The 67481-nt window shown below is 36.6% G+C and overlaps 15 protein-coding genes across 25 annotated transcripts in view; 9 read left to right on the top strand and 6 right to left on the bottom strand.

Annotated features, from left to right (window-relative positions):
• Positions 1–7044: 7044 nt before the first annotated feature.
• LOC110229279 (F-box/LRR-repeat protein At2g43260) lies at positions 7045–8496 on the top strand (the record flags this gene model as incomplete). Its single annotated transcript, XM_021029048.1, has 2 exons — positions 7045–7248; positions 8337–8496. Coding segments are annotated over 2 exons (339 nt in total), but the record flags the coding sequence as incomplete, so codon positions are not given.
• Positions 8497–8602: 106 nt separating this feature from the next.
• On the bottom strand, positions 8603–13526 carry LOC9315338 (BTB/POZ domain-containing protein At2g30600). 4 transcript variants are annotated; one of them, XM_021027902.1, is made up of 13 exons: positions 13429–13526; positions 12098–12935; positions 11623–11952; positions 11308–11538; positions 10771–10932; positions 10303–10515; positions 10160–10207; positions 9997–10055; positions 9772–9898; positions 9573–9647; positions 9347–9427; positions 9109–9177; positions 8603–9014 (listed from the first exon to the last, which is right to left on the bottom strand). In XM_021027902.1, the coding sequence occupies exons 2-13, from the start codon at positions 12905–12907 to the stop codon at positions 8796–8798; spliced, it is 2424 nt and encodes an 807-aa protein (XP_020883561.1). In that variant the 5' UTR covers positions 12908–12935; positions 13429–13526; the 3' UTR covers positions 8603–8795. The 4 variants fall into 4 exon arrangements, with proteins under 4 accessions (XP_020883561.1, XP_020883559.1, XP_020883560.1 ...); XM_021027900.1 differs by lacking the exon at positions 13429–13526 and adding an exon at positions 13209–13378; XM_021027901.1 differs by lacking the exon at positions 13429–13526 and adding an exon at positions 13062–13198.
• Positions 13527–21267: 7741 nt separating this feature from the next.
• LOC9315337 (probable WRKY transcription factor 21) lies at positions 21268–23476 on the bottom strand. Its single transcript, XM_002879224.2, has 3 exons — positions 22243–23476; positions 22037–22162; positions 21268–21816 (listed from the first exon to the last, which is right to left on the bottom strand). Exons 1-3 carry the CDS (start codon positions 23082–23084, stop codon positions 21672–21674), a joined length of 1113 nt encoding a protein of 370 aa, XP_002879270.1. The 5' UTR covers positions 23085–23476; the 3' UTR covers positions 21268–21671.
• A 2628-nt stretch (positions 23477–26104) lies between these two features.
• LOC9317188 (E3 ubiquitin protein ligase DRIP2) lies at positions 26105–30944 on the bottom strand. 2 transcript variants are annotated; one of them, XM_002879223.2, is made up of 7 exons: positions 30280–30944; positions 28682–28781; positions 27943–28270; positions 27386–27798; positions 27238–27288; positions 26958–27030; positions 26105–26561 (listed from the first exon to the last, which is right to left on the bottom strand). In XM_002879223.2, the coding sequence occupies exons 1-7, from the start codon at positions 30395–30397 to the stop codon at positions 26382–26384; spliced, it is 1263 nt and encodes a 420-aa protein (XP_002879269.1). In that variant the 5' UTR covers positions 30398–30944; the 3' UTR covers positions 26105–26381. The 2 variants fall into 2 exon arrangements, with proteins under 2 accessions (XP_002879269.1, XP_020885041.1); XM_021029382.1 differs by having other exon boundaries at positions 27934–28270; positions 30280–30918.
• Positions 30945–32632: 1688 nt separating this feature from the next.
• Positions 32633–36487, top strand: LOC9317187 (probable galacturonosyltransferase 5). Its single transcript, XM_002881074.2, has 9 exons — positions 32633–33071; positions 33286–33320; positions 33494–33535; positions 33615–33762; positions 33847–33917; positions 34152–34423; positions 34561–34915; positions 35364–35885; positions 36044–36487. The coding sequence occupies exons 1-9, from the start codon at positions 32960–32962 to the stop codon at positions 36317–36319; spliced, it is 1833 nt and encodes a 610-aa protein (XP_002881120.1). The 5' UTR covers positions 32633–32959; the 3' UTR covers positions 36320–36487.
• Positions 36488–36572: 85 nt separating this feature from the next.
• On the top strand, positions 36573–37733 carry LOC9315336 (photosystem II reaction center W protein, chloroplastic). Its single transcript, XM_002881073.2, has 2 exons — positions 36573–36927; positions 37268–37733. Exons 1-2 carry the CDS (start codon positions 36834–36836, stop codon positions 37573–37575), a joined length of 402 nt encoding a protein of 133 aa, XP_002881119.1. The 5' UTR covers positions 36573–36833; the 3' UTR covers positions 37576–37733.
• Positions 37734–37906: 173 nt separating this feature from the next.
• Positions 37907–38308, bottom strand: LOC9315335 (glycine-rich RNA-binding protein 10). Its single transcript, XM_002879222.2, has one exon. The coding sequence runs from the start codon at positions 38257–38259 to the stop codon at positions 37990–37992; it is 270 nt and encodes an 89-aa protein (XP_002879268.1). The 5' UTR covers positions 38260–38308; the 3' UTR covers positions 37907–37989.
• Positions 38309–38401: 93 nt separating this feature from the next.
• On the bottom strand, positions 38402–40784 carry LOC9317186 (phospholipase A1-Igamma2, chloroplastic). Its single transcript, XM_002879221.2, has 2 exons — positions 39266–40784; positions 38402–38849 (listed from the first exon to the last, which is right to left on the bottom strand). Exons 1-2 carry the CDS (start codon positions 40609–40611, stop codon positions 38603–38605), a joined length of 1593 nt encoding a protein of 530 aa, XP_002879267.1. The 5' UTR covers positions 40612–40784; the 3' UTR covers positions 38402–38602.
• A 4261-nt stretch (positions 40785–45045) lies between these two features.
• LOC9315334 (monothiol glutaredoxin-S9) lies at positions 45046–45965 on the top strand. Its single transcript, XM_002881072.2, has one exon. It carries the CDS (start codon positions 45506–45508, stop codon positions 45812–45814), a length of 309 nt encoding a protein of 102 aa, XP_002881118.1. The 5' UTR covers positions 45046–45505; the 3' UTR covers positions 45815–45965.
• A 35-nt stretch (positions 45966–46000) lies between these two features.
• Positions 46001–48141, bottom strand: LOC9317185. The gene is made up of 6 exons (XM_002879220.2): positions 47675–48141; positions 47377–47559; positions 47173–47283; positions 46842–46988; positions 46528–46692; positions 46001–46437 (listed from the first exon to the last, which is right to left on the bottom strand). The coding sequence occupies exons 1-6, from the start codon at positions 47942–47944 to the stop codon at positions 46189–46191; spliced, it is 1125 nt and encodes a 374-aa protein (XP_002879266.1). The 5' UTR covers positions 47945–48141; the 3' UTR covers positions 46001–46188.
• A 3210-nt stretch (positions 48142–51351) lies between these two features.
• LOC9317184 (root phototropism protein 2) lies at positions 51352–54383 on the top strand. Its single transcript, XM_021027404.1, has 4 exons — positions 51352–51462; positions 51571–51640; positions 51826–52203; positions 52917–54383. Exons 1-4 carry the CDS (start codon positions 51392–51394, stop codon positions 54177–54179), a joined length of 1782 nt encoding a protein of 593 aa, XP_020883063.1. The 5' UTR covers positions 51352–51391; the 3' UTR covers positions 54180–54383.
• A 419-nt stretch (positions 54384–54802) lies between these two features.
• Positions 54803–56399, top strand: LOC9317183. Its single transcript, XM_021027406.1, has 2 exons — positions 54803–54953; positions 55111–56399. Exon 2 carries the CDS (start codon positions 55315–55317, stop codon positions 56263–56265), a length of 951 nt encoding a protein of 316 aa, XP_020883065.1. The 5' UTR covers positions 54803–54953; positions 55111–55314; the 3' UTR covers positions 56266–56399.
• A 154-nt stretch (positions 56400–56553) lies between these two features.
• Positions 56554–59257, top strand: LOC9317182 (protein NETWORKED 4B). 2 transcript variants are annotated; one of them, XM_021027405.1, is made up of 4 exons: positions 56554–56991; positions 57328–57364; positions 57473–57584; positions 57679–59257. In XM_021027405.1, the coding sequence occupies exons 2-4, from the start codon at positions 57350–57352 to the stop codon at positions 59103–59105; spliced, it is 1554 nt and encodes a 517-aa protein (XP_020883064.1). In that variant the 5' UTR covers positions 56554–56991; positions 57328–57349; the 3' UTR covers positions 59106–59257. The 2 variants fall into 2 exon arrangements, with proteins under 2 accessions (XP_020883064.1, XP_002881115.1); XM_002881069.2 differs by having other exon boundaries at positions 56554–57364.
• A 5005-nt stretch (positions 59258–64262) lies between these two features.
• Positions 64263–66350, top strand: LOC9317181 (trans-cinnamate 4-monooxygenase). Its single transcript, XM_021027395.1, has 3 exons — positions 64263–65133; positions 65212–65345; positions 65569–66350. The coding sequence occupies exons 1-3, from the start codon at positions 64349–64351 to the stop codon at positions 66165–66167; spliced, it is 1518 nt and encodes a 505-aa protein (XP_020883054.1). The 5' UTR covers positions 64263–64348; the 3' UTR covers positions 66168–66350.
• Positions 66351–67133: 783 nt separating this feature from the next.
• Positions 67134–67481, top strand: part of LOC9317180 — a 6176-nt gene continuing 5828 nt past the window's right edge. For 4 of the 6 annotated variants that reach the window (XM_021027392.1, XM_021027391.1, XM_021027389.1 and 1 more), the window contains exon 1: positions 67135–67374. The gene's annotated coding sequence lies outside the window, so the exon portion shown is untranslated. Of the gene's footprint in view, positions 67375–67481 lie in introns of all 6 variants that reach the window. The other 2 variants (XM_021027390.1, XM_021027394.1) reach the window with 1 other exon arrangement.

The raw sequence follows: 67481 nt of genomic DNA, 5'->3' as shown, positions 1-67481 counted from the left end.
GAATTGCAAGTTCAATCAAAAGAGCAGCAGTCGCTACCAATTGTTACAATGACTCACATTTCAGCTCTTTCAGATTCAACCTCTTCCGTCAATGAATCAGAAACAGATGAATCTCTTCCAAATCAATTTGCAATAGGAGATGAGTCACATATTCCAAAAGAAGAGCCGATCTATGAAGAAGTTTCAAGTGACGAAGAAATGGGTTATGAAGCTCAAGGCGTACCAAAGAAACAATTTGCATCAAAGATAATGGTGTTCACATTCGATGACATTCCTTTTGAAAAATGGAATAGTCGTCTCGACGAGTTTCATGCGTGGATGACCTCCGAAGCAATCACTTCCCCAACAGAAATAGTGATACAACAATTCACATCGAGACTTTCAGGCGCATTAAAAGAATGGTGGAATTCGCTTGGAGAATATCGGCAGCAGCAGGTGTATCAGACAACGATACCTCTACTTCTTGGAGAAATACATAGAGAATTCGTTGGCACCCCAAATCATTTAAAAGAACAACTACAAGAAGAGTTCTACACAGCGAAGTGTTGTTCATTAAAGAAGAGAGATTTAGCAAAGCATTTCGAGCGACAAACTCGAAGGTATTATGCTCTCAATGGTCTAAACAATCCAAGCCTGAAGCAAGTGTATCTCTCATCCATAGACGATTACCTGAGTCAACAAACAAAGCTGTATATCAGAGATCAAGGGCAGACAATCGAAGAAATCTCGATTGGACAAATCCAGCAGCACGTGTTCAGAACCCTTGACAAGCTTTGTAAGCAAAAAGAGTTTTGGTCAGAATTCATGGACAAGTCAAAGCATCTCTCGAAGATATGTGCTCGCCCGGATCTGAACATCAAATGTTCGAAAAAGAAAAATTGTTCATGTGAAGATCGACGGAAAGACAGAGGAAGATCTAAGAAATCATTCCTGGAATCGAAATATTTCAACAAGATTAAACGCAAGCGATTCTTTAGGAAGAAGAAAAGCTTCAAGAAAACTTCAAGATGTTTTCTATGCAGAAAGACGGGGCATTTTGCAAAAGACTGTCCAAACAAGTCTAAAAAGAAGAAGCAGTATCTCATTCATTCGATAGCCAAGATAGCTCCAGATCTTGATATCGATAACCACGATCTTGAGTCAATACTATCTTATGATAGTGACGAGAATGATGCTATATGCAGTTATTCAGATTATGACGAATCTTCAGAATCCTCATCTGAAGATGAAAAAGACGATTGTTGTTTCAAGATTACCCAGATGCCTCAAGAGGATGAACTCCAGACACCACATCTACCAGTAACCATCTTTGATCCCTCCAAAAGAGAAAAGCCAGTGCACGCAATCGCATTCTTCGACACAGGAGCTCATACAACAATCATAAATCCAAAGATTCTCTCACGAACCATGTGGATGCCTCATCAACAAGATTTCAGAGTCGCAAACGCTGGATCCCTAACGGTTAAGCTGAAATCAAAACCAATCACGATCGAGCTTTTCCCAGGATGTCAAGTTACTAAGGAGGTACTAGGTTCATCTGCACCTGGTAAAGACTTAATCCTTGGGTGGGATACTTATTCGGTACTGAAGAAGAAGTTCGGTATTTCTCTAGAACCAAGAGGTGTGAGATGGAAAAATCTCTACAAGGCTTTTACCACGATGCATCGCCTATTCTCAATCGAAGACTCAGTATCTACAGAATTCAACAAAATTGAAGAAGAATTAAAGATGACATCATGTGCTGATTCACACACAGAGTTCCTTCAAAAGTGTAATCATCCGCTATGGTTAAACTCAAGCTTCTTCGTATCCCTACCATTCAAGGAAGATGTACACACAACGCCAACAAAAGCAAGCCATGCAGGAATGCCTCCAACATTGTTGCAGAAGGCAAATGAGGAATGCAATCAATTGATGGATCAAGGTATCATCTCAAGAACAAATTCTCCATGGGCATGCAAAGCGTTCTACGTCAATAATCGTGCAGAACAAGCAAGAGGAAAACTCAGATTAGTTATTGACTACAAGCCGTTGAACCAATATCTGCAAGACGTCAAGTTTCCACTACCAAATAAAAGAGCGCTTCTCCAACATCTCCAAGGTGCAAAAATATTTTCGAAGTTTGATCTGAAGTCAGGATTTTGGCAACTCGGCGTCCATCCTGAAGAAAGATACAAAACTGCGTTTTGCCTCCCAAATAGACACCTTCAATGGAATGTCTTACCCTTTGGTCTCAAGACGGCGCCATCGCTATTTCAACAAGCAATGTTACGTATATTCGAGCCGTTGTTACACACAGCTCTTATATATATTGATGACATACTCATCTTCTCGAAGAATGAAGAAGAGCATATTCAGGCGCTACAACAGTTTCAAGACACCGTCAAGAAAAACGGAATCATGCTATCAGCCAGAAAGATGATAATAGCCCAGCCCAACATTGATTTTCTTGGCATGCATATCAAAGAAGGAAGTTTCATACCACAGGCCCATTTAGCTACAGAACTTCTAGATTTTCCCGATGAAAATCTTACAAGGCGACAAATTCAACAATTTCTTGGAGTAATCAATTATGTGGGAGACTTCATTCCACACCTTTCCAGAATGACAAGACCTCTACAGAAGATGTTGTCGAAAAACCCTCCTTTATGGGCATCACGACAAACTGAAGCTATCAAAAGTCTAAAAGCAGAAGTCCAAAAGCTACCCCCTTTAAAGATTCCCTCCTCAGGCATGCGTATTCTACAGACAGACGCTAGCGATAAGTATTGGGGAGCAATACTGTTTGAAGAGATGGATGGGAAAAGACAAATCTGTGGATACAAGAGTGGTCGTTTCAAAGATTCAGAGCAACATTATCACTCAACGTTCAAGGAGATTTTAGCGGTCAAAAAAGCTATCGAGAGGTTTGAATTTCATCTAATAGGACACAAATTTCGCATTGAAATGGATATGTCTTCGTTTCCCAAGATGTTACAGTTCAAGCAGAAGATGGTCCCACATCAGCAGCTGCTAAGATGGAGTGAATGGTTCTCAAAGTACGATTTCGAGTCAGTCTATTTAAAGGGCACCAAGAACACTTTGGCGGATATGTTAAGTCGAAAACCAGTAAAACAGGAAACGCCCGACGAGATACACATGATGGCCAGTTCCTCCGAATCCAAGAAAAGCTACTATGACTTTGAAGCAGACGTACCCGAAGATGTTCATCAACTCATCAGCAGAAACAAGCTTCATGAGCTACTACGCACAAAGATCTTTTCACATCAATCTACCATCCTGTCGAACTATGGAGTAAACTGTCATCATATTGCTCCAATGGGAATTCATCCTGACTATCCGTTTGCACATCTCTACAGGATCGAAAATTCAAAAATGCCAGAAGAAGTTCTCTGTTTCCTCTGGTATCTATGTGCCGTCTACACTGTAGGAATTGCTTTCGACATCCAATGGCTGTACCATTACGTCAACACTGTTCAAGACAAAAGAGACAGCTTCTCAACATTCCTAAGGTGGTTTTCACCATTGACTGTCTGGAGTGGAAAACTACGAAAATCTGCAAATGCGACGAATCTAACATTCAAGAAGCTGAAGAGAGGTGGACTCAACCCATTCTTCAATCCACATTCAATCTACTTCTTTCATCGTCCCGTTAAGATCAACCGCAAAACAAGCAAAATCCTCGCTCTTCCAACTCTTATTCATCACGGTGATTTTTCAAGAGGAGTTCGTCCAGATTTCAACCTTCAAGATAACAAAGCATACGAGAACTTTCAAACTCATGCGTTTCACCTCAACAATGCAAGACAAACGTTCCCAATTCCGTTCATACCCAACTGGGTTTATTATCCGGTCGACTATCAAATGCAACTTGATGAAGACTTACAGTATTACATGATGAAGTTCAACAAAGGAAGACCAAGCAGTCCAAAAGAAGATAAACAAGAAGAGACAACTCCCCAGGTGACTTCTCAAGATTACTGTGCCGATTACTTCAAAGACGCTCAATCCCCAGATGATGAAGTAAATGTTGAAGATATCGAAGAGAAGTTCAAACTCTACATAAATGTTCAACCAGGAGAAGATGCACGAATGATTGAAGACTCGTATGAATGTCCAGATGATCATTATGGATGCTGCGAAGAACATATGCTGGAGTTCCACATGGATCATTAAAACGGTATGAAAATTATAAAATATAAAATATAGTATGATATGTTTAAAATCATGTAAAATAAATAATGATGTAAGCGATGATGTAATCGCTGATGTAATGATTATGTAAGAAATGATGTAAGCGATGATGTATCGCTGAGGTAAGCGCTTATGTCAGCGCCTTAAAACCTCCTATAAATAAGTGTGTAACCCTTGTAAGAAAACACAACTTCAAATATCATAAAATTTCATAATAAGCTTTCTCTCTCTACAATGTTTCTCTAACTTCTCTCTAAGTTTTCCAGACTTCCTAACTTCTTCATAAACCTTGTTTCTTTCTATTCTAACCACAGTCGCGATTCTGTATTGTTCTCTTAAGGTTAGCATAAGTGGTCCGTCAATACGACGGTCGAACACGGCAGTCAATAGTACTCGCCGGGGTTCACAGTTCCTAATAGTAGGTTGAGCAATACAGATGGCAATGAGGCCCGAACCGCTCCCTTTACCTGGAATATGAACCCTTGCTTGTAAACACGACTCGTCGTGCTAGACTTAGTCAACACGACCCTCCGCTCGTGCTTATCCACAGATTTGTCTTTTCCCATCCATCTCTTCAAACAGTATTGCTCCCCAATACTTATCGCTATCCAATAGTTTTTTTTTTTTTATCACCAAGTGGTTTTGCCGTGAGTTCGAGTCGTGACACTGCTAACATTTTCTCATTGTTTGGACCAATTTTTTTTGACAATGTAGAAAATTTCTACATATATAATATCATCTTATTTAATCATTACAAAATCCCTAGATTATATTTTTATTATTAGTTTTTCTAAGAATAAATTATAGGCCACATTTAAAATTTTTGCCATAAGCCTCTCGAGTTGTAGGCAAGACACTATGTACAGGTTTATGCCCAGAATTTTTTAATAATTCAAAAAAAAAGTATTTACAAAATTTACGTAATCAAACTAATACATTGTCATTAAGACATTGTGAAGCTTATCACCAAACTAATTTTCTTATTAGGGATAAATTTTCATTTCTTATGACATAAAAACAGAAACGTGAAACACAGAGACTCTCTTCGTTAATCTCCTCACATTAATAATTTTTCGTACTTCCTCACATTAGCACTTCATGAATATGTTTAGTGCTAAGATGAAGAAAAACTTTAAATATATTTAGCATACTATTTAGTTAACTTTGTTCCAAGAAATTTAAATAATTGTTTTTGTCTTCGTCATAAGCTATTTAACCTACCTTAAATTAATTTTGAATTACTTGATTTTTTTGTCACATACGTAATTAATATTACATTTATAAATAGGTTATAAATAATACATGTTTTGATACTATTGGTTAAATTTTTTTGAGGATTTTCAATTATAGATTTTTAGAAATATAAATAAAATGGAAATACATTTGGTCGTAGATTGTACGAACATTGATTTTAAAAAATCAATACATATTTTGTCAACCATGTCTAGGCGAAAGTTCAATCACTAGTTGAATAGAACTAACTTTATTCGTAGTGATTACTTCAATATCTCACTTATAGGGAACTTGTGGCCATTGTAATAGAGCCGACTTATGCGCGCTTACTGATTGCAACCATTGGGTTAGCTCCTAAATAACCATGTTACTCTCAGCTGCTACTTCGTCATTTGATGGTAGAAACACCCAATTAGTTTCCAAAAAGTGTGTAATTAAAATCTCATTTGTACTTTTTTATTATCTTTTTATAATATTTTTCATTTATTAGCCCCTAGATAATTATGGAGGCATAAGAGCACTATTGCTATGATTAGTCTCATCACCATTTATGGAGGAAACAAAGCATTTAACTGGTAGAAGACCAATTCCAGGACAGTGAAGTTACTAACGGATATACGCGATGAATGTTTTTTATCAACTCATGTTTTACTTTTCGATCATTTCAAATAAATTTTCTATATGGCTAATCACTTTTTTTGCAGGCAAAAGTGAAGGATCCTTGTTGGTGTTCGAATTTGAACCCACGACAATACCGGCTTAAACCAAACACAAGCTAAATTAACCGAGCAATTCGATTAAATGGGGGAAGCCCAGGTTAGATCAGTAATTGGACCAAGGACAAAACCCCATGGAAGTCATCAGCCGACCTCCTTAAAAAAGAAAAAAAAAAGAGAAAATATATTAACTAAAAAATATCATAGTTTCAATTCTAAAAAAAAAATTGAAACTATGATATTCGTAGGATACTCATCATAATCCCGCCTACGTGCTTCTCAACTCCTCCTTTCCTGAGAGTGCTTAATCGGTTTCGAATATTCTTGTCAATAAACTTGACAAGTTGTTCCGTGTCGATGGTTGCTCTCCATGCCTCCTGCCATTCCTTTCTCGCTAAATGGAGTGGATTGTATTCTGAAACACAAACCGAAGTATAAACCTTTTGGTGTTGCATAGCTCTCTGCTCTCCAGCTCCTTTATAACCTCCAGCTATTAGATAAGTATAGATAAGTATAGTTTAGTATTCTTTTTTTGTTTAGATGTTTTAGGCGGGATTCAAATGTGGTTTGCATCGAGACAACATCATGGATGAAAGCTCTTTGTAACTTGTTTTAGAAAAGTTTGCATAATTATGTATAAACGTTTATTTTTCTTTGAATATAATTTAACATTAAATTCAAAAAAAAAAATTGGAAGTGATTTATGGGTTCGTTTGATATCACAATGGTCACATTCGACATAATTTATAGTTATGAATACTTACTATTTTAACTAGTAATAATAGCTAAAGATCGAAAGAATTGTGGATTAGAGGGTCTCATCATGGTTTTGTCGACCTGATTAGCTTTTGCTTTGGTCAACCGATGTTGGATATTCTCATTGAGAAGTATGACTTAATAAATATGTTCACTAGCGGTTTCTAAGAAAGAGAATCTTTTCTTTCATGACAATGAAATGAGATTGTTCAAATATTTTCCAGAGACAAACGGAGTCCATCGTATAGTTGCAAACATTCATGTTTTATCTCCTTTCGTTGAAAATATGGTCCATCATCGACATTCGGATTCCGCTCCAAAAATTACGATATACCCATCTAGACACCACGAATGGTTCTTATAAAACGATTTCCAACAATATGAATAAAGAAAGTAAGATAAAAATGAGGTTAACCTTTGCAAGAACGGGGTTGACCCATTGATGACTACCATAAAATGTACCCACAAAGTGTAGCACCCCATTGCTATCCCCATCACGTTTATACTGAAGCTCCTTGAAACTCGCGATCTCCGATGTTGGAACCTTGAACTAAAGGTGAAAAGATTTAATAACCGAGTAATTTGGAAATATAAACCTGAAGATGTTTACAATCCTAAGATACATGATTCTTACCTTAAGAGTGGGGAACCATCAAAACCAACCCATACTTCCGTTTAAATCAGTTGCTTAACCAGAATTAATACTAAACCGGAAATAATATTAAACCAAACCCCAATAAACTCTTAAATGGATTCTATAAACTCTTGAAGAAGAAAAGAGAGACACAAGAGAGAAAAAAAAGAAAAAAAAAAACTAATAAGATGATGTAAGTAGTTCCGGAACTACTAGAAGAGATCGAAGAGGTGGAGATGGTCTATCTACAATGTGATGCCGCCGCCACACAACCATCGATGACGTGTGATGGTCTAGTTTGCATCCCCGTACCAGGCTATCTCAACGTTTTGAACCCTTGCACAGGCCCGTCTCTGGGGGGTGGCAGACTAGGCTAATGCCTAGGATTCATTGTTAATTTCATAAAATTTCTTAAGACTAAAAGGTCCAATGTTTTCAAAAAAAAAATTTAGTAAGAAATTTTATTTTATTTTGAGTTTTGCCATGGGCCCGATGAATCGAGACGGGACTGCCCTTGCACCGGAGAACTCTTAAGATTCCCTTCCGGCCCAAATCCAGTAAATACCAATCGCTATTCAAGGAGCATATTGGTAGGATTTTTTTCCCTGGATATTGGGCCATGGGATTTGGTAAAGATAAAGTTAACGGAAGCTATAAAATAGTGAGGATGTTTTATGATACTGACCAATTTAAAATACGCCTCCTTACTTTGTCGAAGCACAAAATCGTTCAGCCTTTGTGAATGGGTCCATTTACACATATGTGTTCTATCTCCTTTCGTTGAAAATTTGATCCCACTTCGACATCCACCCGGATTTCAGTATGCAGACTCTTGGATATCTAAATTTTGTAGACGAATTGAATTACCGACTACTATTTTGATTAGCACGACTGTTGTGGCTCTTGTAATTTTTCGTTTTTCGTCTAGGTTAAGATAGAGCGAATCATTGTTTATAGCCAAAGACTTGTGTTAGATTGATGTAACTTTCAAAGAAGATAATCTGTTTCATCAGTTTTATGCATGAGATTCTTAAACCGGTCATAACAAACAAAGTAGAACTCATTACTCTACAGCCACAGCCCGGAATCTCTTGCATAAAAATCAAAACAATCTAACTGGAATCAACTTTAACATTTCTTGTAGAAAAACTTTCAGGTTCAAAGATCACTGTAGAACAAGAACAAGAACAAAAGGTAAACAGGATAAGAGTGAAAATCGTGTAGTAGAAGACAGTCAAAAGGCCATTTTCATTGCAGACGCTTCAACGGTAGTAACCGTAGAGTTCCAGGTAGCAAATGCAAAAGTTCCAAGGAGTTGATGTGTCTGCGGTTGGACCGGTCAGAACCAGCCTGAAAAACCTAAAGGGAAGTAACGCATTTGCTGCTGTGATTGGCCATGATGCAAACTGACCGGCCTTGCACATTGTTTGGTCATCCTCATGAACTCTCAAGTCTGTCCATGTTTTACCGTCCATCGATCCCTTCAAACCCATCAAGACAATAACAACAACACAAAATTTTCCTAAGCACCTTGTCTTAAGAGGACATGAAATAACTGCAGCAATAATAAGATACCTGAAACTTCCAGGATCTTGTGAATGCTCTTGATCCGTCTTGTCTGAAGGTGTAGTAGTTACACATAAGCTGCATCCAACAATCCTCACCGTGTTATATTCTCATAACATAAACTAATTTTTGTTTTACTCAAATACATTTTCTCTTATTTCTGCGAGCTTGCGTTATGGAGCTTTTAGACCGTTTGTGTCTTTATGAAAACAGAGTATGTGATAGAAAGATAAGTTATGGAGGAGACCTGATGATCTTCGCCTAAGTCCACCATCCACCAGGATGATATATGGCCGTCTTCCATCCTAGGCCCTGCAAAGGAAGTACCCTAGTGCCAATAAAACAAAATCATATGGTTAATTATGTATCCAAGAGGAAAGAAGTTTCACTGCAGTTAATTTTATGCTTTGTCAATAATGTAGTTCAAGCCAAATTCTAATCATATAAGACGAGCGAACTTGGGTGGACCATACCACATAGGTTTTTGAAGCCAAAGCCTTTGGATCAGTGAATCTGGAGGTGGGGCTGCTCGATGTAATGATGATTTTCTGGAAACATAAAGAACTCAAAGTATAAGGAAATATTTTTTGCCAGCAGAATTCCTTGTCATGGTTCTTATAAAACGATTTCCAACAATATGAATAAAGAAAGTAAGATAAAAATGAGGTTAACCTTTGCAAGAACGGGGTTGACCCATTGATGACTACCATAAGATGTACCCACAAAGTGCAGCACCCCATTGCTATCCCCATCACGTATGTACTGAAGCTCCTTGAAACTCGATCTCCGATGTTGGAACCTTGAAGTGGAGGTGAAAAGCTTTAATAACTGAGTAATTTGGAAATATAAACCTGGAGATGTTTACAATCTTAAGATACATGACTACGTAGTTCTTACATCTGTTCATTTCCTGGGCATATCAATCCGGAAGTTAGGAAGCTAGCAGCCTCCTTCACCTGTACACAAGACAAATAAGTGAGGACTTGGAGAGAAAATCAGTCTTGAAATGACAAATTAAGTATTCTGCGAAAAAAGATGGAAATAGATGTTAAGAACTTACAAGACGATTGAACACTGGGATTTGTTTGCTTAGGTTGCTATTTTCTAACTGCGCAATCATTAAGCATAGATGGCATCAGCACAATCAATTGAACTGAAAATGATGAAGTTCATTCAGCATATTCAGGGTCAGGATCCACTTACCCTTTTAAGCAACTCATATGACAACAAAGAGAAGCGTACATGAGGCAGCAGGTCATCAAGTGACTGAAGCCTTTCTTTGAACAAAATTTTGGGGTCAGAATAGTTCATCATCTCATCTATTACTTCCCAACTGTGTGACTCCTCAGCTTTCATGCACCACATGAGAACAGCATCAAGAATCTTTTCCTCAGATGTCACCGTCAGATCTGCAGACTGCAAATTTCAAGATTTAATACTGGCTGAAATGTTTATTACATGCCATAACGAGAGGAGACCTCATTTATCACTCTTGGTGAGTCCATTACAATTCCATAGTACATATTTATATCCACGATAATTAACACTGATCAGTGCATGAGCAACACTTTTTCCCTCAAGCACTAAATGTAGCAGCTTTTTTTGGGTCAACTCTCCAAGCGGGTACAGAGATCTTATAAGAAAAGTAGGTTGGTGAAAGAGAAAACACACCTCAAGAATATCACTGAAGGCGGTCTGATCTAACAAGACAAAGTCCAAACTTGCAGTGGTACAATAGTCGAAGTGCATGGAGAACTTCCTCTTGCACATCTCCTCAATGAGTTTACATGATGAGATAGACGAAACCACTTGGAGAACTGAGCATACAGAATCCTGCAACAAAGTTCAGAGGTTAGCTTGAGAAAAGGCCCAAGTTTGTCTGCTTCCGCGCCCAATAAACTCGCATAAAAGAATTATTCTTGTTGTATGGCCTTCTTCCAAAACGAGAACGCCATCCCTGCATGTAATATATACATGGAACAATATTAATAGTTTTTTACTTTGTAGTTCGTATGTGGTACTTTGTTTCTTTTCTCTTTTAGTTTCAGAAGGCTTGAAACCGCAACCCACTTCGCGGCTCATTAATCTCTCTATCATACAGAAACCATATTGTAACAGATGCACTGGAAAAGAAGAGAAACATGATAATGACAGACAGACGTATCATTTACTCTAGAGTCTAGAGGATTGTGAAAAGAAAAAAATTACCTCTGAGAGGCACTCCAAGAGCATTTTGCAGCATTCTTGATGAAGTGGAACAACTCCAAACCGGTCAGCTAGAAAGAGAAGATGGATCAACTCGGTGCCAAAATTCACAGTGTCTTCCATGTTCAACTCTCCGCTATACATGAAATTCATCATAGCCTTGAATGCTTCTGGTGATACATCGGTTAAGTAAATCGTTGATGAATGGCTTTCACTCATCCCATTTGTAAACATCTGGAGGTTCATTGAGAATAAATAAAACTTGAGAATCAATATAATCATGTACATCAGAACTGCTACCCTAAAAAAGATTATCACCTTTGCAAATGCGACACTCCAAAGACTTAGAATGACTTTGTGAGATTGCAAAGTGAGACTATGGTCACTGAGATAGATTTTTATGTCACTATACTCGCCGCTTGAGTACAACTTTACCAGCTTCCCCACATCAATAGGGAAAGCACTTGGGAACATAAAACCAGATAACGGGTGAGAAATAGGACACGAGAGTTTGACTTTTCTGCAGGGGTCAAATTCTTTTTTGCTCAATTTCAAATGGTCTATACTTTCTTCACACTGTCTCACCAATGGCATCACTTCAAACTTAGAGCTCAAATCCCGCAATGGAGCAAGTTCTGATTCCAAAATCTACGTCAAAAACAAAAGGTTCAAGGAAATCATGACGAAGATAAAGAATCTCCATGTTTAGTAAAAAAAAGGAAGGTTCTAACAAAGCATTTCACCAGACAAAAGGAACAATTACATTCAGGGAAGAGGATATAAGAAATTGTACCTGAGTCCGTCCCGTATATATATATTGAAGAAGGGCATGAAGAATCGGGTATGATACTCCACGAAGTTGAATGACATCCCCATCTGATGATCTCAAAGGAAAATTACCCGATGCTTGTAATATAACCTTGTGAGCAGGGACATCCATTTCCTCTTCACCAACAAGAAAGATTGTGTCAGATAATTGCCAACTCTCCAAAAAATTCCCAAGTCCCCATTGTTCATAATCATAACCAGTCCCTTCCTCCACAAACTTCTCGTCACCAGACTCATCTCCTTTAACTTCACGGCAATCCACTTGCTTCCACAGCAAGATATGATTGTGTGTCACAGGAAACACACTCACGTTTCTATATCCAACATGTTTATCCCAGCTGCTCAAGCCAACATACTGGACATTACAATTGGGCTTGGGGTCTTGCCACTTAAACACCAGGTTCTGAAACGGATACCGACCTTTACCAATGCTAATCAACCCATCATAGATACTAATCCAATAACTCTCAAACTCCAAAGAACAACGACAAAGATCAGAAGCTTCCTCATCGACCACAGATTTCCCATCTACCTGAATCTTCAACCTACGGTTCCTATTGCTACCGATGATAACAATGTAATGAGGACTATTATCTTTCTTATAATGGTAATGTTGCGTCCCCACATTTTCTCTGAACACCACCGTGACATCATTGTGAGCAAAGGCATCAAACGCAACACAACCTCTTCCCGCCTCCCGGAACTTCAGATCATCACTCCACGCACACTCGAAAGGTGCCACCGTCAGAAACTTGTTCTCTTTCGCCGCAACCATCTTTCTTCATAAAATCTCTTGCCTTTACCTACACTATTTCCGATCAACCTCCATATAATCAAAGACAAAGACACTAAAAACATAAAAAGAAACAAAATTTCACTCATTCAGACATTTTCACAAACACATAGATGATGAAATCAACGAAACTAACTTGTGACAAAACCCAGATCACAGCTAAAAGATTTACGTTTTGAGAAGACAAATAACAAATGGGTTTTTAAAAAGGAACGTTATTTTCAATGAATCAACTAGAAAGCAATCAACTTGGCAAAAAAATCTGAATCCAACTGGCTCGTACCCCACCGTGAACTTCCGCCGTCAAATCTCAACCACAACGTCGTAATAAAACACGAGAAAAACAATGAAAAAAAGGACTAGATGTAGATTACATCAACTTTTTAATCGAATAAAGACAAAGATTTGAAGATATATAATCAGAAGCTACAAAAGGAAAAAAAAATGGCTGATTTGATCAAAATCAGATATTTAGATGTGTGGATAAAATTTTCCGAGCTTACCTAATGAACTGTAGTGACACGTGATCGTGAGTCAGATCTAATCCTTTTTGGAAAGAAGAGTCAAAAAAGGAAAACAGAGACACGAAAACGAAGAAGAAGGAGATATTTTTGTGTCAGGAGAAACGAGTTGGTGGATTATTGTCACTTGAAGATTAATGGGCCAACCAAATCAGTACAAGGCCCCATTATATTCTGCAACTTGAATTAAACTTTTTTATTTTATTTTATGGAATGAGAAACGGATAAACGGAATGAAACGTTTAAAAACATAGAAGTGGTTTTTGAAAAGAAATAAAATTATGATGAATACGTGCTGATATATATATTAAAATAAACTTTATATATATAAATATATATACGTTAATTTGGAATATTTAAAAATAATTTTACTTGATATTTTTAAAGAATATCATCGATACTTAATCAATCAAAAAGTAAAGTATTATAAATATTTTAATTTAATTTTTTAAAATAAATATATTATATAATAGGCGGCATGTTAAATATAATGATGGAAGGAGTTATTATCCTTATAACTATTTGAATATTTATATTAAATTTTCACACAATTCTTTTTTAGAAATTCATAATTTTATATACTACAATAAAAACAATTTAAATATTTTAGTTTAGAAAATCTAAAAATAATTTAATTTAATATTTTAAATAATATCATAAATATTTAATAGATCGAAAAGATAAAAATTATAAATATTTTAATTTGATTTTTAAAAACAAATATAGTTTAAAATATTTATAGCTGACAATGCGTTAAATGTAATGTATTATATGATAGAAAGAGTTATGATCCTTATAACATACGGCATGTTAAGGTTATATGATCTGATAGATTAAATAAACTTTGACATTTCTAAATATTTTGAAAATTTAAATCTACAAGCAATTTTAAAAATAACGAATGATGGATTGTGCACGCAATGTTTTCCATTGGTATTCTTAAATGAAAATATAAACTCCACGTACGGGTTAAATTTGGTCTTATTATATACCAAAACTATGTTCATAACATATTTGATTATGCAAAATTACGAATAATTGCTAAATTCCGTAATTAGCTCAAATAAATCTTTTTTTTCAACAATTACAAATTGAAAAAAAAACTTTCTAAATTAATCAAAATAATACTAGCCAACTTTCTTAATTAACTCAAAATAATCTACGTTTTATATGCGACTTTTTAATGATATTTTGATTTTCGATTTAACAAAACTATATGCAATCTCATTTTATGGTTGTTAACATAAGTTAACTCATTGTTTCATTGTTCAAACAATATTTGTTTTTTAAAAAAATAATATTACTTTCCGCTTTCATATGTTAAGAAAATTATCCATAATTTTTTTTTAAAATTAAAATATATTATTAATCTACCGAAATGGGATGGGCTTTTGCCTTACAAATTAAAACCCAATTACAAAAAATCAAAACCGGAAAAATTAACTGAGAACGGAAAAGCAGATCGGACCTTGCTGATGGTGGTCTGCAAAATGACCAGAGCCTTAAATCCGGCGGACTCAAAGTTCCCTAACTTCTCTGCTGCCTCGACAGATCGAAGACCACCACCGGAAGAGTTCGGTTTCCGATAGCAATCTCTTTCCACCGCCGCCGCAGATCCGCTAGAAACCTCCCGGAAAGCTAGTCCACTCGACAAACAGTTCTACCGGAGTCGGATCCCGACCTAGCAACCCGACCCACTGAGGTCTATCCCCATCTTTCCCTTTCCAGATCTCTTTGATTTTGACAGCGCATGGAGACTTCTACCGGACCGATGGACACCAACCGTGGCGGATCCAGAGGTTGGTGGCTCTCCCAGAGCCTCTGAAGACGAAATCCACGCAAGCCAAGCAGAACCGGCGGAACTGCCGCTAACCACCGCATCACAAAACTAAACCCACCGTAACGTCACCAACTTCCGCCATAGACACCGCAAAGGAAGAACAGCTGAGCCTTGAGGAACTTCGGAGCCCTCCACGGCGTCCTCAACCGGGAATCACGGCTGCGAAACTCCTCCTCTGTCAAACCAGGGTGCGGCAATGCCGCGTCTACATCGGCGACGAAAAACCTCACCACAGCTGACGATGAAGCAACCCTACGCACTCCTGGATCACAATCATGAAGACTCCAACCCTTCAATTAAGATCTGAAAGCTGGAAAAATAAAAACCCTAGATCTACTTTGTGTCTGCAGAGAGGAGAGAAAAGAGAGTAAGTTGCGAACGATTGTCGCAACTCTCAAAATTAACCATAATTGAGTATTATATAAAAAGAAAATTATTTTATTCCAATATTATATATATGGACAAACAAAATAAATAATATTTTTTTACTTACTATTATAATATATCAAAACTTTATTCTAAGATATATATATAATATATAAAATTTTATACTAAATAAAATTTCACCCGTGCTATAGTACGGATCATGATCTAGTGAAATATTTAAAAGTACACCATATTAAGAAAAAAGTTTTTACATAAATATAATGTAAGATTAAAGTATATCACAGACTTAAAATTGAAATTTAAAAAACAGAAAATACTAGTATATATCAAAGTAACAAAACCTCCTTCCATCTAGTTACAATTTCATTCTCTTTTGTGCATAAAACTTTTTTGAAAACTAAATTACCATTTTAACATTTATTTGGTTGTATATGAATATTACACAAATTGATCTATAGATGTGTATGGTTATGTACATGATGTGTGCACATGATATGTAGTTGTTTACATGTATTTTAAAGGATAAAAATGACATGAATAGGTGTAAGGGATATGAATAGACAAAAATAAAACAAAATAGGTAATAATTACAATTACTACTGATTTCTCAAAAAGTGTTACTCTAATGTGAAGTATGTTGTTTCATTCAATTTCAATAAATGAGTAATTATAATAAAATCATTGAGTCAAACTACAATTTGATACCTTCTCGGTTGAAATGTTTGTACTTTTTGGGGTCGCTTACTTTGAGATGTTGGGGGCGTGAATCGTGATATAGTAGAAGATTGATTTTAATTATGATCTGATGATGTTTGATCGTTGATGCAAATTTTGTTATTTCGTTGGTTCTATAATGTTTTTTTTGTTGCTTGATTCATTCAATATGTTATGCTTAATCGATTTAGTTTCTTAATTCAATGGTCTTTTGCTTCTGACCTGATTCTTGACATCTTCTTGCTTACTTATCGATCCTCTCTATCTCGATTCAGTTTCTTTACCTGATTCTGGCTTTGCAGGCAGGTTGCGAAGCCCTTAAGGCATCTATTGAATACATTACTTTAAACTATGATGTTGATGAGAGTAAAGCTATTATTCTCCTTATCCAGTACCAATGGGATAAGAATAGACTAGCAGATGATCTAAGGTTCCGACCTTCCATTGTTCATTGTACAAGCCCATGGAGATTACTACCCCATTTCTCCTGTAAGCTGACTTGTATGCTGGTTAATAGATACTTTCTATTATTTGTTTTGCTTTAGGTTGTTTATTCCTAATCTAGGAGCCCAAACTATGATGTGTGGTGTGAGTTGTTCGAGACTCATTGTTCCAGCTTTGGTGTCTCCGACTACCTCGATGGCTCCTCTAAGCCAACTCCTAACACAGAAAAGCAATAGAAAGAATACGACGGGCTCGTCAAGATGTGGATCTACGGCACCGTCACCGAACAACTCCTTGACACCATCCTCAAAGCCAAAGCATCTACTCGGAACATTTGGCTCTACTTTGAAAACATCTTCAGAGACAACAAAGAAGCTCAATCTCTCTAGTATGACACTGAACTTCGCACGCTCGAGATGGGTGACATGAACATTACATCCTACACCCACAAGTTGAAGTCTCTCTCCGATCTTGTCACCAACCTTGACTCTCCGGTTCCTGAACGAGCCTTGGTAACACACATGTTAAATGGACTCATAGACAAGTTTGATAACATCATCATTGTTATCCAGCATTAGTCGCCTTTCCCGTCATTCACAAAGGCCCGATCGATGCTTCTCATGGAGGAAAAAGGTCTCAGCAAATAAGTCAAACATGCACCTGCACACAACACTGGTGCCTCTTCTCTAAGCGTGCTCTACACGGAGAAGACAGATCAATACTGATCTTACTCTGGCAATGACGGTGGCTCAAATCACCATAATAGCAACAACTATGGACGGGTCACGGCAGAGGCAGAGGAGGATGGAACAACCGCGGACGTGGTCGCAACAACTACAACAACAACCAATGGCAGAATCAGCACGCTTCCTATCCGCTATGGTTCTACAATCAAGCTCTATGGTAGTTCCCATCCACATACGCTGCTCATTTACCTTACACACCACCATACCAACACCAAGCTCCTCCACATGCCATTTCCAGCCCACTGTACCAATCAAGCAACGGACTTCTCGGTCCAGCTTAGCCACGATCTCATGGAGAGGCACACATGGTTCACCTCGCCTCGTCGGCATCCTCATACGGTGGATCAAATGCCTACCTGCCATCAGCTCTCTCTCACGCATTCAGCACAATGAGCGTTCAAGACCCATCGGATCACACTTGGTACATGGACATGGGTGCAACAAATCACATTGCCAACAACCCAGGTAGACTACGTTCCCTTTTTAATAAGAGTAATTTATTTTCTGTACTTGTAGGAAATGGGTCTTCTGCTATCGTAACCAAAACTGACCAAACTATTATCCAATCCAAAACTCGTCCCCTCCAACTTAATAGTGTTCTGGTCTGCCCATCCATCATCAAAAACATGGTGTCGGTTAAAAGGTTTGTTATGGATAATATATGTACCGTTGAATTTGATCCATTTGGCTTTTCTATCAAGGATCTACAAATCCGGAACAATCTGCTCCGATGTGATAGTCTCGAACCGTTCTACATTGTCACGCCATCTCACGGTCAACCGCAAGTTCTCAGCACTATATCTACGTCCGATACAATATGGTATCGTCGGCTTGGTCATCCGGGGCTCTCTACTCTCAAGTCTTTATTTTCCGCTGGTGTTATTTCATGTAATAAGTCCGATTAGACAAAACTATGCCAAACTTGGCAAACATGTTCGTCTTCCTTTTTATGCATCGTCTTCTATTGTGACTTCACCTTTTGAAGTAATACATTCTAATTTATGGACTTCTCCAATTGAAAGCATCAGTGGCATTAAATATTACCTCATTTTTCTTGATGACTATAGTCACTTTATGTGGATTTATCCTCTCAGGCGCAAGACTGACGTTTTCAGCCGATACTTGCATTTTGCAGCCATGGTTCGTACATATTTCCATCGGGAAATTAGATCACTACAATGCGACAACGGTCGAGAATATGACAATCATCTATTTCATGATCAGTTTGCACTACCGGGGACTAAGTTCCGGTTCTCTTGTCCATACACATCCCAACAAAATGGTAAGGCCGAGCGTATGATATGCACCATCAACAATCTGGTCAGGAGACTCCCTTTTCAAGCTCAAATGCCGCCGGTTTATTGGGTCGAGGCACTTCACACCGCCACTCATCTCCTTAATATCCTACCCTCGGCTGGCGTAACCGGTCCAGTACGGCCATCTCCGGGTATTTGGCTCGTTGTGCTATCCGAATTTGCTTCCCATGACTCCGCATAAACTCGTGCCACGGTCAGCTCCTTGTGTGTTCTTAGGATACCCAACCGACCATAGGGGTTTTTGCTGCCTAGATTTACAATCCAACAAGATCATTCTCTCCCGCCATGTTACTTTTGACGAGAATGTTTTTCCATTTATAGCCAAACAAATAGCGCCTTCGCAACCTACACTGGTACCAGCCCCGGTTTTACCTGTACCAAAGCTCACGGGTCAACCACCGACACCAATTATTACCCAACTGGTTCCAACACCACCACCGGTTTCCTCTACCTCCACTCATCCGATGGTAACCCGTAGTAAAGCTGGTATCACAAAACCCAAAACCTGCATGTGCCTACACACCACCACCGCTATTTCACCCCTAAGAAAATCCCATTTACAAGCAGCAAAGGACCCATATTGGTCTCCTACAATGGGGGATGAATATAATGCTCTTATTAAAACGGGAACATGGTCACTAATACCACGTCCCAAGTCTACTAATGTGATTCGCTCTATGTTGTTTTTCAGGCACAAGTTCGATGCAACTGGAAAATTGGTGCATTACAAAGCTCGTCTAGTCGCTAATGGGAAGTCACAACAACTTGGTATTGATTGCGACGAAACTTTTAGTCCGGTTGTCAAACTAGCGACTATCCAGGCAGTACTTCATGTCGCAACAACCAAGAATTGGCCACTCCACCAATTAGACGTCAAGAATGCATTCTTCAATGGTAATATTGACGAGACGGTCTACATGCATCAGCCTCTCGGGTTTCAAGATAAGACAAAACCAGATCACGTGTGTCTTCTCCGGCGCTCTCTCTATGGTCTTAAACAGGCTCCCCAGGCCTGGAATGCTCGTTTTGCATCATTTGCACGTCGCGTAGGCTTCAAACAGAGTGTTATGGATGCCTCTCTTTTCATTCTCACACGAGGTAAAGACATTGCATACCTACTCCTCTATGTTGATGATATAGCAATCACGGCGTCTTCACCATCTCTTCTCAAGTCAATCATTTCGCCTCTTCATTCCGAGTTTGAAATTACCGATCTTGGTCCTCTACATCACTTCTTTGGTATCTCGGTAACACGCAACTCCAAGGGACTGTTTTTGCAACAACAAAACTACGCCGCTGACATTTTACACCGCGCCAACATGACGGACTGCAAGTCGTGCATCACACCTGCAGACACTAAACCCAAGCTTGAGGCCTCCGATAGCCCACCAGTTGAAGATCCTACATTGTATCGAAGTCTTGTTGGTGCCCTACAATACCTAACTTTCACGCGACCTGACATCGCATATGCAGTCCAGCAAGTGTGCCTCTTCATGCACGATCCTCGGGAAATACACTTCAATGCTTTAAAACGGATTCTTCGTTATGTTAAAGGAACAATCACGCAAGAACTTCAGCTATTTTCATCGTCACCTACATCTCTTATCGCGTACTCCGATGCGGACTGGGCCGGCTGCCCATCAACACGCTGCTCCACATCTGGCTTTTGTGTCTTCCTCGGTGACAACTTGATTTCGTGGTCGTCTAAGAGACAGAACACGGTGTCCCGTTCCAGTGCCGAAGCGGAGTATCGTGGCGTTGCCAATGCGGTGGCTGAGCTTACATGGCTACGTAATTTGTTCCTGGAGATGCATTGTCCAATCCCAAAGGCTTCACTAGTCTACTGTGACAATATTAGTGCTGTTTACATGTCCGTTAATCCAGTGCAGCATCAGCATACAAAGCACATTAAAATCGATATCCATTTTGTATGGAGAAAGTTGCTCTCGGTCAAGTAAGAGTTCTCCATGTTTCATCCTCTCACCAGTATGTCGATATCTTCACGAAAGGCCTACCGTCGTCTCTATTTTTAGATTTTCGGTCCAATCTGAGTGTTCAGGAACCTCCAGCTCCGACTGCGGGAGGGTGTTAGAGTAAATATAGGAGTATCTCTTATTTGTATATATCACATATCCCTCGGGATAGATTCTAGCTTATCGATTGTACACTATATATATGAGATCAATGGAATAGCCTAGCTTCCATCCCGGAGTTTACTTAGTTTACAATTATAATAAAATCATTGAATCAAACTACAATTTGATATCTTCTCGGTTGAAATGTTTGTACTTCTTGGACTTGTAGTCTATTCCTAAAATGGAATCTCGAACTCAACTTTGTCTTGAAATGAGTTTCATTCATTGTGCTTAATACATTGATTCAATATGATTCATGTATTTCTCAGCTGAAAAACACAGAACAGAATCCAATATTCTTTATCCCTAATCATATATTTAAGTTACTAAGCACCAATCTCCAAATTCTAATAGCACCAAACCAAATAATAAAAAGCGAACTTGAGAAAAAAAAAATACATAGCCAGAAACTATTAATCATCAAGAGCAATAAACTTAAGAGAAAGAGTCTTGACAAATCCTACATTAACCCCTTTACTCAAATCCAACAATTGCAGCAAACTCTCACAAGCAAATCCACCCCAACAAAAGCACTTGCTCCGATCATATATCACAACATTGCAGCAATCCCAAAGCCGATCATCGCGCACAAAACATAACATACATGAGAAGGTTTTTGTTGAACCATAAAGATGAAAGAGAGTTAAGTTGTTATGGCTTGAGATGGCAATTTCGGGTGGTTATGCTCTGCTTCATAAGTAACAATAAGCATTGCCGGATCTTCCAAACATCTCTCAACATGCTTCCTCGCTGGACAACCTCTCATGCTACTGCATTTGTAATATCCCCTACACAAAAAAAAATCCAACACAACACTTCTTTAAAAGACTAAACTTGTGTCATCTCTTTGCCATTTCTAGACTATTTTGTCTCTATGAATCTCAGCTCATCACACAACTCAAAAGCCTTAAATACTTTTAAAAGGATTGTTCTTTGCATGTGATCTCAGTCTTTTTTATCTCCACCAGGAGTTCTTAAAATAACAGAGAATGATCAAGAAGTGTATACCTAGGATAAGGAGAGCCTTTGATGGGTTTCTGACCATATTTTCGCCATGAATAATCATCAGGAGGAATATCTGCAACCTTGTTACTTATAGCCGGTACTCTGATCGATCTCCTAACCCGATGTTTCCTGTCAATTTCCCAATCAGATTAATTGTACCATCTTAGTTAAGAAAGGCTATGAAAACGAAACAAAAATATGCAGCTGACCTCTTCTTAGCGCAGTGGCATCGGCTAGAGCTCCCACATTTTAAGCCTCCATGTTCATCTCCTTTCAGGGGGCATTTCCTCTTAGAGTGTAGTGAATTCTGATCCGTTGAACTCCGAACCCCAACCAAATGAAACGAGTTCTTTCTTTCTATGTTAGCAACACTACCATCTATGCTAAGTGAAGAAACAAAGGACCTAGTAGACGACATGGTTGGAGTACAACTCGAGTTATCGAAACTCAAACTTATCCCACCATTGCATTTCCTAAGCATAATCTCAGCTTGATGTTTCTGCAGCTGCTGCTGCTGATGAAGATGGTGAGCTTGTAACCGTTCATGAAACGGCTGTTGCTGCTGCTGTTGTTGCTGTTGTTGTTGTACTGGAAACAAAGTAGGATAATTCGAAGAAGGCATTGTCTGCTGGTTAAGCTGAAGGAGAGGAGCTTTAGCATTTGAGTTTAAACTGAAAGAGCGAGTCCCTAAAGTGAGTGATGAATCTGAAGGTTGTCTCAAGCTCAATTCCTGGAAACCAGACCGGAGTACCGGTGTTTTCTGAGACGATGATGATGGAACTTCTGTTGTAGTTCTTTGTTGACAGGGATCAAGAAAGAGGCTTTGAGACAAATTAGTCTGAACTTTCTTAGCTCTTCTAAACCTAGCATGACCCACACTACTGCTTAACAAAGTCCCAACTCTCTTGAACCTAAACACAGCTTCTCTAGTTTCAGATACCAAATTCCTGTCAAACACAACACGATCTTGTTGTTGTGGTCTTTGTAAAAGATTAAGAACTCTATGACAACTCTCTACAGCTGCTCTGTTTGTTCCTTCTATCTCCTCCATCTCTTACACAACCCTAAGAACCCTAATTTTCCCCTGAAAAAAACAAAATTTTCACTCACAAGACTCAAGACCCAGATAGTCAAGTTTCAATCTTTACACAAACCCATCCCCAAAGAAGTTCCCTTTCTTAAGCTTGAAAGCTCTGAGTCTCTTATAAGAAGAAGATCAAGGTAAAAAAAGAGGAGGAATTGAGAGAGAGGGAATGAAGAAGAAGGAAAAGTAAGAGGGTTCCTTGGATGCTTGTAGAGCTAAAAAGAGGGTCAGTGTTAATGAGTTGTCAAACCCAAGATTCCTCCACCATCTTTAAAGGAGAGGTTCGAGAAAACGAAAGGTGTGAAAGAGAAGACTTTCTTGCACACACAGACACTCTCTCTTCTCTCTCTCTATAAGTTGGCTTCAGCAATCACTCAACCAAAAGAATACAAAAATTGAAAGCATCCTTATGAATTTCTTTTTTTTTACCCCAAAACAAAACAACACAGTGAAACAAATCATTTTATTAAAAAAAAAAAAGACAACTTTATTTTTGGAAAAGCAAAGAGAGGAAAAAAGGAGAGAGAGAAAAAAACGAAACCAGCGTCTGTCACAGATTCAGAGGTGGGTCCTACTCGAAGACTCGGGTCGTAATTATTATTTTTGCAATTTAGGTTTTTTTTCTTCTTACATATATAAAACAAATCTAATTTTCTGACAAGAAAAATAACTAATCAAATTTAGCATCATCATACTTAGGACATTTTGTTGACCTCTATTATCTAAAGATTTTTGCATATAATACCGTATTATTTTCTTTTAATTAAATAGATCTACGACTTGTTTCATCGTTGTTATCCACGAATTTAATCAAAGAGTGAAAGTTAATTTCCAAGTTTTTGATAAGTAACTTGACACAAAAGAAAGTTTTTGATTAAGTAAAAGAAAAAGTAGTATTAGCTTTTTTTTGGCAGTTTCTAACGGTTACTTAGTACACTTGAGTCTTGAGGTGTCTTTTTTCTTCTACGGATCAATGATGTGTTTTTGGTATTAAGTGTTGCTAAATGTAGAAAAATATCTACTAACAAACATTTTAACGATTTCACTACTAGATATTACTAAATTTGTACATGTTTTGAGTATTAGAACTTTTTTCTATCTATTAATCTAACATTTCAGCATCCATTAGTTATGAAATTCCAATTTGTTATTGTTGAATATAACTTTCATTTGTTACGCATAAATCAATTACAACATTATTTGTGCGTGTCTAGTTAATAAGGAATCTATCGAAAATCTGCTTTTAAAATTAAAGTAACGCATATCATCATTATTAAGCGACAAAAGAATTTACATATTACATGTAAGATAACTGATGATGGACGAATCATACGTTACTCTCTAAGAAACAGTAAGAAAGACATCGTTACGCCAACTAGTCAAGTGTGTCTGTTCTAGTAACGTATGTTTGGGGAACTAGCCCCGCCGAGTCTAATTCACGTGTACTTCTTGTGGTGGAAAATCGACTAATGGATTAAAGTATCGTTGTAGATTCAAATCTGGTTGAAATAAAACCTTATTAATACCTCACTATTGCTTTCTCTTATAGCTTCAATGTAACAGTTTCTAAATGTAAAAGTAGTCCATTTTCTGAATTAAAGTAACGCACATCATTATCAATAAGCGACAAAAGAATTTATATATTCATGTACAAGACATTTGGTGATGGAAGAATCGTACGTTACTTATGAAACGTGAAGAGGACATCGTTACGTCAACTAGTTAAGTATGCTTGTTCAAATAACGTATGTTAGGGGAACTAGCCGTGTCAAATCTAATTCACGTGTGCTTTTTTATGGAAGATCGACAAGTGGATAATTTATTCGTCCATAAAACAACATATACCTACAATATAAATCCAGTAGAAGTAAAACCTTATTAATACCTCAATATTGCTTTCTCTTGCAATCATATTGTAACCGTTGCTAAATGTAGAAAAATATCTACTAACAAACACCACAGTGATTCCAATACTAGATATTGGTAAACTGGTAATTTTTGAGTATCATAACATGTTTCCCATATATCAGTCTAACATTTAGCATCCAAAATTTGTTATGAAATTTTAATTATTCTTATTGGAGATAAATTTTATTTGTTAGGCATAAATCAATCACAACATGATATGTGCATGCTTAGTTAATAGGGTATCTATCGAAAATTCGCTTTCTGAATCAAGGTAACGCATATCATCATCATTAAGCGACAAATGAATTTACATATTTCACCATCATGTGCGAGACAGTCGGTGATAGATGAACATACATTACTTTGGAAACAGTATAAAAGACAATTACGCCAACTCGTCAAGTGCGCTTGTTCTAGTAACGTATGTTAGAAGAACTTGCCGCGTTGAATCTAATTCATGTGAGCTTTTTGTGGGAAATCGATAAATAAATAATTTAGTCGTCCATAAATAATGACCCAAGATTCAAACCTAATTGAAGTAAAGCCCTAGTAATACCTCATTATTGATTCCTCTTAAAATCTCATTACAACAGTTTCTAATTAGCACATTGTGCAAGTCAATTTGTGATGAATGAGTTATACTTTACTTTCGAGACAGTAAGAGAAACATTGTTACGTCAACTAGTCAATTACGTTTGTTCTAGTAACGTATATTAGGGTAACTAGCCGCGCAGAATCTAATTCACATATAATTTTTGTGGAAAATTGACAAATGGATAATTTATCTGCCCATAAAACAATGTCCCAAAATCCAAATCCAGTTAAAGTAAAACTCTATACATACCAAGTGATTTTAACTATTTTTGTGTGCAAATTTATTCATTTCCCAACAGAAGTATCTAGAAACAAATGCAAAAAGACAACCAAATTTCTGTTTTAAAAAATAAATAAGAAAATTCAGCTTTAATTTTGCATTGTGTATAAAAATTGTTAGAAAAAAAAGGTACACTTCCTGAATAAGTTTTTTTTTTTTTAGTTTTGTTCTTTTTACTTGTATCAATAATGCCTAAGTCATTCGATTCACAAAGATTCCGTGTACTTCTCCATTTAGTCCAAACAAGGAAACAAATGTTTATAGAAATGACAACATTATCCTATCATACATTCAAATGTCCAAAAAAGGACACAATCTCCTTAAAAACAGCCATTTTTGAATCTTCTTTGATAACAAACAAAGTGTCTGTCTCACACCATTTTTTCAAGATTATAATTAAATAAATATAAATTGCTAAGTTTCTTTCTACACAACACATTCCACTGCTCCTGCACTTTTCTTCTTCTTCAATGTATAATTCTTTAGTTGTTGCATTCAGGGAGCTTCCGAGAATAAACTAGCACCATTACAAATTCCTTTGCAGAGGATCCTATTGACGCAGCGACTCTTTGATGCTTAGAAGTTGTTTCCAACCATAGCTCTACTAAGCTGTGAAGCTGCAACGTTGGGATCACTGGTTCTCCCATACATTTTATCTCTACCTGTTTAAGAAAAAAAAAACATAATCGACTGAGCTTTTAATCCACTAGATCCTCAATTTCTTGTTGAAGTTAATATAGGCATTTCCAGGGTTCAAAGAATCAAGCCAATGGTTAGAAAAGTCCAGATCATATATGACTCGCGATACACAAGCAAAGGATCTTAGTTAACCAACAATTAAAGATCATATATGTCATATTTAGCTTTACGGACCGGTGAGACTTATTAAGCCATGATCATGCTATAGGTGTGGCTCGTGAGTCATAAAAATTTCAAGGTAATACCAACAGTTACGGACTTTTTATAGTCATCCCAGTAAGCACAAGATTGACTCGATCTACAGAACTACAATCTATGGAAACAGAAACGTAGTAACTTCATAAAAAAAGGTTGCTTACCTCAGCTTCACTCTTGAGATCAAGCTTCCTCATAAGGTACTTTTGGATAAACGAAACTGGAATATTTCCATCCCTACATATAATGAGAATTATGTGTGATGGGCCAAAAAAAGAAGAAGGCTTTATCAAGAAACGTATACCACATAAAACAAACATAACATGGAAACTCTGGGTAAAACAACTGCGAAATGGAATACAAAACCATAAACGCAATGAATCACAGTTGACATATAAAAACTTAGTGACAAGAAAACAGAGCCAAGCAAAAAGAGAAACTTACTTTATTCTCAAGTAGTTTGCTGGAATCTGAGGCAAGGATGCTTCTCCTTCCCTGAAACCAGTAAGGCCTTGTCAAGATACCAAGAGATAAAAACGAAAAGACAAAGAAAATCTTGGATTAAAACTCAGATACAGAACAAGAATCTCACTGATTATTTGACGCCACAAGTGAGAACCAAACATGACCATTTCTCCTCTCCTGTTTTAGGCTTGCTGCACCTGGTAATGGTGGAATTCTTGAATCCCCGAAATTGGATGACCTTTTGCGGCGAGTCCTACGCGTTCCTTTAAGTGTAGCAGTTTCTGATATTGTAGGATCACCATTATTGTTGATCTCTTCCTCAAGTTTACACTTTCTTTTATGATCCTTTGTTTTTGTTTTACTCCCCTGAACATCATTGTGAGATGCATTTCCATGCTCAGATTTTGGATCCTTTGTTCCGTTTGCCACATCCACAAGGAAATTTAGAGGTTTCCAAAGATGTAATTTGGAATCCCATGGTTCATCAACATCCTTGTTTCTTCGATTAGAGAGGGACTGGTTAGGCTCTGCATATGAAGACTGCAAAAAAACAATTAATAAATAAATAAATGTATGGAACTATATGGAGATCATAATCAGTCATAACATTGTGTTTGGACTTGGTAAAGAGAGAAAATAAAAACATAAAGGTAAAGAGAGAACTGCGTTAATCACCTTCTTTACCTGCCTTTTATTCTGAGTAAACTTTTTAACTGTTTCAGGTGAGCTTGCGCTCTCTATATGATCATCTCCAAATTCTTCTTCCTTCTTCACTGTTCTCTTAGTGAATGAGCCACTACCTCTTACATCTTTTCTCGTAGCAGCTTTTGTTCTTTTTCCTGTTGTACCAGCTTGTGCTGAAACCCTAGGTGTGCTTACCACCAAAGACGAGATAGACCTCTCCTTCCTCCTTGCAGGTAATGTGATGGAGGACACAACTTCAGGCGCTCTCTCTCTCTTTCGTTTTAGAGGAAATAATTTGGCTCTCAAATCTTGCAAAATGTGGTCAGGCCTAAAATACATACATAAGAGTGGTTTCTTAGAAAAAGAATAAATTCGCCACCAACAAAGCTCTTATTGGTGACCAGCTAGTAAGAGAGAGTATAGTTCTAACAAAAATTGTTGGTGTCAGCAAAAAAGTATTACACTATCCAACACATAAGTGATTCTGAATCAAATGACTTTTCTTGATTAACTTCACATTATGCCACAAAAATTATGGAAAAACCTTTCACATGTGGCACATCTCAGCATAATCATGTACAACTCTTCAGCATTATGTAAAAAAAATTCGTTTCATCAACAGTAAGAGCCAAAAGGCTTCAAACAGTCTATGGTACAAATATAATATTGATAGAAGGAATCACTGCTAAAACAAGACCAAAGAGAAAATTGTGTAAGAAATAGAAGAGAAGAAGACTACCTTAGTTTCTCCAGTGGGGTACCCCCGAGGTCAATATCGCATACTGGACAGCACTCTATCTCATCCTCTGTGATTTTCTCATATATGCATTTTCTACAAACTGCATAAAAGTGATATAAGAACTTGTCTCATTTCAATATATAGTAACTATCAAGTAAGAACAAAATCTCTTGTAACAAATGCGACCAAATTACATAAAAACAAACTCAGATAAAAATGTTTAACTAAAAAATGAATAGCATAATGTTTGAGGTTCAATGCAAGCTGGCTCGCTGCCAAGTTTGAAATTTATTAGATACAATTTTAGATTCTCGGACTCCTTCCACCACATCCATTGTAGCAAGGGCAATTGTCATGGCAGAAGCTTGTAGACAAGTGGTTCATTAGCATCATCCAGTTTGGTTTTTAAATCATGTTCATCTATAGCTAACAACCTAAGCAAAAGAGATGGCATCACAAAATTGATGGGGATACTGCATGCATCCCCAGAAACAAAACCGTGAAGAAACGAGAACACCTAATTTTGGCACTGCAGTAACTCAAAAAGGGATTCTACACTATGCAGGGCGTTCTGAAGATTAAAGAATTGAGAAAAGGCTGGTAAATTCATTAACTTCCGATGTTAAAAGGAAGATGCTAATTGTGCAATTTAACCACACTGCTAGCATTTAACTTTCATAAATCAGATGATATGAGCACATCAATCAGATTTACCTAACAAGTGTAAATTAGTCAAGCTCTACTATTACAGAATGACATCTGCATATATTTCTTTGACCGGTTTGGCCATCAGAGTAAACACGGTAAATTTCTCCGCAAACAGTAACAAAGAGCTGGTTGTGTAGAGTTTGGATTTGTAGATCGATTTAGTCTCCAAAAGGAATATAATTTAAGATTTAAATGAAACACAGAGTGCAGTAAATAGTTCTACATGCAGGAAGATCACTAATACTCTGTCCAAACAGAAAATTATCTAAACTGTCTTGATTGTATAATATCCCAGAGAAGAAAGAGGCTGATAAACGGTACTTAAGACAAATATCAACAGACATTAAACCAATAAGAGCAGATTAAATCACATATTACTTGAACTTTCTAATACAAAACTTACAAGTTGGATATAACAAAGCAGCTGAATCTAACAAACAACATGCAGCCACATTACATGATTTAACCGAAACCAAATTCAAGAAGAAGCCTAATTTGGACGGCATGAGTTTGACCACATACCATCTTTGACGAAGAAAACACTCTCAAATTTGCCTATACAGAGGAACAAATGAAGATTCTTGCAGTTTAAAACAAATTCTGGTCAACAAGAACTTTTAGTCCAAACAAAACTATTCATTGACCCGAGTTTCATCTAATCGACTGATACAGAGGAGATTATAAGTGGCATACGAGACTAACAACAAGAATCATACAAAGATTCAATACATAACAGCAATCTCAATCAACATGAAGCAAAAAAAAAAAAAAAAAAAAATACAACAGAGAATCAATCAAAGAACGATAAAGACGAGAAATTGCGAATAGCAGAGGAAATTGGAGGAAAAGCGAATCGAAACGTAAATCGAAAAGGGGAAAGAAGAACTAACACGTGTGAAGACACTCAGAAATGGTAGTGGCGTCACGGAGGAGTTTCTCACAGAGAGAGCAAGTCATGCATGCCACCACCGTTTCTCTCTTCACTTTAGCCACCATGTCTCCTTCCATTGCTCTCTTAACGACTCTTTTAAAGCCTTAAAGTCTGTTGAGTCGATGAATCGCACGTACTATCCCCAAAACTGCATGTAGAAGAAAAACGACGACCCACAAGAAAAAGAACCCAGATTTACGTTCACAACAACTCTCGTGGGTGATACCTACATTCAAATCCAAATCCGATAGAGACTCGAGACTGAATTTAGCCGAAAAGGGTCGAGGAAAAGCGGAGTTAAAGAAGTCTCAATCGGAAGAAAGAGAGTGATGAAGAAGAGTCGACGGAGAGAAGAGGGTGAGGAAGAGAGAATCTGGGGATGAGAGAAGGATAAAAATGGAGATAGATTCGGTGGATTAGGGTGAGTATCAAACTGAGGAGGAGACGATCTGAATCGAGGAAGAAGAAGAAGAAGAAGAAGAAGAAGAAGGTGAGGATTGAAGAAGGGTCTCTCAATAAAGAGAGGGTCTTCGTGTTGAAGAGAAGAATGAAGAGAAACGATACCGTAAAGAGTAAAAGACGTTTCTTCTTTTTCTCTCTTTTTTATTTTTATTTTTTTTCCAATTGTGTAAATGGGCTTTTCCGAGGTGAAACAATGCTGATGGGCTTTTTCTTTTTTCTTGTTTTTTACTTGAGTTTGTGCGGTTTTACTCTCTTTTTTAAACCTTTTACTTCTTTTTTTTTGTTTTTTTTACAATTTGACATCATTAGGGAAATACTTGGAAGTGTAACTAGAGAAAAAGTGAATCAAGTAATTAACAAATTAAAAAAAATGAAGAATAAACAATGAAGAGGAGGAATCAATTACACTTGACAGAGTATTTGGTTCTCAATGATGAATTTGTAATTTAAAAATATATATATGTATATACAAAAAGTTTACAAGAAATAGCATCAAAATGATCAGAAACAATCATAAATATTATTACTGTTAATAAAAAAATAAAACGCTTTAGATGAATGATTATTCAATGATTTTTCCATTAATGAATTCTAATAAATAATGTTTTTTCAAGTAACTTTTTTCTAAATACTTGTCAATTATATCATGTCAAGATACGTGGATGTCTAATTTATAATGTGGATGTCAAATTCATAATGGATATTTTGAAGATTAATCTCTCACCTATCTTGTTTTCTAAGAAGTTCTGAAAATAGCATAAGTTGGTAGGTCGCATACTTCCCGCAAGAACACACAATTTTTATGGAAGATCGACAAGTATATAATTCATTCGTCCATAAAACAAAATTCAAAAATTCAAACCTAGTTGAAGTAAAACCTTATTAATACCTCAATATTGCTTCATTTTGCAATTATAGTGTAACACTTGCTAAATGTATAAAAACATCTACTAACAATCACTACACCGATTTGAATACTATATATTGATAAATTGGTAAATCTTTTTTAGTATTATAACTTTCCTATGTATCAATCTAACATTTTAGCATCCAAAATTAGTTATGAAATTTTAATTATTCTTGTTGGAGATAAATTTTTTTTGTTAGGGATAAATGAATCACAACATACATAATATGTGCATGTTTAGTTAATTGGATATCCATCGAGAAGTCGCATTCTGAATTAAAGTAATACACATTATCATTAAGCGACAAAAGAATTTACACATTTCGCCATCATATACAAGACGAATCGTACATTACTTTCAAAACAGCAAAAAAGACGTTTTTACGCCACAGAGACCAAACAAATATAAACTCATCCATGGAAAAACAGTTACAATTTCCAAATTCGACATCAAATATTCATGTTGTTCCTCCAAAGTACAAAGGTGTGAAATTCATCAAGTACGCTTGTTTTAGTAACGTATGGTAGAAGAATTAGCCGTGTTGAATTTATTTTTGTGAAAAATCGACAAATAGATAATTTATTTGTCCGTAAAACAATAACCCAAAAAATGTTGTAAATAACATTCAACACCACAGAGACCAAACAAATATAAACTCATCCCCAGAAAAACAGTTTCAATTTCCAAATTCGACATCAAATATTCATGTTGTTCCTCCAAAGTACAAAGGTGTGAATTTCCCACTCTTGAAAATCACACTCTAGCCACGTGTCAGAACATCAATCGTGGCTTGGGAGAATTTCCACTAAGCCAATCAAAAGAAGACAAATCTTAGTAACTTTGCTTGCACATGTACACCGCGCCGCACTAGATCCTTATCGCCTCCAGGTCGCAACATTTGATATCTCAACATTGATCCTCTCCGTATAAAAATAAAATGAATAAAATTGATTTTTATTTTCTGAATTAAGTGGAAAAAAAAAGAGCAGAAGTCTCTAAACATGCACGAGGAAGCTCTGAATCTCCCAGATATGAAATCGTAGAAACAGACTCTCTCGCATTTATCGAATCCAAATCTGGAAATTGGAAATTGGAATCCCTAATCTGTTCATCGTTTTCTTCAATTGCTTGTTGAAGAAGCAGTGAATCTCCGAGATCTGTGTTCTTCCCTCTGGGAATGTGCTTCTTCTTCTTCGTGGAGAACGATTAAAGCGAAACGGGAGATAAATATATGAAGCGTTCTCTGACTCTGAGAAGTGACGCACATTGATGAATCAAGTTCGTCGTTGGCAGAGGATTTTGATCCTCTCGCTGCTATTGTTATCTGTGTTAGCTCCGATTGTTTTCGTTTCGAATCGGCTCAAGAGTATTACTTCCGTCGGTGAGCTTCTTCTTATTCGGTTTCTTCAATTCAATGTCTATTTTAGTGTTGCAGTTGTTAGATTGATGGATATGGCCTTAATATAGTGGAACATCATGTGTAGAGTTACTTGATTGCGTTAATTAGATCTCTGGAATTCGCTATTGGCTTTGCCTTTGTTTGATGTAGGCTCAGCTTTTGATTTTGAATTTGTTTACTGATTGTTTTTTGGCAGATAGAGGAGAATTCATTGAAGAATTATCAGACATTGTACGTATTTCCTGACCTATTAGATCCCTGTTTTATTCTGTTCTAATCCTCACCAGGAACTCTTCAGTATTGCTGTTTGATTGTGCCATGATTATATATCGTAGCTTTGCTTATTATCCGATTCATTTTCTCAAGAAATGAATAACTGAGATGCTGCTACCTTTATTCTGCAGACATATAAGACCGATGATCTTGGACTTACTGCTATTGAACAGGTTCTGTTCGTTGCCACTCATCTCCATAAACCTTGTTTAAGCATTCATTTTGTTGAAGTTGGGTTGCTTTGTAATTCAGGACGAAGAAGGCTTGAAGGAGCCTAAACGGATTCTGCAGGATCGAGATTTTAATTCTGTGGTTTCATCAAATTCCTCTGATAAAAGTAATGATACTGTGCAGTCTAATGAGGGAGACAAAACAACCTTTCTCTCAGAAGTTGATGGGGGTAATATATATCGGATCTTGTGTTATTTTAATTTGTTGTCATTATTGTGGAAGCTTTCTTATCTGTAGATACCATGTATGTCAGGAAATAATCACAAACCAAAGGAGGAAGAAGCAGTAGTTTCACAGAAAACCACAGTAAGCTCGAATGCGGAGGTGCGTAGTTTAATCCAATTGATTTTGAAGATAATAACGAACTTGATTAGGGATTAGGTTTTGAAGCAATTGACAATGAGAATTCTAGTATCTTATTATCAAATCACAGGACACTTTCTCCCATGGGCTTTGCCAACACTTATGTATAGGAAACTGAATTTAGACTTTGCATCGAGATAGTCAGTCAGATCATATGCTTTAGTTTTGCAATGTCTGTTCGTTTTCCTGTCTCAGGTTAATCTTTCAGCAAGAGATATTCAACTTAATCATAAAACGGAATTCCGACCCCCTTCAGGTAAGAGTGAAAAGAATACAAGGGTTCAGCTTGAAAGAGCAACAGATGAGAGGATAAAGGAGATCAGAGACAAAATTATCCAAGCGAAAGCCTATCTGAACTTGGCCCTACCTGGGAATAACTCCCAAATCGTAAAGGAATTGAGAGTTCGAACGAAAGAGCTGGAACGAGCTGTCGGTGATGCTACTAAGGATAAATATTTGCCAAAGAGGTAAGCACAGCTGATTGATTCAAATGGATTCCTGTTCTATCCTGTAAAAAGCTTTGGCATTTAATTATGAAGCTAAATCTTAATGAATATTGTGTTAATTTAGAAGAGTCATACATAAATGTTTTGTTTCTTTTCAGCACTCCTAACAGATTGAAGGCCATGGAAATTGCGTTATACAAGGTCAGTCGTGCCTTTCACAACTGCCCTGCCATTGCTACCAAACTCCAAGTCATGACTTATAAAACCGAAGAACAAGCTCGGGCGCAAAAGAAGCAAGCAGCATATTTAATGCAGCTTGCAGCAAGGACTACCCCAAAAGGGCTTCATTGTCTCTCAATGCGGTTGACAACAGAATACTTTACCCTGGATCACGAAAAAAGGCAGCTTTTGCAACAAAGTTATAATGATCCTGATCTCTACCATTACGTAGTCTTCTCTGACAATGTTTTGGCCTGTTCGGTTGTTGTTAACTCTACAATCTCCTCATCAAAGGTAAATGCTTCACCTTTGTTCTCTTTCTTTCAACATTTTGTGGTTCATTCCTTTATACGCCTTAATTTGATATCTGGACAAATGCTTTAGCCTTTAGGCTTCTATTGTGGTTAGTACCATGGGATTTTGTCTGGTTATGAAACTAGGAAAAGGAAGTTACATTTTGTGTGATTTTTTCATTGAACAACTACGGTTTTTTTTATTAACTACGTCCTTTTTTTATTACTGTTGACATACTTTCTGTTGTTTTATGTTTTCATGATTCAAAATTTATGACTCTTATTACTCAAGTATCATTTTAAATCATGTTGTAAGCATCTTACACTTGTTAATGCAAGAGCCAATTTCTGATCAAAACTTTTGGTTTGTTTATAATGCTTGGAAGAGAATATTTCCAAATCTCTGCTGAAGCCACATGTCTTTTAACAAATGATATTACTGCTTGCAGGAACCGCAAAAAATAGTATTCCATGTGGTGACTGATTCACTCAATTACCCAGCAATCTCAATGTGGTTTTTATTAAACCCATGTGGCAGAGCTTCAATCCAAATCCTAAACATTGATGATATGAATGTCCTGCCTTTGGACCATGCTGAATTGCTGATGAAGCAAAATTCAAGTGACCCAAGAATCATTTCAGCGCTCAACCATGCACGCTTCTATCTCCCAGATATCTTCCCAGGTCTAAACAAGATCGTACTCTTCGACCATGATGTAGTAGTTCAAAGAGATCTAAGTAGACTGTGGAGCCTAAATATGACGGGGAAAGTTGTTGGAGCTGTAGAGACGTGTCTTGAAGGTGAACCGTCATATCGTTCGATGGACACATTCATTAACTTTTCAAATCCATGGGTTGCTCAGAAATTTGATCCCAAGGCTTGCACTTGGGCATTCGGGATGAATCTATTTGATCTCCAAGAATGGAGAAGACAGGAGTTGACTTCTGTATACCAGAAATACTTGGACCTGGTACAACATTTTATCCTCTTTTAGTTCTCTGCATCAAGCAAGATTCACACTGTTACCTTGATGAGTTCTGAGTTTATATAGAAGAAAAATGGTTATGTCCATCAATAGAACTAGCACATCTTACTTATTTGTGTGTTGTGAAATTGTTTTTGTTGCAGGGAGTCAAAAGACGTATGTGGAAAGCAGGGGGCTTGCCAATAGGTTGGTTGACTTTCTTCGGGAAAACGTTACCATTGGAAAAGAGATTGAATGTGGGTGGGTTAGGTCACGAATCAGGAGTCAGGGCAAGCGACATTGAACAAGCGGTGGTTATACACTACGATGGGATCATGAAGCCGTGGCTGGACATCGGTATAGACAAGTACAAGCGCTACTGGAACATACATGTACCTTACCATCACCCTTACTTACAACGATGCAACATTCACGATTGATTTTTTAAACAAGTTACCACAAAACTTAGATTCAATTCGATTCTTTTCTTCTTTCCAAATGTTATCATTAGCTTCATTCTTTAACGATTTCTTGTGTAAATTTTTGTTCTTTTTGATACAACACACAAAAATTCCTCAGAACATAATATCAGATTTAGTTCACAGCAACATATATAGTGTTGTTCGTTGGTTGTTATATGTGCAATCTGGATGCAGTTTATCATACTAAACCAGTAGAGAAGAGAGAAAAAGATTGTGTTGGAGGGAAAGAGATGAAATGTGACACGTGGAGGGAGCTAATTGGTGGAGTATGGATAGAAGCATATCCAAGTTAGATGGCTTGTGTTGGTTCGGGGAGATTTGTTATCCACCACATATTTTAGTCGCTATGTTTGATCCAAAAGCCAACACAAGCAAAGAAATTAAAAGTGTTCTTGTTGCTATAGAACACAAAACAGAACAAACACAAATCAATTGAAGAGTCTCTCAGTTGTTAGGGGAAGCAAATAGAGAAATGGCTAGCTTTACTGCCTCCGCTTCCACCGTCTCCGCCGCTCGTCCGGCTATCCTTCTCAAGCCTACCGTCGCCGTATCCGCTCCTGTTCTTGGTAAAGGCCTTCCCTTTTCTTTCTCAGATCTCATCTTTTAGTAGAAATTCATTCTGGTTATGTGCAAAGTGAAAATCTTTGGTTGCTTATATTTGTTGAGTGATTTTCGGAACATGTAAAGACAGAATCTTACTTTGGTGGTGAATCAACAAGAAGTCAAGAAACAATTATGATCTAAAGGTTTGGTTGTAGTCAGAACTAATCAGAGGAGTGTTGATTTATAATGTCGATTTTGCTGATTTAGTTTTGTGAGTTTAGACCAAGCTTAGTTTTGTAGAGAATCAACAATAAACCAATTTTGATTGTAACCACTTTAACTGGATTAATTATTGTTGCTCAGGTTTGCCTCCAATGGGTAAGAAGAAGGGAGGAGTGAGATGCTCAATGGAGACAAAGCAAGGAAACGTCTCAGCCATGGGGGCTGGAGTTTCAGCAGCAGCAACAGCTGCTTTGACAGCGGTGATGAGCAATCCCGCGATGGCTTTGGTTGATGAAAGGATGTCGACAGAAGGAACAGGGTTACCTTTTGGCCTAAGCAACAATCTCTTGGGTTGGATTCTGTTTGGAGTCTTTGGTTTGATCTGGACTTTCTTCTTCGTCTACACTTCATCTCTCGAGGAGGATGAAGAGTCTGGTCTTTCACTCTGAAGAATCAAATCTTCTTCTTCTCATTTCCATTTTCATGTGAGAACATGAATTAAAAAGTGTCCGTTTCTAGTTTCTTGTAATTGTTAAGTAAAGACTAAAACTATTTTCATGTGTGTTTCCTCTCATTCTCTTTATCTTATCACAAATGTGATTATTAAGTATCATGCATGACATGTTCATCAAAACCAAACAATTGAAATGGATGAACTCGAGAAGCCCATAAAGATCATTGTTTATTTTCGGAGTCTCTTGAGAAACTGGTTTAACAGTAGTAGTACTTAGTATTGATATTCAAGGCAGCTATGGACCATATATATATAAATAAGACAAATAAAGCAAAAACTCATTTATTCATTCATTAGATTTGGTAATAGTAACCACATTCACTGCATAGACATGGAATACAGACCAAAATCACTTGTTACCCTGTCCACTACCATGCAGATTATCAAAGTAACCTTTAGGGTCACTCTCAAAGTTGTCTCTTGAAATGTAAGAAGATCCATTGCTCCCTGGCGCAACCATGTAGCCACCTCCTCCACCACCACCACCACTGCCTTTCCCTCCTCCTCCACCGCCACCGCCTTTCCCTCCTCCTCCTCCTCCACCGCCGCCGCTCCTTCCTCCACTGCCACCACCACCACCACCTTTCCCTCCTCCACCACTACCGCCTTTTCCTCCCATGCTTTGAAATCGTAGTACTTAGTTTGACTCTTTAGAAGTTTTTAAGATTTTGTGTTAGTGAGAAATGAGAGTGAAAAGGATGGGGTATTTATAATAGGTAAAAATTTCAAATGCATGGTCAAAACCAACCTTTCCCAATAAAAAGATTTAATTTAGTCGTTGCATTTTGATTAACACAACCCAATCGCCTCGTAAACGTAAGTTATATCAAATTATCAATAAGAGACGTTGACCAAACAAAGCATGCAAGTGATGAGATGATTCTAACATTTTTTATTTCAAAAGATGGATGTGAAAAATTTACAAATTCTGAAAATGAGTATATTTATATATGTGTGTGTGATTAAAGAGGATGATCAAGACGGAGCTGAGAGAGATGGTGGTGGATGTCAGGAGAATGATGATCCTCAGAACGGAGTCGCTCGGCTTGAATCCAACGACCTTCACTATTCCGAACCATTCCTTTGTTTGCGTCTTGACGCCAAAACGGTGGAATTTGTAAGTGTTCTTTCAAAAAGTCCGACGCTTTGTTCACTAGCGCATGGTCTCTCCCACTCGACAGCACAAATCTCTCTCCTTTTCCATGATACCTAAAGTTTCCAAAAAAAATATTTAAAAGCGACGTCAATAGTGTATGATTAGTCGCATAATTTACTAAATCGACATCAATTTCACGTGATATATATTCGGGTCAATCATATCGCAAACATAAATTAGACGTCATCTCTCAGTATATATAATATTCAAACTATGTACACTAGTTTCTTCTTGAATATTTTAATGTGGATATCGTATCGTCCAAGAAATCATTTATCCCACGGCTTCAAAATTTGTCACTTTGCAGTTCCACAGAAAAATAACATAAAGCTTTTGGCTAATTAGATTTCTTTTTGTCGAGTTATGCAAATTTTGTTTAAAATTGTTGTGATCTTGAAGCATGGCAACACCAAAAATAAATTATGAACATGAATATATATAATCTATTTAAAATAAAATAAAAACTGACCCGTCAAGAAGATGAAGCATAGCTTCAAGATTATGGGAAGTGGAAAGATCAACGGAAGGTTTAAGAAATGGCGAGTTCTGATGATCCAACGCCAGCTCCTCCCCCACGTGGCTATAACACCACGGCAAACCCTCCGCGATCTTCATCAGCGCGTGAGGCCGACTCTCGTTCAAAAACAATCCCGGCGACTTGGGAACCACGTCGTGAACATTCACCACTCTCAGCACCTTCACTCCAAGCTCCTCCATCCTATCCTTAAACCTAACATTCCCCACTCTCGGTCCTCCGTAAGTCAACACCGTCACCGGAATCACTTTCCCGTTCTTACTCCGATTCAATCCCATCTCCGCTATATCGTACGCGCTTAACATTGCTAACGCGCCGCCGAGACTATGCCCCGTCACGGTGATGCTTAAATCGGAGTCATCGTCGTCGCCGTATATTTCGACCAGACGCTTCACCTCCGTTAAAATCTGCTCACGCGCCGAGAATTTTGCGAATTTGCAGGTTGTGTCTTTGTCTGTGTAGAGATCTAAGAATCCGGATTCGACTTTAACGGCCGGGTCGGGGCACCGGATATTATTACCGGATACTGGTTTTAAATAATCCTTTAGATCCGCGATCCACTCGAGTTTCGTGACAGTTCCTCTCCACGCAATCGCGATATCACGGCGACCAAGGCGGTTACGAGACGTTTCGTCGTCGGAGACAGCGACGTATCCCATCCAATTAGCGTTTTTGCTCCAAACTTTAGACCACCGCGATTTCGAGAAGAAGTTCGGGAGATTGATATTCGACGTCGCGTAGAGATAACGCGCCACCTCGTAACCGGAATCGATCATTCCGAGAGAATCGAAGAAGTCGAGACGCGAGAATCTTGAGGTGCCGCAGTATTTGGAAGCGGGATCGAAATCGAAAGCGTCGTAACAAGCTTGAGCCATTTCGCCGTAACGGATTAGCTCCGATCTAAGAATTGGATCCATTGGATCAATTAACCCGGCCCAATCGTCTTCTCCTTGGATCTTACGCCACGTGTCTCTTAGTCTTCTCTCTTCTTCGGTTTTTTTATCTCGCCGGCGAATATCCTCCGCCGTCAACCACCGTTCTCCAACCCCTTCGGCTTCGTCGATTAAACCTTGTCTTTCCCGCCTTTCCCGCTCGAGACGAGAAATCACGGCGGATAGAGAAGACTCGTCGGTTCTGGACAAAGCTCTCGTAGCTACTTGGAATTTGGCGGGAAAATTGATTTCTGAAAATTTGGTATTAACCGAAGAAGAGTGGTGACCGGTTATGGAGTTTTTGTGGTTGATGGTAAGAAGGTTGTTGTGGGAAGGAACAGTCGCCATTGTTGAGAAGCTTCAAAAGCTTGATTTCGAAAATGGTAGAACAAGACTTAATTTATGTTCACATAAAATATCTAAATCGTGTTCTTCTTATATACGAAGAATGATAACATGTAATAAAGAAATTGTCCTTGATTACATACACACTTGATATTTATTTATTTATAATGATAAGTTATGATCAATTGATACTTACCAAAAAAAAAAGTTATGATTAATTGATCATATATAGCTGAATTAAAGTAATAATAGTTTTTTTTTTGGGAGTTTTGAAGTGTATTGCACAATGATTAGAGGCAATAAACAGGCTCTAGTGATTGTCTGATTAAGGAATGAGGATAAGGATCTAGTTATCTATTATGGTTATAGAAAAAAGTAGTATAAACTAATTTTATAGGTTTTTGCTTTCAACAAAAATGTACATTTTATTGCGTGAATCGTGATCAACTACTTATAACAAAGTCAGATTTATTTAGCTAGATATTTAATAAGAACATTACAAAATGGTTTTTTTTAGTTGAAGTCATAATTAAATTTGGACCACACTTATTAATGTTTTGAAAGTAATATGATTTTTTTATATAAAAAAAAAGCTCCTAGTTAAAGTGTATTTGATATTTATTTTTCAATTTTTTCAAGTCTTGATTAAAGCATATAAAGTTATGGTTGATAATGTTCTAATTAACTAAGAGTAGTTCATTGTTTTTTGAGTTAAAAGTCTAGATCTAAAACAAAAACTAAGTCGTATTTTATGTTTCTATATTAGTTAATTAAGAGGATTTTTTCATATTAAGTTGATTAGGAAAAAAATTTATCTTTGTTTGTGCTTTTTCTTAGTGAAAAAGACTACAACATTGTTTAATCTTCACTTCAAATAACATAGCGACGACTTTTACATTGTTTTATTTATATAATTAGTACTATTTTATAATCAAAACCACCGGTAAGTGACAAGAGAATTGCTCAACTTGCCGTCAAAAAGAAAAAAGAATGACTCAACTCATATAATAAGAGAATGCTTTGGCCTTCGTGGAAAAGTCATGGACCAATAGCATTATGGCAAGACATTACAAATTGAATAACATCAATTTTCAAGTTACATTTTTGTATAACATATTACAAATGTACAATATATATAACCCAAAGTCTAATGTGAATTTGCTGTCAAAGAAAAAAAAAACTCTAATGTGAATTTATTTATATCTAGATGCTTCTTAATAGTTAAATTATAAGATTGTTGAAATATTAAAGACGTTTTTAATGGTCTTTATAAATGACCTAAAATTGCATACCAATAATTTGACCCCGACCACATACAAAACGACAGCTCAGTCTCTCGTCACATTCTGGAATGAGAATGAGGTGTCCTTCCCTCGTCACTACTTACTTTATGTTTCATCATAAAATATTTGGACATGTGATTTAATGAATTAATTTAGTAATTAACTACATGGAGAAAAAAATCGCCTGGGAAGATACAAGTCAATTTGTATTTGTTGGTGGTTCATCTGAGGATCCAAAATACTTCTCAAATTTGTAAATCATTTATTTAATTTTGATACCTTACGGATTTTTGTAATCTGGTAGACTGGTACAGATCAGAATGAATGGATTCATACTGTCATTTTTTTTATATAGAATAGAAAATATATTTTATATATGAATGTTGTATATACTATATAGAATCGAGTTCATGCTTTTGTGGGGATTTTGTATGGTGACATCCTAACTCACACATATTTTATATTAATTTATAGTTAAGTTTCCTATATCATTAAAAATAAGTCCAAAATTGACCCATTCGTTTTTGTTAGAAATAATTTGTGTGTAAGACTTATTAAACATATGAGATTTGTATAAGTCATTGGTACGTATGTCAATAGCTAGGAGGTTGCACGTTCATTTTTCTTCTCCGTTTGGTCATAGTCGAGAGTCTCGAGACAATGCATACCCATTTCTTTAGAACATTTCCGAATGTGAATTTTCTAAATATTTCAATTCTTGTTTATGTTATGAAATTCAACATATATATATACTGTTTTATTTTCTTAAGAGCTAAACAACACCTTTGTAAAGTGCTTAAAAGCTTATTAGCTGTCGAAACATAAATACATAAATTTGGCTTCAGAAAGAAAGAGTAACTATGATCATGGCCTTATAAGGTAGTAATTAGTGTCACCATAATTTATTTGAGTTCAAATCCGAAATTATGTGTGAGAAAAAAAAAACAAATAAGATATATAACGACTTAAAAAGTAAGGAGTAAGAACAAAGAAATGTGAAAGGAGAAGAGACATTTATAGATGTTTACCGTATGATCCATCGTGAATGACCACATAACCTCACCTACTCTGCCTTTTTCAATCATTAATGATAGAGGAAATAAGGGGGTGTTATTGGTTTTTTATTTACATAAAATTTTGATGATTTTAATAAAATTATAGAAAATAAACAAATGAAATATTCTAAACTATTGCTAGAGAGTTTTCGAGAGTTTTCTATAATCTTGTTGATTAGTATTTCATATTCTTGTAAAGTTTCTCAAACAATCTCTCTATTTTGATGATATTTTTCATGACTTTATTTTATGAAGAAAAATGTAGAAAGTCATAAACCAATAACAAAATAATTTAATTGAATAACACAAAACTTTTAATGAATTTTATAAAAGTATGAATCCAATAACTCTAGAGTTAAAGATTTTAAATTACTTTTTACAAATCTTAAATTAATAACACCAAAACTTTTAAAAAATTTTGATTGAATAACAAGAGATTCTACACAACATTTGAATCACTAAAACTCAATTTAAATCACATACTAAGAAAACCCCCTAAGTAAAGCTTTTTCCAAACCCAAAACAAAATATTTATCTTAAGGGTAAGTTTCCGATCTTACGGGAAGCGCCTAGTGGTCGTAGGTGGAAGATCAGGAGAGTTAATAATGAATATTAACCACTCTTGTCTAACCCTTATTTTAATCCTAAATATCATATCTTACTTAATAAGAAGGTTACATGTTGCAATCCCCATCACCTTTTTCGGGTTAGACAAATTAGCAAGAACGAGATCCTACTTTGTCTTTGGACAAACCCCACCTTTTATGATAATATATATAAACTAAATTGACACAACGAAAATTCGCCCCAAAAAATGTCCAAAGACCTAAAAAGCCCAAACCTTTTGTAGCTGAAACAAAAACCCTAGCAGAATCATGTTTTTTTTTTTTTTTTTGCTAAGAATGTAAATATTTCATAAAAATGAAAACATATAAGGTTTACAATCAATGATTTTCAACCTAAACAAATGGTTTCATGGCAAAAAAAGATAAAAACATGGAAGCAAAAAATAATCACTATTTTCGGTCCATCCACTCGACCATAGCAAAGGATACTACGGGAGATAGATGAGGGTTACGTGGGTTTTTCTTAGCTTCCTTGACAAATGACAGTTAGTCTAGCCATGGAGGATGAGCAGGATGGAGTTAGGTACTTAAGTTTGGTTGAAAGATTATATATTTGGAATTCATACCTTCATCGATATAATTAAACATCAAAGTTACTAATGATGACAAAATATATATACCACTAGATGTTAACTGAGACATTCGAATGGCCATATTGATTAGAATCAAGAAGATGAATTCCAAATATATATTGAATTTGAAACTGTTATGTTTCATGGGTTTCTAACTCAAAATCTTATTTTTTCGAGATGATGATTTTTCTGGTCTATCTTCAATTGTGCTCATTCTAGGAATGACAACATGTCTTACTTGGGCCAAATAAGTTCCATACTTTTTAAACAAAATCATGTTGGCAATTAGTAAATTGGTTCATGTCCTATATATATATAGTAATTACTCTATGTATTTTACTTCTGACCTGGATGGGATTTCTAACATACTTCACTGGTCGAGTACTTTAGTCAAATAAGTCAAGTGGTAAATAGGAAAGAATCTCGGCAAATTGTTGAAAGGGAAGTGGCACACAAGAGAAACCGATAGTTTGTATATATTATTCCTTCATGATCAGAAGTGAGATTGAAAGAATCTCACAAAGACAATCATATCTTGTTGTATAGTGACATGTTTCAAGAATTGGGTTTTTAATTGTTTACACACACGTACGATCCGATCCATCAAACCCAGCCTGATCTCTTTTCCGTGGCTGCGAACAATACCGTCAATTCAGAGAAGAATAAGCATATCTCTCTGATTATTCCCCACCACTTTGGGCTATCTCACACCCACACCCTTCATCTGAGCATGTTTATTGAACAAAATAATATTCTTGGAGAGAAAAAGTAGAAGCTTGGTCCACTTAAAATGTAAGATTCTTTATCCTCATGCATAAGAAAGTTGCAAATACATATATAAACATGTGTGCGGATTTACCATATTCTCTAGCATCTGCAACAAAGAAACATATGGTCCTGTTCAAATCAAAATGCTCATCTTGGTATCTAGGAGGAAAAAAGGGTAGGTGAATTGTGATTATGCAACTTTTCTTAGTCCTTCCTTACTAATACTAATATAATATGAATTAAAGAAGAGAACAAAATATTAATAAAGTCACTTTAATGTACTTGGGGAACCTTTAGACGATCTCCTGTGATCTCTCTTTTTTTGGTCTCTAAGATTCTTTTATTTTTTCTTTGTTTGCCTATAAATAGCCTATGATTCAAGTAACTCAAGTCTCAGGCAACACCGAGCTTAATACTGTAGTATATACACACAACAAACAAAAACACTCTCTTTTCTTCTAATAGGAACCCCCAAAAGCGAGGTTTCTCATGCGTTTTCAGTTTTAAATATCTTTCAATCCACTAGGGAAGATTTTGTTTCTTCTACTCCAAGAAACAAGCCCTAGATTGATCGAGACTTCCTTCAAGAAACCATGGACAAAGTTGTGAGAATGTCGTCAGACAAAGGAGTGGTTATTTTCAGCAAGAGCTCGTGTTGCCTGTCCTATGCGGTCCAAGTCCTCTTCCAAGACCTCGGGGTTCACCCAACAGTCCATGAGATCGATAAAGACCCTGAATGTCGTGAGATCGAGAAAGCCCTGATGAGGCTCGGGTGTTCCACGCCGGTCCCAGCCATCTTTGTGGGTGGGAAGCTCATTGGTTCGACCAATGAAGTCATGTCGCTGCACCTTAGCGGCTCGTTGGTTCCGCTGGTTAAGCCATTTCAGGCCAATCTATGTTAAAAAGGTGTCCTAACTTTCTAAACTACAAAAATGAATTTCAATAAGAAGCACAATCCTATAGCCTATGCAACCTTTGTAATGTAGCATTTTAAAATATTGTTTGTTTTGTAATTTCAGATAATATCCAATAATAATTGACTAATTTCTACTACCACTATTAGCTTTCATGGTACTGTTTCAGGCGAATAATAGAACATTTTTTTTTATTAAATAATTAAGGGTAATAAATAACATTCACTGCTAATTCTTAAGACCCCCACCCCAAATAGAGAGTACAAAGTATATATATTTCTACAGATACAGAGCAATTACAGACAACGACTTGTCTTGTTGTCTGATTCACAACAAGAACATATGAGAGTAGTTGTTGTGTTTCATTTGGGCTCCAAGAAACTTGGATTTGGATTGTGAGAGTTATCTGATGAAGAAGACATTGCAGACACATTAATGGGATATACCTCCGTTACTTCTTCAGTCTTCTCATCAAAGTAGACCACATCTTGCATTGTAAGCTGGTGATATTCGACTACTCCTCTCAGATAGAGGTTTTCTCGGGTGTATATCGAGTTTTCATGAGCCAAACGAGCTTTCTCAGCTAGTAATGTTTCCAGTTGAAGTCGCACCTATAGAGGAGAAAACACACAACCAAAGATCAGAAATGTACATAAAGAATGTTAACATTAATGGCTTTGTAAAGAGAAAAGAATCGATACCAGATCATCGTCATCTGTCTGACTGTCGCCACTACGGTTCTCCCTCAGAACCTTATTTTCTTCTTCCAGCTGTGCGCATCGTTGCTTTGCAAAAGCCAGATCAGATTTCACCATCTTCAGCTCCCGAAGTAAAAGCTTCGCCTTAGCAGCCATGGCCATTGCAACCTGTTGAGATAAATTCACAGGAGGTTCAGTATTTATAGCTGGATTTTAATACTAAAAAACTCATTCAGTGAAGAGATAACAGCAGCGGAACTAAGCTGATATAATTTTGCTGCTGTGAACCAATAAATGATACAGAGCAGCCACCTTACGTCGCGAGATGCCTTCAGTTGAATTTCCAAATCTGCTTGTATCTCAGGATTCTGCGGGTTCCTTGTAAGACTTGGCTTTTTTTTAATCTTTTTACGGGTTTCTTGAATGATTCCTGCAGTACGGTTCTCCACAGCAGTAATACCCTCCTACGAAAATTTACAAACACAACAATCTCAGTCCTAACAATCTCAGTCCCAACAATCACACGAGAATGCATATGCCTATTTATACAAAACAAATGTGAGAACTCGCATAACCTAAAGCAAAAAGAAAACAGATATATGTCTCCTATAATGCCATATACGGGTGCATAAAGAGTAAGAAACTAACCTCAACAACAGTACCAATGGTGCCACCAATGTAATTCAACGATGAAGTAATCGCGTCTAACCTCTTCTGCAATGAAGGATTCTCGCTTTTCCTACCTGTCTGACCAGCTTCCTGAAACATGGAAATGAATTTCTACTCCATAAGAATGCTACCCCACAAGACAATTGGAAGAGCAAATGCAACTTTAAAAACCTAGTCTTTAACCTTAGTTCCCGAAGTCGTTGGAGAAGGTATGTTCTGCTCCGTTCTCTTAGGACTTTGAGGCAACTGATTAGGATCATCCTCATCCAAAAAAGCCTTAGCTTTACTAGCTAAACTTCCCCAAAAGCCTCGTTTTGGTTCATTCAAACTCTTCATAGAAGTATACTCATGAGCCTTATTCACCTCCTATTCAAACAATTCAATACCGGGACATTTCAATTGAAGCAAAAACAGAGTAAACCCATGAATCATTTAGAACAATTAAGCGACACCAGAAAGAGAGAAGAACAAAAGATGAAACCTTGGGAGGAGTGGGAACAGGAGCCGAAGAAGGAGACGAGTAAGCAGAAGAAAGAGAAGAGTCTCTATGTGCAGAAGATGCTCGAATCGCCTTCGCAGCGAGAGACGAAGCAGCGGATGATGAAGCCGAAGATGGAGACGGAGACGACGAAGATGAATAAGACATCCTCGTCGTCCTCGTCGTCGCCGGCATCATCCTTTCCTTATCTTTCTCCGTCTCCATTTCGAGATCTTCGAACCTGAAATCCTCAATTTCGTCGACTTTCTTCATCAACTTCTGACGCTCATGCTCAATCACAGTCTCCAAATTTGAGGGTCGATTTAGGGTTTTCGAAAAGAGAATCCTTTGGAATTGGATGGATCTCTCTGCCTCGCAAATGATGCCAATTTTTCAATTTTTGGTGTCGTCAACGCTAGACAGGTGCTCTCTCAAGATTCCGGTTATCCTTGGTTTTCTACAAATGTGTTAAACCGGTTTTCTTCTCCTATAATAGGACTTGATTATACCATTCAAAAATTCAAACATGCTCGTGTATTCATGACCTCATTAAGATCTACATTCTCACTACCTACTAGGGAATGTGGTGATGGAATATTCTGGTTTGATTGATACAGTTTGCCACTTTGGTTTGATATTTTGTTAGCGTGGCGGTTTGGTTTGGTTTGTAAGATTGACGGTTTGTAGAGTGATGGTTTGGTTTGGTCATGTCGTCTGGTATATACCAATTTGATGCTAACTGTCAAATACAACCAACAGAATTTTGTCCACACAAGAAACAATCTACAACAAACAAACAAAAATCTAGTACATTGGAGTCAAAATCTTTGTTAAAAGACTGAAGATCATGAAACCAGGCTTAGCAAGAGAAGATTTTATTGATTTTTGGAGTAAGAACGGATGAATTGGGCTTTTAAAATTGTGGTTGCTTTTTCAGCGATATTAAATTTTTTCGACGGATTTATGTGTGAAATCTGATACCAACATATGTGTAACATAAAAAGAAAAATACATGCAAAGCAACTTGTTTCCTTCTTTATCCCAATGTATCCCAAAATCAAACCAAATAAACAATGTGTCTACTATGCAATCCTCGCATCATTAAATTTGAAACTTCATCTTAACTTGCAATGAATCCTCTTATTGCTCTTTTAATTGAAACAAAACTCTCCCTTTTTGACTTGAGAATTCGACATAAATGTTTGTGTGCATGTGTTGTTGGGCTTATTGGTTGTGAAACAAATGGGCTCTGCAATAACAAGTTATGTTTCTCGATCAAGCTAAGCAAGATCTTTAGCTCGTTTGTTGATTGTTTCTTTTCTTGGCCAATTCCATCAAGCTATATTTCTTCTAGTCACGGTTTCGTACCGTTGACTCTATCCGAATCCATGCAACCTCCCCAACCATATATAACAGATAAGAGATTTGCACAAATGACAGCGAAATGGGATAAACTCGTATGGCGTTTCCTAAGAAGACGACATTAGTGTGTGAATTGGAAGAAGCGTGATTAGGGAAAACTTGACGTCGACTTTTTGGGCTATTGACAAATAACCAACTTTGGCCCAAACTGTTCGTATTTGTGGTTCGTTTTGTTTTCTAGTTGCATCTTTTCTTAGCCTTTGTCCCCTCGTTTAGCCGCTGTGAGGTCGGGACCGTTGTTAATTATTACACATCCCCACCCACAATTTTATGATGCTAAATTATCACTTTCATGAATCTGATCTATAATTTTCTCCAATCCGTTTTGTGAATTCGGATATTTAGAAATTGCATATCTATAATCAGAAAATAACATTTTGGTTCTAGTTAACGAATTAACCCAAAATAAACCACAATCCGATATGTCAATCCTCTAGATGTAACCATTGATTGAAACTAGACGGCAATACAGCTCAGGGGCATTTGTACTTTTGTTTATAGATTGATAGCACCATCCACTTATGGTCCAACCTATTTCCAAATGAATGTTTCATTTGAAAAATTTAGACTTTGTATTAAGACCTTGCCTTAGCACCTTTTTATAAAATTTAATAATTATTCTCTCTGAATTAATGAAATCTATGTCTATTGCCTACTCATGATCTAGTCGACAAACTATATATGGTGTTCAATGTTCATAACTTATATATATACTATATTTGAATGCAAATTACCATATATATATATATATATATATATATATATATATATGTGTGTTGTTTGTTTGTTTGTTTAACTAATTCAACATTTTACATTCGATATTGTGTTTGGATGCAAAACCAATTACGTAAAAGAAATCTAGAGTTTGGAAGTTTTGCATTTAAATTTAACATAAAGTTAAAAACACCCTTCACAAACTGGAAAAACACCCTTTAAATTTAACATATAGTTTTGCATTATGATACTAAATAATTTTCTTATCGAATCACATGTCAGTATGTCAGCCGGAAAAAAAGACTCACATGACATATTATCACATAGATTCACAAACTTACACTGAAATAGAAAAAAAAAATCACGAAAACTGGTAAGGATTTTTAACTTTTTATGAAGACCCATTATGAATCTTCACATTCAAACTACAAAATACAAATAGTCTAAAAAACTAGTCGCCACCGGCAGAAAATTATTAGGGCAACTAGGCAATGTAAGAGACGTGAGATATCTTTAAAGACGATAGGAACACGTGTATAACAATGATTGGAAGACAAAACTGAAACTGGATTCTGATGGATGATTTGACGACGTAGCTAAGCCAAACACCACGAGGTTCTACGATGAAGCACGACCACATATTTGTGGTGGGCCTTATCTATGACATGTTCCTACTTCCCTAACTTTCATGGTCCTACTTCTCTCTAATCGTACATCCACTTTTAATTTCGTTTCTTATCTGTCAATTATTCACATGCTTTGCTTTTTTTTCTATATTCATCTCATTGTCTTCTTTAATTCAGAATTTTTAGGCTTTACATATTAAGCTAAGCAAGATTTTCATGTTCGTCACACATTACTATAATCATTGTTACTCTCCATGTTTTTTTGTTGTCTTTTTTTTTTCTTACCATGAATATCACTGTAACATTTACTAAAACCATAGTTGAATATTTGAATGTAGTTAAAGACAACATTAAGTTTGAAGATTAATGATTTATGTAGATATACTATTTACGACAAAATGTATGTGGATTTACAAATCTTTCAAAATAAATTTTGCTAGTAACCACTTCTAAAAACTAAACAAGTTCTAAAAATTTATATATATGTATATATAATTCCTTGCAAAAAAATAGTATAGTAAACAAATCTAGTAAGCATGGTAAGAGAGATATGTTAAGAAATGTTTTCTACAAAGTATAAACCATTCATATCACTAATATCGAGATCTCTATTAGTCTATTATCAAAAAGTTGGTGAGACATAAATTTCCCAGTTACCTAAAATAGCTGTCAATAGAAGTATATCCAAATAGGGAAACGTTAAAAGAAAATGGTGAAAATGATGGTAAAAGACGAAGAAAAACACAACGATTAGAGTGAGTTAACTAAAAGAGATAATAATGAACAACATCACAAAACGACAATTAAATACTTAGAAAAATCAAAATAAGATAGAAGAAGCCAATCACATAAACTCCATAGCAATTGGGTGGATTGGGGGGACCCACGTTAAAGAAATTTCAATATATAGACACTCTCCAATTATGCCTCCATCTCCTTCAATACATAACCAAAAAAAATGGCGACAGAAGGAAAAAACCCCATCAACATGAACACTATGTCTTCGAGTCTTGCAAGAACCGGTCAATGGTACGAACGGTCTAATTTCACCAATAGATTATATTCGTCCTAGAAATTTCCCGGCGGGTTTATCCCGAATCATCTGAAATTCTAACAAGTATATATGTATTTTTGTAGGGTTTTTTCTCAAGATATTCCGACGGATGTTATAGTTGAAGTCGGAGAAGCCAATTTCTCTCTTCATAAGGTAAACAACAACTCTTGGTTCTTTAACTATTCACATCATTTTTAATACAAGGTTATATTTTTCATATCCCATGAACTCGGTTTATACAGAGTAATGATAGAATGCCGATATTAGTACAAACCATTAGATTACATGTTTTAGTTACACGAAATTTTTACTATTTATTTTCATTATCGTATATATAGTTCATGTTAGTGGCGAAGAGCAACTACATAAGGAAGCTAATAATGGAATCAAAAGACAGCGACGTGACAAGAATCGATCTCTCAGATATCCCCGGAGGTCCTGAGATATTTGAGAAAGCTGCCAAGTTCTGTTACGGCGTTAACTTCGAGATCACCGTTCAGAACGTGGCGGCTCTTCATTGCGCCGCAGAGTTCCTTCAGATGACCGACAAGTACTGCGACAACAACCTTGCTGGTCGGACACAAGACTTTCTTTCACAGGTGGCTCTCTCTAGTCTCTCTGGAGCCATCGTCGTCCTCAAGTCTTGCGAGATTCTCCTTCCTATTTCTCGTGATCTTGGTCTCGTCCGCCGTTGTGTCGACGTCGTTGGTGCTAAGGTATTTAATCATAAGTCATAACTCATTCTCACTTCTTTTTAAGTGCTAGATCTCCATTTTGGTTAATGTTTAGGTTTTTCTTTTTGCATATGTAGTAGTAACCGAAATAACCCAATCTAGTAGTTAGTACAGTTTTAGGTAAGATCCGATGTCTAATTAAAAAAATTCAAAGAAAATCTAAATTTTTGTTAATGCGAAAATATAACAATTAATATGTACTCTTTAAATGACAAGAATATATGGTTATATTTCAAATATTAGTTTGAATTTGATTTTAAAAATTTCGACTATCAATTTTTTTTTCAGAAAAATCAGTTTGATATCAGTCAGTGTTTTTTGGTTTTAGTGTTGCTTATTTAAAACAAAACCCTATTTTAATATTAAAGTTTAGATCTATGATTACTGTCCGAGTCAGACTATGATTACGATTAAGATTCGATAGGAATATTTCATATTTAATTCCGTTTTAGTGTTTCTTTCCCTTCTTTTTACGCTGCTTTTTCAAATAATTTATTTCGATTTGGTTTCCGATTCTTAAATTGAACAACCATATACTTCTATCTATGTACTAATTCCAGTTCCTTGAGTCTCAAGTATATGTTAATTCAACCAAAATGAATTACGAGTGTAATATTATAACATCCATGAATTTTTGTAATGCTTGGTTACATAATCTGATACGTTTTCTATCTATTGATTTTGATATTTAAAAGGCTTGCAACGAGGCAATGTTTCCATGTCGAACACCACCAAACTGGTGGACAGAGGAGCTTTGTATCTTAGACGTCGACTTCTTCGCCGACGTTGTATCTTCAATGAAGCAGAGAGGAGTCAAACCTTCTTCCTTAGCCTCTGCAATCATCAGCTACACCGAGAAATCCTTAAGAGATCTCGTCAGAGACCATTCCGGCAGAGGAGTCAAGTTTTCTGATCCCGGAGATGACGATTCCGACGAAAGATCCCAACAGAGAGATCTTGTTCAATCTATCGTCTCTCTTTTACCTTCAGATAAAGGACTTTTCCCCATCAATTTCCTCTGTTCTCTCCTCCGTTGCGCCGTCTTCTTGGACACTTCCTTGACCTGCAAGAATGAGCTCGAGAAGCGAATCTCAGTCGTTCTCGAGCACGTCTCTGTCGATGATCTTTTGATCCCGTCTTTCACCTATGACGGCGAACGGTTACTAGATCTCGATAGTGTCAGAAGAATCATCTCTGCTTTCGTCGAAAAAGAGAAAAACGTCGGTGTTTTCAACGGCGGAGACTTCAACAGAGGAGTCTGCTCTGTTTCGCTTCAAAGAGTAGCTAAAACAGTTGATTCTTACTTAGCGGAGATAGCTACTTACGGAGAGCTAACGATCTCAAAATTCAACGCAATCGCGAATCTTGTCCCGAAATCCGCTAGAAAATCAGACGACGATCTCTACAGAGCGATAGACATATTCTTGAAAGCTCATCCGAATCTAGACGAGATCGAAAGAGAGAAAGTATGTAGCTCAATGGATCCTTTAAAGCTTTCTTACGACGCACGTCTCCACGCTTCACAGAACAAGAGATTACCGGTGAACATCGTTCTTCACGCTCTTTACTACGATCAGTTAAAGCTAAGAAGCGGAGTCGAAGAACAAGAAGAGAGAGCAGTAGTTGTTCTCCCTGAAGCTTTAAAGACACGTAGCCAACTTCAAGCTGATACTACATTGGCTAAAGAAAACGAAGCTTTGAGAAGTGAACTGATGAAGATGAAGATGTATGTTTCGGATATGCAGAAGAATAAGAATGGCGCAGGAGCTTCTTCTTCGAATTCGTCTTCGTTGGTGAGTAGTAAGAAGAACAAACATACTTTCTTCTCTTCTGTTTCGAAGAAACTTGGGAAGTTAAATCCGTTTAAAAATGGTTCTAAAGATACTTCTAACATAGATGAAGATCTTGCTGGTGTTGATATTACTAAACCAAGGAGACGAAGATTCTCAATCTCATGAAGAAAACGTTTGATCATGTACTTTTGTGTTTTGGTCTGTGTAGTGTGTGTGGGCTTTTGTGTATAACTCCTTTAGACTAGTGTGCTTTTTTTATTTGATGCGTGATTTTTTTTGGGGTGTGTGTGTTTATTGTTTAATGAGATTGGATAATAAAAAAAACACTGGTTTCGATTTAGTTGGTTAATAAACCGTTAATTATCTCTTCTATCGTCTTCTTTGGTTTGTGTAGTTCCGTTCTCAAAAAGCTCTGAGTGCATCTTTCATGTGACGCGAATGGAGTTGGTGTTTGAGTGATTTGAGTGTTACGGCTCAGTGTTTTGCGGGCTACCAGTAAAAAGCTTTCTTTCGCTTAGTTTTCGATGAATCGGTCATCGCCGTTTGACAGCTAGTAGTCTTTCTTCTTGATGTGTTTTATAAGAGAATCGTTTATTGCTTCATTGATTTTAAAAGCGTCATTGCTCTATAGCTGATGTTCATAAACCATTGTTATTTGCTTCCATGTTTTTTTTTTTTTTATGAGACCAATTTGTTGGAATTGTAGTTTAAATTTTCGGAAGAAAAACAAAAAAGCAAAAAGCTAAGCCCAATAGAAATTTACTTTAAGCCCATTAAGGCCCAGTATTGACGTTCCTTATTCCCGCAATTTTCGTTTCTCTTCCAGCACCAAATGCAGCGGTGGATACACCGGCGACGACAACTCTTCGGCATAATTTCCACCGGATACCTGTGCAAGTGCCGCTGCAAAGGCTAAAAAAGTGAAGATTATGGCTCACGGTTAGTCAAAGTTTCAACTTTTATTTTGGGGATTTTCAATGAGTAAAGATAGATTCATAAAGGCATAGTCTTTTGGGATCTAATGGAATTCAAAGTGTTTAGTCGTTTGGTAGAGTAGTTGAGGCAAATTTAGTGATTTTGAAATTGCTTGTTACAGAAAAAACTGGAGATTGCTATATTTAGACGATTGAAATTTGACATAGGAGCCAACAATAGATTAACGAATGATATCTGTTGGAAAGAGCCAGCCTTGATCTATCGTTAAGAGAATTATGACCCTTGAACTTATCTTCCAACCAGCTTCTTGTGATTTGAGAGAGAAAACAAATCTGATTTTCATGAAATCCAAAACAGAGCTCCAATGTCGGAGCTGCTTCCTCCTCCTCCTCCTCCTCCCCCTGGGAGGGATTCCGGATTTGGAGATCCTGCATTGGTTTTTCCTGAGTTTGCTGCGAAACAATGCGTCCTCGAAAAAGTTATAGAGGAAGAAGGAGAAGGGGAAGATAGTAGCTATGGCAAAGGTTCTTTTGATCTGAGTTCGAGATTCTCAAGCCCTTCTGTATCTCGAAACGGATTTGATGATGTTGAAAACCCGGGAAAGGCTTCGTCTTTCAAGCGGCCTCTTTCCGGGTCGAGACTGTCTGGCTTTCGAGAGGAAGAAGAGGCCGATCGGAGTAGAAACTCGGGTTCTTTTGTGGATCATATCGGTCAGGAGGACAAGAGAATATGTGCCTCTGGGTGCTTCAGGAAATGCTGCGCGTGTACCTGCATGTTTGTTTCCATTGTCCTTATAATCGTCTTGTTGGTAGGATTGTCTGCAAACTCTTCAATCAAATCTATACTACCTCAGGTGCTTGTCACAAACCTCAAGTTCTCGAGATTGGATGTCGCCAAATCATCGACAGATCTTCTGATGAATGCCAACTTGAACACGGTGCTTCAGCTCTCTAATAACAACGACAAGACGGTTCTATATTACAGCCCCATGAAAGCTGATATATCTTCTGAGAACATAAACCTCGGAAAGAAAATGCTTCCTGGATTCAAGCAGGACCCGGGAAACGTTACTTCTTTGAAGATCCTCACAAGACTCAGAAAATCCAAAGTCTACGATGTTGATGCTACATTGCTGACAAACAAAGAGAAGACGCTTGAAGCTGTGGTTGATGTGTTCTTGAGAGGGAAACTAAGTGTTGATTGGTTGGGATTTAAGGTTCATATACCAATTGTTATTGCGTGCGAGAATGTGAAGCAGAGTGATGTGATAAATGGACTCAAACCAGCGTGCGATGTTCGAACCTTTTCCCAATGAAAACAATGAGAGCTATTGATGATACACAAAACACCCTCTGATCTTTGTTTTGTTCTGTTCTTTTTTGTTGTTGCTAATTTGCTTGTTGTAGATTGATGAATACATAGAAAGAGAGAAGTGTCTTAACTTTTGTTTCTCTAAACTTAACATCAAGAATCCACAAGTTATCTACTCTTTTTTTTTTTCTTCACCTCATCATAGCCTATGTTTTCTTCATCATTGACTTTAGCTATGTCCATAAGTTTGTTGAAGGTTGATTTGATCTCTCCCCTCTCTCTCTCTCTCTTTCTCGCTCTATGCCTAGAGAGATGGATCAGAACTCGAATCACGATAGAGCCACATGCAAAATCTTGGGCGTTGAAGATCCGCCATTAATGCTCTCTCCCATATCATAACACAATTATTGAGTCTTTGAAAAAAATTGTTAAAAAAAAAGACTTTTGAGGAGATTAAAATAAGCAGGTGAGTCATAAGTAGCTGTGGAGTTAAAGACGTGTAGAGAGAGCGTGTTCACTTTCTTGGCCGCGTTTCCAATTTTCAAGAATCTTGTGAGAAACTAACTTCTTGATTAGTTTTTTTGTGTGTTTTTAGAGAACGTGAAAAAAAGAAGATGATTAGATTAACAAATCATCTTGAACGATAGAAGGAATATAAAGGCTTAGAGAGGCCATTTTGTGAGTATTATTCAGTCACAAGCTTCTTGTCTTTTTGCATCATCTGCGTAAAGTAAGCTTTTTTCTCTCTGCAATTTTTTTTGTCTCTTCTTCTTTCGTTCTGCAATTTGCCAATATTTTAGTATTAAGTTTCATTGATTTCTCTGCTGAAAAAAATGTGGATAAATAATGCTTAAACTTATCTCTGGGATTTCTAGAGACTTGTGACAAATGTCAAATGGGTTGTTGAATCTTCACGTGTCCTCTTTTCTCCTCTTATCTCATCTAATTTGTTTCTTTAGTTTTGTTCAACGCAAGCACATCTTCAATCCGAGAAAGTCATCTTCTTTGAACCTCAAATTGCCTTTTAGTTTGTCAAATGACTTAAGTTCTTGATCTTTTCTTGTAGGGTTTCTCTGCACTCCACGGTCATGGCCTCATCTACGGTAAGAAACCTTTGTGATATTCAATGTATAAGACTTAAAAAAGCTGATGAGATCCTTGTGTTTAGTCTTTTTGTTTTAACATTTGACTTACTTGTCTGATGTTTTCAGGCTCAGAGCAAGAAGCAGTTTAAGAGGTCTATGACCAAGAAATCACACTCATGGTGGTGGGATAGTCACAATTCTCCCAAGAACTCAAAATGGCTCGCAGAGAATCTAGAGAGTATGTTGCCTCACTTAGCATTGAGATCTCCACTTACTCAAAAAAGATACAAAAATCTGACGTTTTCTTTCTTGTTCTTGTTTTGGCTTGTCAGAGATGGATGACCGAGTGAACCACATGTTGAAACTGATTGAAGAAGACGCAGACTCTTTTGCCAAGAAAGCTCAGATGTATTTCCAGAAGCGTCCCGAGTTAATCCAGCTTGTCGAGGAATTCTACCGCATGTATCGCGCATTGGCTGAGCGTTATGATCAAGCTAGTGGTGAACTTCAGAAGAACCATACATCTGAGATCCAGTCACAGAGCTCTCTTGAGTTATCATCTCCTACCAAAGAGAAGTTGAGTCGTCGTCAATCTGGCCATAAAGAAGAGGAAGATTCATCGTCTTTGACTGATTCCGGTTCTGATTCTGATCATTCCTCTGCCAATGATGAAGATGCTGACGAGGCATTGATCCGAAGGATGGCTGATTTAGAACTTGAGCTTCAAGAGACAAAACAGAAGCTCCTTCTCCAGCAGGAAAGTGTTAATGGTGATAATAATGTTGATCTCCTTCAGAAAATTGCTGTTTATGAGGGAGAGCTTCATGAAGCTAATGAGAAGATGCGAATGCACGAAGAAGAGATCGCTAATCTGAAGAATCAGCTTCAGAGCTTCATGTCCTTTGACACAGAAGCTCATCTTGGTGCTGAAGAAAAGAGTCTTGATTTCGATAAAGAGGACACTAAAGAAGATGCAGCAGCTACGAAAGTGCTAGCCTTGGAGGAAGAGCTGAGTATCGCGAAAGAGAAGCTTCAACACTTTGAGAAAGAGACTTATTCACTAAAAATTGAGCTTGAACACGGTAAAGCTGCTGAGGAGAAGCTGAAGAGCTTACAGCATGAGCTTGAGTTGGCTCAGAAAGACACTGATACCTACATAAACAAGCTCAATGCGGAGAAGAAAGAAGTCTTGAAGTTGCAGGAGAGATTAGCAATGGTGAAAACTAGTTTACAGGACAGAGATAACGAGATAAGGGCACTGAAAACTGCGGTTTCTGATGCTGAACAAAAGATATTTCCCGAGAAAGCACAGATCATGGGAGAAATGTCGAAGATGCTCGAAGAAATAAGCCAACTTGGAGAGCAACTGAGAGAGCTGGAATCACATATAAGGCTGATCACGGAAGAGAAAGCTGAAACAGAGGAGAAACTTAGAGGAGAAGCCGAGAAAATCAGCGTAATGAGAGATGAGAGCAATATGCTAAGAGAAGAGATTGGGAAGAGAGAAGAGAAGATAAAGGAAATGGAAAAGCATATGGAGGAGCTTCATATGGAGCAAGTGAGGCTGAGAAGACGGTCGAGTGAGCTTACAGAAGAAGTGGAAAGGACGAGAGTATCTGCATCGGAAATGGCTGAGCAGAAAAGAGAAGCAATAAGGCAGCTTTGTATGTCTCTTGAGCATTACAGAGATGGGTACGACAGGCTTTGGAGAGTTGTTGCAGGTCATAAGGGTAAGAGAGTAGTGGTCTTAGCAACGTGAAGTGTAAGAACAATGACTATGTGCAGGACATGCTTTGTGTTCTTTTGGACTTAAATGTTGTTTTAAGGGCCGTTAAGTTGATGTTGAAAATAGGTTGGAGTTGAATAATGTATGTTGATATAGTAAAAATCAATGGTAATATTTTCTCATTTCTCAAAAATCGATGGTAAACATTTGATTGTATTAAAAACACATGTAACTTAGTTTTGGTTTAATGAGCTCTACTTATTTTGTAACTTAGTTTTGGTTTAATGAGCTCTACTTATTTATTTCCATCATCTTACAACATACATTATTCAATTTGATCACCAAAAAAATCTTACTATTCTTATTCAATTTAGATTTTTAATATTAAATTTTTTGTCTGAGCCGTAACTGCTACAATTTATCCTACGTAACACTTATCTAAACTATTAAAGTTGATAAACATCTAACGAGTTCAAAAAAAATGATAAATATCACAACCATAACCAGGCCCGGCTCGATTAAAATATTGACCCGGTGCTCAATAATTTTAGAAACAAAAAAGTGGTGTATATAATATCATTCATAAAATTTGGGTATTTTCTAAAAAGTTTTTTTTTATAAAAATTGGGCCTTAAATACTAAAGAAAAATGTCAAATTTAAAATGGATCCTGTTCTAGTGCTCCAGTTGCACACCTCTATAACCGGGCCTGACCATAACATATAATATGGTAACTTGTTTTAGTACACGTATCATGATCACACGGTTGCCCACATGGTTGTAGTCCAGTGGTTAGGAGATTTGGGAATATGATAAAGTCACAAAACACTTTCCCATAGTTTGAGTCTCATAAATATCACATTCATGTTAATCCACTTTGTAATATTTTAGTACGTTTCTACCAAAACTTACCAGATCAGCCGATAAGATTTTAAAAAATAGGATCACACGGTTTTAGATCCGTTAAATACAATGTATTGCCTTATTGGAAGAAAGAACCCGATACATTATGGGCATTTTTTTTTTTTTGTATGATTGTAAAATTATAGTCACCAAAAAAAGACTGTTTTACAACGAGTGCGTCTTGCAAAGCCAAAAGTGGAAATCAAAGTCGAAAAAGAATTAAATCGAAAAAAGAATTAAATGCCACGAGTTTGAAACCAATAGCGAAGGCCTCCTTCGAAGTATGTTGAGCCCGCCAAAGTGCTAAACCGGTTACGGATGTTCTTGTCTATCGATCTTGTCAGATAAGAAGACGGGTTAGGAGCTTCTCCATGACGTCTTCCGTTTCGTTCAAGCCATATACCATGATAGGTGGCTTGAAAAGTATACCTTAATACGAATAAAAGCAGCCGAGGTGAGGACGGGTCTGTGAGGAGGGGAAGTATGGTGTCCCATCGTGAAGTGAATCTGTGACGTAGAAAGCCTCGAGATAAAGCTGACCAAATTTGAGAAGAGTAGGGGCACAAGAAGAACAGGAGATCTCTTGTCTCTACTGCTTCGTGGCATTATGGGCATTTTTGGTAAACATAGCTAATAAACTAAACAATTCTGGCCAATGTGTCCATGTTACAATGTATCTATGTGCCCAAGTAAGAAAGCCCATGTAAGGTCATGATTGCAGGTGATGATGACTCGTGGAATAATAACATGAGGAGAACGAAAGTATGGTAACAAATTTGGGTAATGGTAGTGTGGTGGTGGATATGGTGGGGAGGTAGGTAGCACCATTTCTACATGTCGCTGTCTTTCGTGGTAATGGTAGGTGTGTATCTCTTTATATTATTTATTACTCAATTTTAAATCTATTTTTCTACAAGTGTTTCTCCTATCCTAAATACGCCACAACAAATATAATGTAAAATGAAATTATATTTACGACTGCAAGATATAGTAAGCTAATATTTATTGAAGTCAATAGAGTGGTTGTTGCTAAATTGACTCTTGACATTGAAAGAGTTCATGGATGTGTATGCGCCAAATTCTAAGCCTTGTACTGTGCCGCGCGTATATTTTAACCACCACTAGTTGTTTCTCTTTTTTTATAACCAAAAAAAAATCATTATGTTTCGTTAACGGTGTCAAATTTGACGGCGTCTCATGACGTTCAAATTCCGACCATAGGTCCAAGACTAATTGTTTTTCTCTTGTTCGATAATTCCTGTCATTCAAAATGGGGGAAAACAGTGTAATTTAGATTTCTTTGACTTAAAAAAAAAGTCATTGAAATTCATATTGAGTTCATATTTGATTTATATAGCTAAATGTCAACACATAGATACAAAACGTAATGTGTCCATTCATGACCATAATATCACTACAAATAATTTTATAAGAAAAATGAAAATCGATACAAAATATTCAAACGAAGTTTTTTCTATTCAATTTCCACCGTTCAATTTATAAGCAAAAGTCCAAAACCATTGGCAATGTTGTGCACATTGTTTAGTTTTAAAATTCTCTACAAGAGTTAGTTAATTGGGCAGGTTGTCTAGCCAATTTATTGGTAAATGTTTGTTTTCTGTTTTTTTTTTATTATTATATTTTATCAATATGACATTCTCTTTTAGAAATAGATTATCATAATCAAGGAAAATATTCGAATGCACCAATATATATAAATATAAACAGTTTTAGTTTACTCAAAATATATAAATCAGAGAAATATTTGAATGCACCACTTGTACGTGCTTAAAGACATAACTAGATCATCACCCGTACTAATGTACGGGTTAAATTTTATTTATTACAAAATTTACATAATATATATATTAGAACTAAGTTTTAATATATTATAATAGTAAGTGAAAAAATATTAATTTTTTTGTCAGTCCCTATATACAATATTAGAATAAATATAGAATTTTTTCTATAATACTCAATTATGGATATATGAAAACGGAAAATAATTTTTTTTTTTAAAGTAATATTTTTTGAACAATGAGTTACAATGAGTTAATTTATGTTAACAACCACAAAATAGGATTGCATATATTTCAGTTAGATCAAAAATTAAAATATCATAAATGAATCATAGATTATTTTGAATTAATTAAGAAAATTAGCTATTATTTTGAATTAATTTAGAAAATTCTTTTTCAATTTATAATTCTTTGGTTGTTGAAATAGAGATTTGTTTGAGCTAATCTAATTACAGAATTTGTTTGAGATTTATAATTACAGAATTTACCAATTATTCGCATAATCGAATATGTTATAAACATATATTTAGTATATAATAATACCAAAATCAACCCGTGCGTGGAATCTATATTTTTATTTAGAATCTCAATATTTTATTTTAAAATATTGCGTGCACAATCTATTATTCATTAATTCTAAAATTGCTTGCGGAATCAAATTTTCAAATATTAAGAGGTGTCAAACCATATTTAAATGTTCTACACTAATTTTAAATATTCCAAATTAAAATCTTTAAACTTTTTTGTAGTTTATAAAATTATGAATTTCAAAAAACAAATTATGAAATTAAATATAACTATTCCAATAGTTATAAGGATCAAAACTCATTTCATCATATAATATATTATATTTAACCCTCTACCTATTATAAATATTTTTAAAAATAATCAAATTAGAGTATTTATAATTTTTAACTTTTTGAACTATTAAGTATTGATGATATTCTCTAAAAATATCAAGTAAAACTTATTTTAAATGTTGCAAATTAAAATATTTAAATTTTTGTTGTAGTATATAAAATTATACATTTCAAAAAAGTAAATGTATGAAATCGAATATAAATATTCAAATTCTGACCCGTTGCTCAGTCGGAATTTTTGTTGACTTTATTTTTGTGTAAAAGAAATATATTACTCAAGTCTGAATTTTTGACCCGTTTAATTGTTTCCTTTATAGATTGAACAATTTATATGCGTTTTAAAAAATTCAAATCTTGGCATATGTAGAAAAAAATTACTTTTTTTTTTTATTATGTAGATGATATGATGATTTATTTGTTTCATATTAATATAATCATATAAAGATGAGAGGTGAAGTTTAATGATTAATAACAAATTAATATGGTAAGTTAGATATCAAATCTTATATGTTCATTTCGATTGGTCATTTAAAAAAAAAAAATAACAGATTTTCGTTTTATAATTTAATTAAATGACATAAATTAGTATTTTACTTGTTTATCCTTAATAAATTGAGTGAAATTTGTTCTAAAAGAAGATTTTTGTAATGGCATTCTTAAGTAAATTCTTACAAAAGGGAAGGTTAGTTAATGATATCTTATAAAGTGTACTCCCCAAATAATAGTATAGGATCACGGTCTCTATTATACCATAATCCTACTCAATCTAATCACCATTTACATTTTAAAGAGCAATGATCCTATTTCTTGCTTCACTTAATTGAAACTAATTTGAATTCCGGTTTCCCTCTTTCAACCATACAATCCAACTCTTTTGTTTCCTCGATACTTTTGATTCTCTTTGTAGAAGTCTTTTTATTTACAAGTTGCTTCCAAAATATATTTATGTAAATTATGTTAAGCTGAGCATGATCGTTATTAATAATACCTTCCAAACTTTTTTTTTTAGATCATCTATCTCTTTTGCTGGTATTCTATTTTTTTTTCTCTAATACGCTAACGCTTTCCAACAATTAGTTACACGGCCATCAAAATTTGACTCACGGTTTACTTGTAACCGAAACTCTTTTAAAGTTTATAGCTCAAAGCAGCCGTTTAAAAATCCTTTAAACAACTTTTAATAAACCAAACCAATGTAACTTTATTGAACGTGCATCTAAATAATCAATGTATACCAATAAAGAAGATGTAGTCACCATATACAATTCTTATTTCAACATAAGGTATATGACTATTTTAAGCAAATACTTTGGTTTCAATTTTTTTTAGTAGAACAATTTAGTTGTTTCTTGATGACACATTCAAATAGAAAGACAAAGAGAACTTTAGTTGATAGAGATGAAAACAATCACATCCTCCTCCTACCTTCTTCACCAAACCCTTTTTTTCACTTTGTGGTCTTTCTTTACCTACCCCCATCAACAACACCAAGCCCACTAACGCCGTTTATTATCTCATCATTCACCAACTCCCACGTACCTAACGCCGTTTACTTATTTCCGTTGGTTCTCATTTCTCAAACCAACCAAACCTCTCCCTCTTATAAAATCCACTCTTCCTTCTCCATTTCTTCTTCAGCAGCTTCTTCTGCTTTCAATCACTCGCCGACGATTTTCTCACCGGAAAAATTAATCATTGCGGATACACAAACTATAATGGACCTTCTCTTGTTGGAGAAGTCTTTAATCGCCGTCTTCGTGGCGGTGGTTCTCGCCACGGTGATTTCTAAGCTCCGCGGCAAGAAATTGAAGCTACCTCCAGGTCCTATGCCGGTTCCGATCTTCGGAAACTGGCTTCAAGTCGGAGATGATCTTAACCACCGTAATCTCGTCGATTACGCTAAAAAATTCGGCGATCTCTTCCTCCTCAGGATGGGTCAGCGTAACCTAGTCGTCGTCTCTTCACCGGATCTAACCAAGGAAGTGCTCCACACACAAGGCGTTGAGTTTGGATCTAGAACGAGAAACGTCGTGTTCGACATTTTCACCGGGAAAGGTCAAGATATGGTTTTCACTGTTTACGGAGAGCATTGGAGGAAGATGAGAAGGATCATGACGGTTCCGTTCTTCACCAACAAAGTTGTTCAACAGAATCGTGAAGGTTGGGAATTTGAAGCTGCGAGTGTTGTTGAAGATGTGAAGAAGAATCCAGATTCTGCTACTAAAGGAATCGTGTTGAGGAAACGTTTGCAATTGATGATGTATAACAATATGTTCCGTATCATGTTCGATAGAAGATTTGAGAGTGAGGACGATCCTCTTTTCCTTAGGCTTAAGGCTTTGAATGGTGAGAGAAGTCGATTAGCTCAGAGCTTTGAGTACAACTATGGAGATTTCATTCCTATCCTTAGACCATTCCTTAGAGGTTATTTGAAGATTTGTCAAGATGTGAAGGATCGAAGAATCGCTCTTTTCAAGAAGTACTTCGTTGATGAGAGGAAGTGAGTTCGTTGTTGTTTCTATTTATGAGTTTGATTTTAGGGATTTTGGAAATTGACATTGGTGCATCAATTTTACAGGCAAATTGCGAGTTCTAAGCCTACAGGTAGTGAAGGATTGAAATGTGCCATTGATCATATCCTTGAAGCTGAACAGAAGGGAGAAATCAATGAGGACAACGTTCTTTACATCGTCGAGAACATCAACGTCGCTGGTAACTTCTATTTCTTACTTGTAGGATACGTAATCAATCCTTTAGACGTCTCTGCTTGCATAAGGAATTGGACATTAGTGTTTTATGTGAATCCTATGAATTTGGAATTGTTAACAATAATAGCAAATTAGGCTCATCTAGATTGTTTTTTGGTCTCCCCTGAAGAGGCTATGGGGATTTGTACAGTTTTGTGATGCTGATTTCTTGATTTCTGCTGAAACAGCGATTGAGACAACATTGTGGTCAATCGAATGGGGAATTGCGGAGCTAGTGAACCATCCTGAAATCCAGAGTAAGCTAAGGAATGAAATCGACACGGTTCTTGGACCTGGTGTGCAAGTGACTGAGCCTGAGCTTCACAAGCTTCCATACCTTCAAGCAGTGATCAAGGAGACACTTCGTCTAAGAATGGCGATTCCTCTCCTCGTGCCTCACATGAACCTCCACGACGCCAAGCTCGCTGGCTACGATATCCCAGCAGAAAGCAAAATCCTTGTCAATGCTTGGTGGCTAGCAAACAATCCCAACAGCTGGAAGAAACCTGAAGAGTTTAGACCAGAGAGGTTCTTTGAAGAAGAAGCGCACGTGGAAGCGAATGGTAATGACTTCAGGTTTGTGCCGTTTGGTGTTGGACGTAGAAGCTGTCCCGGGATTATATTAGCATTGCCCATTTTGGGAATCACCATTGGTAGGATGGTCCAAAACTTCGAGCTGCTTCCTCCTCCAGGACAGTCTAAAGTGGATACTAGTGAGAAAGGTGGACAATTCAGCTTGCACATCCTTAACCACTCCACAATCGTTATGAAACCAAGGAACTTTTAAATTTTCTGCAAAAAGAACAAAGAACAAAATGACTTTATATAATGATGTTTGTGAAATCTGTTGAATATTCCCATGTTTTGCTTTTGTGAGATGTTTTGTGTAAAATGTCTTTAAATGGCTCGTTCTATCGATTGCAATAATTAGTGGTGCCCATTGTTTTGAATGGACATTGATGTTATATCATTTCAAAATCTCATGATTGTTGGACTTGGAGTCTTGGACCATAGTTATTAATTTGGAGGTTTCTACTTTCTAGGTTCCAACGTTAATAATCCTGTTCAAACCAAATAAATTTGGGGAGGTGTTGAAAGATTATCCTAGGCCTGGGCATTCGGGTACCCGTTCGAGTTCGGTTCTTTTTTTTTTTCGGGTAGGGGGTCAAGATCCATTCGGGTATTCTAAAAATTCGGTTCGGGTTCGGTTCGGTTCGGATATTTTAATAAAAAAGAAAAATACCCGAAAATAACCAAAAATACCCGAAATATTTTCGGGTTCGGGTCGGGTTCGGGTTTTTAACTCATATATGCCCAAATCTAACCGAAATACCCGATTTCTCGAAAATACATTGGTTACTCTTTACCCAAATATAACCAAAAATATCTAAAATACCTAATATATTCGGATTTATGATTGTAATTTTAGGTATTTCGGATATTATAAATATAAATATAACTAATATTTTTAGGTGTATATTTGTATTCGGGTACATTCGGGTATTGGATTCGGTTCGGGTTCGGGTATATTCGGGTACATTCGGGTATTGGATTCGGTTCGGGTTCGGTTCGGGTTTTTTTCGGGTAGGAGGTTTTTCGGTTCGGGTATTCGGTTCCGGGTATTTTGCCCAGGCCTTATCCAATCAGTAAATTACAAATTCGACTATTTCCAGTACCGGGTATTTTGCCCAGGCTTATTTAGATATCAAGAATGGGCTTTATAAGGCCCATTGTTTTGTCATTGAATAATGTGCACTCGCAGAGATTACGCAGCGGGAATCAAAAAACACCAAATGCTCTCAAAAGAAATTTTCGAAATTTGAAAGACCGTTCGCTGGATTGTCTTTGACTTCTCCAGCTGCAAATTTGATCGAGGATCATCAGCTTCATCGTTGTGTAGCAGCAATTATTAGGTTCTCGTAATCGTTTCTTTGCTCCGAGCTTCGTTTTGGAGACGCGATTCAGATACTGTCGAAGCTTCTCGAATTTTCTAAGTATATCTCTTTCTCTTCTCTCGAATCTGTATGTTTTTTAGGGATCTCGTAGAAATTTTTCCTAGATTCGTTTGGATCTGATCGGAAATTTTGGATTAGGATTGTTA

Source organism: Arabidopsis lyrata, assembly GCF_000004255.2.
Source record: "Arabidopsis lyrata subsp. lyrata unplaced genomic scaffold ARALYscaffold_4, whole genome shotgun sequence".
NCBI classification, from domain to species: domain Eukaryota; kingdom Viridiplantae; phylum Streptophyta; class Magnoliopsida; order Brassicales; family Brassicaceae; genus Arabidopsis; species Arabidopsis lyrata.
This window is presented reverse-complemented; position numbering and strand designations above follow the sequence as displayed.

Coding starts and splice junctions, on each gene's coding strand:
- LOC9315338 (XM_021027902.1), bottom strand. CDS start 12,907: ATGGTTGCGGCGAAAGAGAACAAGTTTCTGACGGTGGCACCTTTCGAG. Junction 11,953..12,097: donor TATATACGGGACGGACTCAG/GTACAATTTCTT, acceptor TTTTTGACGTAG/ATTTTGGAATCAGAACTTGC. Junction 9,178..9,346: donor ACTTAGGCGAAGATCATCAG/GTCTCCTCCATA, acceptor TGTTGGATGCAG/CTTATGTGTAACTACTACAC.
- LOC9315337 (XM_002879224.2), bottom strand. CDS start 23,084: ATGGAGGAGATAGAAGGAACAAACAGAGCAGCTGTAGAGAGTTGTCAT. Junction 22,163..22,242: donor TGCCACTGCGCTAAGAAGAG/GTCAGCTGCATA, acceptor GGAAATTGACAG/GAAACATCGGGTTAGGAGAT. Junction 21,817..22,036: donor AAAGGCTCTCCTTATCCTAG/GTATACACTTCT, acceptor TTTTTTGTGTAG/GGGATATTACAAATGCAGTA.
- LOC9317188 (XM_021029382.1), bottom strand. CDS start 30,397: ATGGAAGGAGACATGGTGGCTAAAGTGAAGAGAGAAACGGTGGTGGCA. Junction 28,782..30,279: donor TTCTGAGTGTCTTCACACGT/GTTAGTTCTTCT, acceptor ACTTTTATGCAG/TTTGTAGAAAATGCATATAT. Junction 28,271..28,681: donor ACCCCACTGGAGAAACTAAG/GTAGTCTTCTTC, acceptor TATGTATTTTAG/GCCTGACCACATTTTGCAAG.
- LOC9317187 (XM_002881074.2), top strand. CDS start 32,960: ATGAATCAAGTTCGTCGTTGGCAGAGGATTTTGATCCTCTCGCTGCTA. Junction 33,763..33,846: donor TCTCTCAGAAGTTGATGGGG/GTAATATATATC, acceptor CATGTATGTCAG/GAAATAATCACAAACCAAAG. Junction 33,918..34,151: donor CAGTAAGCTCGAATGCGGAG/GTGCGTAGTTTA, acceptor TTCCTGTCTCAG/GTTAATCTTTCAGCAAGAGA.
- LOC9315336 (XM_002881073.2), top strand. CDS start 36,834: ATGGCTAGCTTTACTGCCTCCGCTTCCACCGTCTCCGCCGCTCGTCCG. Junction 36,928..37,267: donor CGTATCCGCTCCTGTTCTTG/GTAAAGGCCTTC, acceptor ATTGTTGCTCAG/GTTTGCCTCCAATGGGTAAG.
- LOC9315335 (XM_002879222.2), bottom strand. CDS start 38,259: ATGGGAGGAAAAGGCGGTAGTGGTGGAGGAGGGAAAGGTGGTGGTGGT.
- LOC9317186 (XM_002879221.2), bottom strand. CDS start 40,611: ATGGCGACTGTTCCTTCCCACAACAACCTTCTTACCATCAACCACAAA. Junction 38,850..39,265: donor ATGCTTCATCTTCTTGACGG/GTCAGTTTTTAT, acceptor TGGAAACTTTAG/GTATCATGGAAAAGGAGAGA.
- LOC9315334 (XM_002881072.2), top strand. CDS start 45,506: ATGGACAAAGTTGTGAGAATGTCGTCAGACAAAGGAGTGGTTATTTTC.
- LOC9317185 (XM_002879220.2), bottom strand. CDS start 47,944: ATGAAGAAAGTCGACGAAATTGAGGATTTCAGGTTCGAAGATCTCGAA. Junction 47,560..47,674: donor CTGTTCCCACTCCTCCCAAG/GTTTCATCTTTT, acceptor TTGTTTGAATAG/GAGGTGAATAAGGCTCATGA. Junction 47,284..47,376: donor CAACGACTTCGGGAACTAAG/GTTAAAGACTAG, acceptor TCCATGTTTCAG/GAAGCTGGTCAGACAGGTAG.
- LOC9317184 (XM_021027404.1), top strand. CDS start 51,392: ATGGCGACAGAAGGAAAAAACCCCATCAACATGAACACTATGTCTTCG. Junction 51,463..51,570: donor CTTGCAAGAACCGGTCAATG/GTACGAACGGTC, acceptor GTATTTTTGTAG/GGTTTTTTCTCAAGATATTC. Junction 52,204..52,916: donor TCGACGTCGTTGGTGCTAAG/GTATTTAATCAT, acceptor GATATTTAAAAG/GCTTGCAACGAGGCAATGTT.
- LOC9317183 (XM_021027406.1), top strand. CDS start 55,315: ATGTCGGAGCTGCTTCCTCCTCCTCCTCCTCCTCCCCCTGGGAGGGAT.
- LOC9317182 (XM_021027405.1), top strand. Junction 57,585..57,678: donor GCTCGCAGAGAATCTAGAGA/GTATGTTGCCTC, acceptor TTGGCTTGTCAG/AGATGGATGACCGAGTGAAC.
- LOC9317181 (XM_021027395.1), top strand. CDS start 64,349: ATGGACCTTCTCTTGTTGGAGAAGTCTTTAATCGCCGTCTTCGTGGCG. Junction 65,134..65,211: donor TACTTCGTTGATGAGAGGAA/GTGAGTTCGTTG, acceptor TCAATTTTACAG/GCAAATTGCGAGTTCTAAGC. Junction 65,346..65,568: donor CGAGAACATCAACGTCGCTG/GTAACTTCTATT, acceptor CTGCTGAAACAG/CGATTGAGACAACATTGTGG.